This window comes from Neltuma alba, unplaced genomic scaffold (assembly GCF_004799145.2).
Source record: "Neltuma alba isolate B1F8T4 unplaced genomic scaffold, ASM479914v2 tig00003024_pilon, whole genome shotgun sequence".
NCBI classification, from domain to species: domain Eukaryota; kingdom Viridiplantae; phylum Streptophyta; class Magnoliopsida; order Fabales; family Fabaceae; genus Neltuma; species Neltuma alba.
Window position 1 is genome coordinate 1 of NW_021633111.1, and position 72089 is coordinate 72089.

General features: G+C 34.1%; 3 protein-coding genes across 4 annotated transcripts; 1 reads left to right on the forward strand and 2 right to left on the reverse strand.

The window, feature by feature from the left end:
- The first annotated feature begins 1328 nt into the window (after positions 1–1328).
- LOC114740025 (pentatricopeptide repeat-containing protein At1g28690, mitochondrial-like) lies at positions 1329–3280 on the forward strand. Its single transcript, XM_028928142.1, has one exon. The coding sequence runs from the start codon at positions 1502–1504 to the stop codon at positions 3083–3085; it is 1584 nt and encodes a 527-aa protein (XP_028783975.1). The 5' UTR covers positions 1329–1501; the 3' UTR covers positions 3086–3280.
- Positions 3281–4966: 1686 nt separating this feature from the next.
- LOC114740024 (protein MICRORCHIDIA 6) lies at positions 4967–25899 on the reverse strand. 2 transcript variants are annotated; one of them, XM_028928140.1, is made up of 20 exons: positions 25768–25816; positions 14768–15136; positions 14488–14562; positions 14001–14035; positions 13391–13469; positions 13159–13248; positions 13009–13084; positions 12512–12590; positions 12206–12334; positions 9760–9858; positions 9576–9677; positions 9351–9497; positions 9144–9236; positions 8498–8549; positions 8284–8395; positions 7844–8013; positions 7646–7758; positions 7265–7344; positions 7026–7068; positions 4967–5560 (listed from the first exon to the last, which is right to left on the reverse strand). In XM_028928140.1, the coding sequence occupies exons 2-20, from the start codon at positions 15129–15131 to the stop codon at positions 5477–5479; spliced, it is 2022 nt and encodes a 673-aa protein (XP_028783973.1). In that variant the 5' UTR covers positions 15132–15136; positions 25768–25816; the 3' UTR covers positions 4967–5476. The 2 variants fall into 2 exon arrangements, with proteins under 2 accessions (XP_028783973.1, XP_028783974.1); XM_028928141.1 differs by lacking the exon at positions 14768–15136 and having other exon boundaries at positions 14488–14569; positions 25768–25899.
- A 12557-nt stretch (positions 25900–38456) lies between these two features.
- Positions 38457–46630, reverse strand: LOC114740028 (homeobox protein knotted-1-like 6). Its single transcript, XM_028928145.1, has 5 exons — positions 46295–46630; positions 45634–45747; positions 45364–45499; positions 38945–39183; positions 38457–38837 (listed from the first exon to the last, which is right to left on the reverse strand). The coding sequence occupies exons 1-5, from the start codon at positions 46628–46630 to the stop codon at positions 38679–38681; spliced, it is 984 nt and encodes a 327-aa protein (XP_028783978.1). The 3' UTR covers positions 38457–38678.
- Between the last annotated feature and the right edge of the window lie 25459 nt (positions 46631–72089).

The following is a 72089-nucleotide window of genomic DNA, read 5'->3' on the forward strand; positions in this document are numbered from 1 at the left end:
GATACGGAGCTAAAGTTTCAAAGGAATTAACTCCTTTGTGGGTTGTGGGGCCATTAATTGTGGCTCTTTACGTTGTAATAATCCGGAAGCTATGGTCCCTCTAGGTCTTCACTTCAAGCAAACTGTCAAAGTAATTAAGAATTTTCCCTCTTACTGCATTTGGCCTACAGCTACGTTTTTGGTGGCAAGATCAAAGAAGATTTCCAAACTCTATCTTGCAGCCTATATTGGGCATAAAAGTATTGATTACAAAGAACAATCAAGAAGAAAATTGAAAGAACTGAAAGAATGGATAGTGGAGAAATACCTCGATTTCGTGGAATCAATATGGCCCTATTATTGTAGGACGATTAGGTTTCTTAAAAGGGCTAATCTCATTTAGATTTGAAATTATTCTGAGGATAGTCTTGCAATCTTCTGAGTTTGCGTTGAGAATTTTCAAAGGGGGCTGGCCAATCCCATTTTGTGCTGGGATCTTGGTATTTTGATTTTTGAGCGAGAAAATGGTCGCGACAATGTATTCTATTCGGAGACGAGGTTGTATCCAGTTATTGAATTACTACTGCTTATATTTTCGAGGTTGTAAGCGAGCTTCATTCTACAATTGTTCATCTGCATTGATCGTTATTTTTTTCTATCATTCCCACACTACCACTTTTGACATATTCCATAAACTGCGTGCTGAAGAATTGGTCCGAACTTTGAATAAACAACCTTTGGAAGAGATGGTAACTGGAGGCTGGAAATTGTTCGATTTAGAGAATTTGATTTATTATTTTAATTTTTGAAACAACAATATCTCGGGATCTGTATATTGGATGGAGGTTGAGAAAGCGAGTCATTGTTAGTTCTATTTCTATTGATTTGTGCTTTTATGAGTTTGAATTTGGTGTCTGGATCCGAGTTTATTGATTTTCATATTTCAATATCTTTCTCCTGCCTTCCCCAAACGTAGATGGCATTTTAGGTAGTTTGCAATTTTTTTTTAAATTTGGTACGTCTAAAAATATTAAGAAAGCTAAAAAAATTATTTAATTTAATAAATGTGTTATAGAATATTCTTAATATTATATTATATATCAACTTATAGATGAGGTAAATTCTTTTTAAAAAAAATAATAAATATAAGTTATAAAATAAATTAAGATAATATTTATGATCCAAACTAATTCTCTGAGTATCTCTTTTTACCAAAGGAGCAATTTTAATTGACCTTTCTTGCATACAAAACTGTTAGCTGGCATTCTTTCATTCCATTCCTTTCGCTTCTTTTCCGTTACAATACCAATACATTTATTTCATGAAAGAGCTTGAATTGAGGTAGGAGTTCAAAAAGAGCTTGTGCTCGGGGTCTGATAGTTGTTTTCGGGTCAGGCTGTCTTGCTGAGTCATAATTCCGTTCCTTTTCCGGGTCTTGCCGGCGACCCGGAAAGGTTAGCTTCTATTGGTTCTGCTCTCGCAAACTTGCCAACCGACGCAAGATCAGTTGGACGGTGGGAGCATGAAAAATGGGAGGCCGCTTGTAGTTATACGTTTCTTCTCATTACTCCGCAGGAATATTGCTCTCATCCCGTTCAATCAAATTTCATCGCCAGCCCAAGACTTTTTGTCTCCCACTATACTGCTGTCCAATACTTTACAGCATTACATCAATTCAGATAATCCTTCCGATGGTCTATATATTCATTCCCACATTCTGAAAACTGGGTTTGTTCCAAACAAGAATATTTCCATCAAACTCTTAATATTGTATTTGAAATGTGGTTCTTTGAGATACGCACGCCAGATGTTTGAGGGATTGCCCGAGAAAACTCTGTCTGCTTATAATTATATGATTAGTGGTTATCTTAAACATGGACAAGTTGAAGAATCCATCAGTTTGGTGCGTTGGCTGTTAGTCTCAGGGGGAAAACCTGACGGTTATACTTTTTCAATGATTTTAAAAGCATCAACTTCCTCTGGCAATGTCACTCTCGGTGATCTTGGAAGGGTGGTACATGCCCAAGTCCTCAAATCTGATGTGGAGCTGGATGATGTTCTGTCTACGGCTCTTGTCGACTCTTATGCAAAGAATGGGAGGGCTGCTTATGCGAGGATCGTGTTTGATATGATGTTAGAAAAGAACGTGATATGTTCAACGTCTCTCATTTCTGGTTACATGAATCAAGGTTCTGTGGAAGATGCAGAATATATATTTCACAAAACGGTAGAGAAGGATATTGTAGTATTCAATGCAATGATTGAAGGATACAGTAAATCATCTGAATATGCCATGAAATCTATTGAAGTTTATATTGACATGCAAAGGGTGAACTTTAGACCAAATATTTCTACGTTTGCTAGCATAATTGGTGCTTGTTCAGCGCTTGCAGCACTTGAAGTCGGTCAGCAGGTGCAAAGTCAGCTCATAAAGACTCAACTTTTCTTTAACATAAAAATGGGAAGTGCTTTAATAGATATGTATTCCAAATGCGGAAGGGTGGCTGATGCTCGAAGAGTTTTCGACCACATGCCTGAAAAGAATGTTTTTTCATGGACATCTATGATTGATGGATATGGGAAGAATTGTTTTCCAAATGAAGCACTTGAACTATTTTGGAGGATGCAGAATGAACATTGCATTGAACCTAATTTTGTGACATTCCTTAGTGTCCTCTCAGCTTGTGCTCATGCTGGGCTTGTAGATGAGGGTTGGGAGATCTTTTACGGTATGGAGAATGAATACTCACTGAAGCCAAGTATGGAACATTATGCTTGTATGGTTGATCTGTTAGGACGAGCAGGAAGGTTGCATCAAGCTTGGGACTTTGTCATGCGGATGCCTGAGAGACCCAATTCTGATGTTTGGGCTGCTCTACTTAGTTCATGCAGACTCCATGGTGATTTAGAGATGGCAAAAGTAGCAGCAGATGAACTTTTCAAGTTGAATGCTGATAAACGACCAGGGGCATATGTTGCACTATCAAACACTTTAGCTGCTGCTGGGAAATGGGATGGTGTGAGTGAACTTAGGGAAATAATGAAAAAGAGAGGGATTTCAAAGGAAACGGCTTTCAGTTTGGTTGGAGCAGATAGTGTTTGTTAGTTCTCATGGGGGAGGCAAAGAAGTACTAGAACATATAGAGTTCAACAATATGATCTCTCTCTTGTGCTTTCATGCTGTCAAGCGTTGTCATGTTCTTGCAAAACAAATGCATCGCTTTGCTGCATCCTTGATCTTTCTTTTCTTTTTCCTTTTCCTTTCCTCTCTTTCTGACAAAATTTTCTTTTTCTGTATGATGTAAAAAGATGTTGCATAAGAAAATCATGTAATACTATATATTGAAAATTAGATCAAACCTATGATTTTGTTTGACTACCCGCCTTGGATTGGGAAAATTTAGCAGAAAGGAAGCAGTTCTTTCTATTGAGAATTTGCAGAGTATGATTCAGGGAGGTCAATCCCAATTATTGTGTAAGAGAATTAATGTTAATCTTTGAGGCTCTATTTTTTTCAAAAATATAGTAGTATGAAAAAATCTTGTTGAATATTAATCACAAAAGTATACTAAATATTATCGAAGTCATAATCTGTGTCTTTGTACATTCACATCTTTGTACATCCACGCTGTCCTATGTCATATTCCAGTTGAAGCTCCTCTCATTAGCAGAAGTCAGCTTCCTAGTCCTTCTAACTTATGCTTCACACATTTCATTTCATGCTCATCAAAGTGCTTCATTCATTGCTTGTATGAACTAACAATGTTTGGTACAGATGTTGGCTAGAAATTTCGGAAATGAGTAGTTGGATTCCAACTAAATACTTAAAATTATGTGTATAGGCATCTATTATTAAAATTTCCAATTAAAGCATAAAATTAAAAAATTGAATAAAACATTTTCATGTCATGTGTTTATCAAATTTAATAGTAAATACGACAACAATGTTTGCCACAGCTAGCGAATACCGTGGGTATTGTTAAAAAAAAAAAAAAAAGGGAAATGAATGCATTTAAAAATTTTAATATATATAGGAGCATAGTTAGTTAAATGGTTAGAATGTTAAAAGATGACAGATCAGTCATTATTGTATAGTCAGTTCGCAAAGATTATCATTACATTTAAATGTATCAATTAAACAAGTTTATCTGTATTAAATAAACAAGTTTTTTAGTCCTCGTATTATAAATTAGAACATTAATTGCAAATTATTTATATATCAATGTTAAATTTTAAAATTTCATCACCGATATATGTTAGCTAATATCAAACATTTAAAAAATAATTTAAGTTAAGAATTAAAATATCCATCGGAAACTTTTGACTTTAGAATATTACCACAAGTTTCTTCTATCATGTCAGTTAAACAAATTTTTTAGTCTTTTATATTGGATAGTTACAAATTTTTTATATTTCATTATTAAATTTCAAAAAATTAAAAAAAATTATTCAACACACACACATATATATTGCCACAAAAAATTTGGCACTTATCCACCATTACTTAACCCAAACGGAAACAGTTACGATAATTTTGGCACGAAACCTCTATCTGGCAGGGAACGCTTGGCAAAAAGAAAGAAAAACAAATCTCTTCAGATTTTTCAAAGCACGTCTCAAATTCAAGCACACGTGAACATACGGCTGTTCTATTAATGAAGTTTGGACCTAATAATACTCAAATTTAATATGGTCATACTAGTATATTGTAAGCAAAGGAAAAAAATTGCCACTTCTAAAATTTAAAATTTAAAGTTATATAATAATTTTACAACAAATCTTCTCGCTTTTAACAAAACGTAAGAAATTTGATGCAATTACGGTACGATTTCAAAAAATTTCTCAGATCATTTGTAAACGTAATTTTAAATAGTTATAAATATCAAATTCTCAATTAAGCGACCTACAAGATTTAAATACCTGTACTTGCAACAATTGAAATCAATATTTAGAATTCATCTTTCAGCAAAATTTTCAGAAATCTAAGTATCATAAAAATTAACTTTCATGAATTAGCTATCATTCAAACTTTGGGGCGCACTTTAAAACAAAAAAACACTTGATCCCCTTGTAAACTTGAAGGTTGTTTTGAGCTGAAAGCTCTTACTATTCTCATTTTGGTTCTAACATGCCCCATTCTAAAACAAAGCACATGACCCAAAAACAACCAACAGGTCAGTGTAGCAGTGCTCGAAGCTTCTTTAGCCAATAAAACAAAATAAAATACAATAAACAAAAACAAAACAAGCCTGAAGCTTCAGGTGTGAGATCTGACCTGTTGCTCACTTTCATCTATTTCCATGAGGGAGGCCAAAAGATCTTCTAAGGGCAACTCAACCAGAGGGAGCTCCGAAGTTGAACATTGGATAGCAATTTGCTCTGATATCATGACCCTCAGCCCCAGTAATAGTGTTATCATAAACTACACTTTGCTATACATACAACACTCATACAAACAAAAGAATTGAAAGAACTGTATGCACAGCTAATACTACTCCTACAAGCCTACCGACTGAAGCTCTGCCAAAAGTCGCTCATACTCACGTTTTGTTTCTTGTATTTTACTTCTAAGTTGTGACACCTGCACAAAAACATGACACAATTGTGAAATGGCAGGCAAATCATGGATCCAGGTCAAGCTTCAATGTAGATTGTCAATCAAATCGAGCCCAAGTAGATCGCAAATGGTACAATAAATCAAATATAGACATATTCCCACGTACAAGTTAAACTTCAAAAAGCATAGTGAACTACAATTTATGAGATATAATCCTTTAATGATATATAAAGAATTGTATTTTTGTCTATAATTTTATATAAAATGAAATATTAAAAAAAAATCCAAGACATAATATTTATTGTCGAGAGCAAGTAAGACTGGCATTAATTAATTAATATTTATACGCTTATTTTATATTAGGTTTCAATATTTCCTTTAATTATGTATATCCCTGGATTAGATATGGATATTATATCATATCCTATCTGTCTAAGAAGAATAAATCTAAGCTACTAGAATTAAACAGGATTCTAGGTTTAGCCGTTAGCCTATTTTTTGCCCATACAAAGGCCTACTTTTATTCTGATTGATTAAGGATTAATAATAATCAGAGGCCCTATTTTTCTCTCTGCCTTCAATCCTTTATAGTGACAACTTAGCTACTAAGCTTAGCAAGCCAAGATTAAACTTTCAAGCTCAACTCATATACTTCACGAGCTTAATAAGTTGGTCAAGCGTGTTCATTTGATGAAGAAAGCAGATAAAAGTTCAAGCTTCAACCAAGTCCATGCACAAGAGGCCATAATGAATATACTCCCTCCAATTCGAAATATAAGCATCAAATGGCTAATTTACACAATTAAAAAAATTAGTTAAAATTCATTGAAGACAATAAATATGTAAATAATGCAACTTATCTTCTTAAAACATCATTATTTATGGAGAGGGTAAATGAGAGAGAGAACAAGTAGAAAAAGAGATGAGAAAACATATAATTAATTAGGGGTAATATATATATATATATATATATTAAATGATCAGGCAAATTTAAAGTGATTGTTTTTTTTTTTTTTGGGGGGGGGGGGGGGAGAGGGGAACCCAAGCCCCTTCAAAGGTTTTATGTTTATATTTTGAACCAGAGGGAGTATACAGTTCAAAAGCAACTTGATTATTTCCCAAGAACAAGAAACGATGCATCTATTATACCTTCAGCACTTGCCGTAAAGGATACAAGTATGATAAACTTCGACCAAGAACGGCAAAAGTAAACAACTTTTCCTTTCAAGGCTTGAGCCAAAAAATAATGAAGTAAACTTTAGTGCCATTAATTATATCTTTACCATTAGATTCTTCAGATTCTTATATAAAGAGATGACGAGTCAAATCCATTGAAAGAAACAATAACACAATGCGGACTTGTAAAGATAAAAATCTGAGAACTATGGAAAATCTAAATATTCTACAAAAAATAAATTTAAAAAAAAAACTTGAAATTAGAAACCAACACTCAAGCAAGGCACTGAACCATTAGTTCACAAGAATTTACCTTTAGATTAAGTTCTTCCTCCTCCTTTTCTAATTGCAAACATCTGCAGAAGAGGGGAAAGAGGGAGAGGGAGGATGAGTAAGTTCTATGCTTCATACTACTGCCATGATAGCTCAGAATTCAAGACAACCGTTAGTTCGTTAGAAGTTGACAAAGTCAAATAACCAACAAGGAGAGCAAGATAAAGGAGAGAAGTTGACCGACAATGTTGTACTGAAATATAATCAGGCTATACTCACTTTTCACGGAGCTTCTTGTTCTTTACCATCAAATTTATAGTATCTTGGTCCCCCCCTTGTCTGGTAGGTTCTGACACGATCTACATAGAAATTAATAAACATCGGTAATCAGTAACTTTAGCAATAATATTCAATGAGATGGTTTCTATGACGTGCAATGATTGCAATGAGCAAATGGACACGCTTATGGGTTTCATTATTGAAAGGGATTTGCCTTTTAAGGAAAAAAATATTTAGGTTTTGCAATGATTTACAATAATTGGTTGAAGTTTAAATTTGAAGAAAAACTAACGATATTCAGAGGTACAGATGCTTTAAATTAGAATGTATGAAGATAACCACGGTTTCAACTAAACTTGTACACAAGTTACCAGCACAGACCTGTATCTTATCGTAACTGCACGCAACACCAGTTATTTCATTCTCTTTCCTTGCACGCCCTTTTATATCCTGAACCCCTATCGATTCGTGCATCTTTCTCTTAGCATGACATCCTGAATCACCATTAAGAAATCATTCTTTCAATAAAAATAAGTGAGTGTAGTGATGCGATATCTCGTTTCATGCTCAAGCAGTCACCTTGCTGAGATCCACTTTGCAATGCTGTTTTTTTGTTTAAAACAGGTGAAAATTTTCTGTCCACCGTGAGGGGCTTTTCTATACCAGGCGGGTGGCTAGGATATGATTCCAGTTGCAGAACTCGAGGCTTCTTTTTTGCTTGATATCCAATCAGTCCACAATGATAATCCCTGCCGAAGTCAAAAGAATAATTTTTTTTCTTAAATACTACATATGAATTGCTTAACACATAATATAATTATGCAAGCTTTCCATCAAGTAGTATCCGCAAAAGCTAAATCTCTACCTCAGGGTATACTATACAGTTATCAGACTAAACATTCAAACATGTTGCAGAATGAGAGAAATGAAGCCCAAGGGAAGACAGAACAGGCAAGAATAATTATTTCTGCAATCCCCATATACAGAACAGCAAGATATAAGAATAGAAAACACTTTACCAATATTCCCACGTCATTTCCTTCAAGCGAATTTCAAGCTTCTGAAACAAGGGAGTTCTCTCAAAATCTTGTTTATTATGAATAGGCTCTATAAAATCTGCTCGCAGGACACCTGGAATGAGATCAAACAGTAAGGTATCTGCTAAACAAGTGCAGAATATTTCTAACCTCAGCCGGAAATAAAAACATTGAGCAAGCAGCAGTTCCTGCTTACCAACCACTCCTCTACCCCTGCTATCAAGATAGTTCACAACCTGCCAAAATGGCTGCAAAACATAGAAGCGCCATGGTAGTAAATTAATGTTGAGGGAACAGCAGATAAATATAGATACTTGAAATTTTGTAGTCGGCATAGTTTGACAAACTAATCTTCATATGATGGGGAAAAGCTCCTTTTTCCTTTTTTTGTTACAATGAAATTGCTTTGAAGAAGCCATTTAACAACCTCTTCTGCCACAATCAAATCAATGCATTTTGCTAAATGTGAAAATTGAATACTCTGTTATGCAATGAGAAAAATTTTCACTCCCTTGGCAAGCCATAAAACAAATCATTCCTAATTAGTTTTACCTTTCTCCTACCGTTAAAACAAAAAAGACAAGCACACAACAAAATAAATGATTTTCTAGCCATTCTAATTGCACCAGATAACCAGCAACCATATAGAACCCACTAGAATCCATCATTTATCTCCTCTCCCCCCTTAAAATAAAGCTATATTTTGCTGTGATATATGCACATTCCAAATGGAGAAAACATAACCAATTCATTCAGCAAGCTGTTTCCTCGATATCCAACAACTGCTTAGGTGTACCATAACATAGTTGCCTCAAAATGGCCCCATTTTGGGCGTCAATTACCAGTATCAGCCGATTCTTGTGATATACATTGAAGCCATGGATGTTCACATGAGGAGCCTCTTTAAGAAATCCTATTGTAGTCACAACTGTTCCCTGCACAGAGAGTGAACTAGTTTGTGAAGAATCTCCTCAATTTAGTTAACACTTTCAACAAAGTTTAAGACAGTGCATTAATAGTGAGAAAGCTTTCAAAAAGAAGAAAATAACCTCTTTACATCCACCACTATTGGGTTGGTACAAGATATATTCAGGAAATTTAAGATCATCAGCAATGTTATGGGGCTTCACAACTTGCCCTCGCAGTATAATTCTAAAACTTTCAGGCACCCGCAGGTACAATATAGACAAGTAAACCTACAGAACATGACAAAAAATTAGACTAAAAAGAATCATACACATCCACTGAAGAAAAAATACCTTAATCAGGCATACCCGTAAAGAATATTTGTACCGATTAGCAATGTGCTGCTCATTCACTGTCTTCCAGGCAGGAACAGTGTCAACCTTTTTAATATCCCCGGCAATGCAAATGTCCTGCAGCCAACATGTATCAAAGGAAATTCATATAAAACGGAACAAGGCAAAAACAGGAAAACCAACAAACCCCAAATCCTACCTCAGGGTCCTTATCAAAATCTAGCTCCAGATTGCCATCGTCATTAAACCATAAATTGTAGATTATGACTTTAGTACCATGAGGTCCAATATTTTCAAACTGCCAGAGAATGTGGAGCAGTTGGAGTAAATCTGAATCCTAAAATGGTAATGCTCTTAATCTAGCAAAATAGGACTAGACAGCGTAAAAAAATAACAAGGTCAAATGCGTTGACCTTGTACAATGTTCCATTTTAATCAGAATATAGTAACAGGTCATTCAGAGCACAAATTGAAATAGAACGAAGGAAAATTAAATAGAAAGAGATTCTGCGAACTGGAAATAATGAGCATGCCTCTACCTTCGAAAAGTAATACAGAAGGACCGACATTGTTAAATAATGATGACAAGCAAGGTTATCAAATCGGGATACGAATTGTGAATCGGAAAGCCTATTTTTCGAATCTTGAATCGAAACTTATCATGAATCGTAAGATTCATGTACAATTATTAAAGATGACATATAGGTAATTTTATAGAAGAGAACCTCAAAAGTTTGTAGATATTAGGTTCTATATACCTCACAAAAAATATAAAAAGCCAATGTATATCAAATTTCAAGAACAAATAGTCTCCAAAGTCAACTAGGGAATAAAAAATTAGGGTTTTGATTGGTATTTGATAAGCTGAAAGTAATAAGTGCATTAGGGAGTATTTATATGATAGATTGTCTCCTATAAATAACAAAAAAAATCAGAAAAAATAAACATGAAAAAGGTTTTTTAACGTGTTGAGTCAGATCCAGCATGACTCAACACTGCCTGAATCGCATGATTCTGGTGTGAATCGCACTATTTACATCACAAAAAGATACAATAGGAGATTCGTATCTTTTATTGTCTATTTTGTCTCGAATCGCAAGATTCGAATCGCGAATCGTGGGATTCTAACTACAATGATGACAAGGGCATAAGACATTACACACCACCAAAAAATAGATAAATACATTGTGATGGATTCCTTTTCCATCTCCATACCAAAAGGCCTTAATTTCATCATAAGTTACTTTTTTTTATTGTTTGAATTAAATGTTGAATCAGCTAAGTAATATAATCAGCAATCATGTGATATAAATTTTCTTTTGAAGTAGCTTCATCATTGACTAGTAAGACAGCAGTGACCACCTCTCAAAAGTAGGGGTGTTCAAAGACCAGATTGGACCTAGTTACACCCTAACCCGATGTCTAATCTGAAATAACAACGGGCTAGAAAAATTAGTCCATAGTCCAGTCTGACCCGAATACAACTTGGTCTCGAGGTTATACTGGACTTCCACACAGGTCCTGAGGAAAAAAAATGACTAAGCAAATTTTTTAAAAAAACTACAAAAGCCCAGCCCAAATTTATATTAAAAAATTATTAAAAAAAAAACCCTAAACCCACCCTTCCTCCTTGCAATTAGACGCAAGCCTCTTGTTTTCTTCCTCTTGGCTGCAAGATTTGGGATGTATGAAGAAAGTAATTAATGGCGTGCCTTATGTCAGGATGAGTAAGATTTTTTTTTCCCACCTAACAACATCCCTCTTCTTCCTCCTTGCGATGAGATTTGTTATTTGTCCATGAGGCATGATGTTAAGATGAAGCCATCAAGATCAATTTCAGATCTGAGATGAAGCTAAAGACACAGACTTTGAAGCAGAGATTTGACAACCCAAGATCGAAGATGCATGAAGGCTTGAGGATCCTTGAAGCAGAGATCAACAAAGCCAAGAGATCCAAGAGCACAGATCGACAAAAATGATGGCCTTAGAAGCGAGGAGTGGAAGAATGGAAAACTGGAACGGCCAATGACTGTTGGTAGAAGCAAAATGGCCGAACGGGCATAACACTTTTTCTTTTGTATTCTTCATTAAATTTTAAAATGTGCATATATATATATATATATATATATATTAATATGGGGTTGGACTGGACTAAGTGGTCAAACATATTAGTCTGAAACCTGGTCTGACCCAGGTGGAAAACCCGGTATGGTCAGCACAATGTCATTACTGTGTTGCTTCGTTGTAGATTAGGTAGGACCAGACTGGACCGGCTTAGGGCGGGTTAGACCGAGTCTCGAGTTTGATGCACAGCCCTACTCATAAGAGTAACAAGATTATGAAACAGGTCACCATATTCATCCAAGAGCTATTGAAATTCATTGTGATAAATATTCAATTTGAAATTAAATACAAAAATGATAATGAAATTAATATATTATTTAATTTTATGGCAGCCTTACGTTGTAGACACCAAGAATGTGCAACCTGCACTAATATAGCAAGAGCTGTAGATGTTCAATCAAACAAGGAATGTAGCATCGAAACCTAAGGATATCTATATATCTCAAGAAAGTCTGAAAAAATGGAAACAATTCAACATTACTCAAAAGTATTATTGAATGAAGGCTGGCTTCAGAAATTACTTGTTCCAGAAGTTCTGCTTCTGATGAATACGGAGACCACGTTGCCAGCATGGATAAATTGGACATAAAATGTTCGCTACCATTCAACATATCCAGCTTACTGGTTGACATATTAAACTCATAACTAACCTGAAATTGACATGAACAGTCCATGGTGTAAATGGAGAAAAGAAAATCATTTGATAAAAAGGTCATCCAAGGGATGTTGAAAATGACAATTTCTGTACAGTAAGCGGTCTGCCAAGTTATCATTTCATCTTCCAAAACCACAACACTAAAGCAGAGAACTTGAGCAATACCACGCACCATAGGTACCACTACTCTGTCAAGCTTTGTTTGCATCAAAAATGTAAAAGACAGAAGTCCAATGCTTTGAGTCAAAACCCTGATAAAAAAAACAGTGAGTTTATAAGGTGTATGTAATTATTTACAATAATTTCAACATTTGTTCATCTTGCCCATGCCGATAGAAATACACCATTTTTAAGAGTTTGATATATGTACACAGAATGCGCAAAGGTTTCAGGCAACACCCTTGAGAAACAAGCTCAAAATCGAAGGGATGATTAATTTCATTTTCCAATCAGATTTAAAACTAACCCAAATAAAAGAAAAGAGCATCTCACTGACATGTGCTGCAGAAATACATCTAAATCTAATGCAATCATTCAAGCTTATTTAACAATTTAATAGAGTCATATTTCCCCCAAAATGATAAAACGGCTAACCATAAAGGAGGAGGCCCATCAACCCATCAAAACGCAACATAAAATCAGATGAATTTTTCAATTATACACTCTTACCCCTTATTCTGGTGACGGCTGAAGACGACAACATCTGCACCGAGTCTCATGCTACTAGTTTTGAATCCATTTCCATCTGGAAGGCCAGAATTGACAAATAAATATGACTGCAAGCTACAATATTCACATAAAGAATATCAACATACATACACTGCCCAATTGCAAATTTTGACTTCTTATCTGAAAAGCCAAAGCTCATACAACAACGCATAGCTTCTGGATCCATCCCGCCACCATCATCTGCTAGTTAAGATTCAGTAAGTAATCACAATAATCATGTCAAAATACATACCCAAACCACCATATCCAACGTAAAGGATGTTTCAGTACCAAAATCAGCAGTTGATATTCAAAACTACATAATCTATGAACTTCAATGTACCTTGAATTAACAACGCAGGACTTCCATCCTTTGGATTTGACGTTTTATCTACATTGACAAAAGTAGCCCCATTTTGGATCTATCCTAAGAACAAAAGTCAACAATGCAATAAAACAAAAGAACAAAAATAAAATGAGAAGTCGAGATGGAATCACCAAACATGGGAAAACACCATACCAGTAATACTGTAACAAGATAGCAGCAAAAGACAATAAGCTTTTCCATTAACCAATGCAATAACCTTTTTGAAAAACATATGATAAACACTTCCACAACAGAATAATTACAATGAACATGTAAACTCTGATAATCCTTAAGGTGTGCCTGCATTAGTATGGTTATGATTCCATAAAAATAACTCTCACGGTAATAAACAATTCATTCATTTAAACTCTTTAGGCAGGAGTAGTAAAAGACATTATTAGAAAATAATTGACTGTAGATTCTCTTTTTTGGAGGGGGCCTAGAAACTGCGACAATAAAATGAACTATTTTACGATGGGGGGATATCACAATGCAGTACTTTTAACTCTAATAGCCAACTTAGCATGTGGCTGAAGGTAAATAAGAATTGCAAGTGATTCAAATATATTTAAAAAAAAAAAAATACCTCATCGAATGCATTATCAAGAAGCTCAGCTATGGCTGCAGACAAGAACAAGGGGAAAAAATAGTTAACAAAAAGGTCACAAAAGTGGGCCAACAAGAGAATTGTAAACAAAAGAAACCTATTAAGAGAACTATAAAAAGGAAAATAAACTGGTTAAATTGCAGAGTCCTTCAAAATACACATTTGATCAATTGAATGCCTAAAAAAAAAAAATCAATTCAATCTGGTCTTCACAAAAGATTACTTTCCAATAGGACCCTAGTCAAACATTAATTTCAAGGGTAAACATGGCAGCCAGTTGCCGATGTGACACCCAACAATTTGATCATACGGAAGTGAATTTCTATCAGCAACTTGACAGTTATGAATCATGAATAATTTCTAACCTATATGAAAAACTAAGGAACGAAAACCGATCAGTTTGCCTTTCAGTGGTCTAAATGTAATTAAACTAAACAAGTTCATATCAATACAAAAAATAACATACCCCCGAATGCCCATTTATGTGAAGTTGCATTTGAATGAAGGAACAGGGGGTGAACATGTAGGTAGTGGTTTGCATCTGCAATCTCAAGAAAATTCAGTCAGCAATGATGAAGTCAGATTGAAAGACAATCCAGTACTTATTAGTATGAAGCATGTAATATCTGAAAGCTATAATCCACACGAAATCAAGAATAAATTCCTATAAATCAACTGAAAAATATTGCATAATGCATGCACATTCCTCAATAAATACTAATATATGATCAGTGCTATCAGATTACTTTGAACTGGGATTTTAGGACCAAGCCCATCATCATCATAATTCCCAGCTTTCCAGAACTGCCTACAAAGGGGTGCCGCAGCAATTGGTGATGTATAAGATGGGCCTGAGTTATCAACTGGTGACAGCCCATGCCCCAACATACTAGAGCTGCTGTGACCAGTACTCTGCGATGGACCACCAGAGTTCCTATTCTCTTCAGAATCTTGTTTAGCAGAACAAAGATGAGTGGCTTGTTGAACTTTGTTGGACTCAGCTTGTTTTTCTGCATGCTCTGCAAAATCTGACCCCAGTTTAACAGCTTTTAAACCAGTATCGCATTCATCATCACTAGATAAATTGATAATTTCTGTAGGCCCCTTCATTATCCCTGTCACCCAAATCAATCATATACAACTGAGTGCAGTGATAAACCAAGTAGACCGCAAAGAGGAGTTACCACCAATAACACAAATCCTTTTAATACATGGCCAATAACTTCAGGCGTAGCTTGATGTTAAACAGGAAATCTACCACCAATAACAGCCTATTAATCCATAGCCGAATAACTTCAGGCATAGCCTGATTTTGAACAGGAGATCATATCACTAATCACTAAGCAAGAGAGTAATAAAGTAAAACATAAGTTGGGAGGAGCATGCCAACATGTGGGAATATCTTGTTTTCTGTTGTAACTGTAAATATTTTCTATTCCCTAATTGTAAAGTTTTATTTGGATTCATTAGCCTTTGCTCTCTTGTCTTTCCTTGGTTGTATGTATTTAGATGTGTTTTACCATTTAGAGAATATAGAAAACACAAATTTCCCAAAGATTCAACATGGTATCGAAGCGCTAAGTTCAAAATCATAATTAGGGTTTATGGGCCATGTATTACATGTAGTCCTCTATGTAGGGGCTCAGTGGGTGTTTGTGTACATGATGGTAAAGGCTTCTTAACTCTCACCGCTAGCGTAGGAAGATCAAAAGGCTCTAATTGACCACCCCCATAGATACAATATTGAACAGTGGTGCATGTAATTCACATGCACCACCTACACATTCTACACCAAGAATGTCTTGTGACATGTAGGAGTGTGTGATGAGTCTAATTAGACGATAGCTTCTTCCTCACCAATGATACACCATTTTCTATGAGATTTTGGTGTCTTCGCCTATTGTGAGTCATTTTGCATCTGCCTCCAAACTTTATGTTATGGTATAGGAGGATGGAGCATGCTAATTTTCATAACTTTCATTACTCATTCCCAAATTTATTTCTGAACCAAAGCATTAGTGACATCCAGCTTGAGGCGTGTGAATCTGTGAGACAACATCGGTCTTCCTCCTCTAGGGCCAAATATGTCCCTACCAAACCTTTTACAACCATACCCAATGACTTGCGGGTACCATTTTGTGTTGCCAACTACACCGAAAACAAGTGGTTCATTCTTTCTTGCCATACTCATCTCTATTGGCTTTATCTTTTAAAAGATAAGTATGAGGTTTCATCCCTATTCTCCAACTATTACACTATTCCCCAACTTTTACACTATTTAATTACATTCTAGTATTTAAGCCTTCACAAATCAATAATGGCATTGAATACTTCAATCACTCTCTTTGAGCATGTTTCTTCAAGAAAATGGCATCACCCACAAAAGTAATTATGTTCATACGCCAAACAAATTGGATAGCTAAGGAGAAAACAGATATTCTAAAGGTTGCAAAAGCCCTCATATTCACTTGTAATGTTCCAAAATATTTCTAGGGGTACATCCTCATCGCGACACATCTCAAAAATGAAATACCAAGTTGAATGATGTCATTTGAATCACCTCTCAAAAAAATCCAAAATAAATACCATACATCTCATGTTGAGATTAGCCTCCCATGTTTTTCACTATACAATGTTTGCATACCTTCACCAAAATCTTAAACTTGAAGCCCGTGATGTTAAATGTATTTTTCTAGGTTACTCACCAACACAAAAAAGTTATAAGTGTTGTGATCCTATCTTTGAACACCTCTTTATATTAGCCTCGATGTCATCTTTTTTGAGGATACCTTGTTTTATCCAAGCCCTTCAATTCAAGAGGGAACATGGGTAAATTTCAAACTTGAAAGAGTAAGGAACCTAATAAAGATTCCACTTCAAGCACACTTCCTTTGCCTAAACCCACTTGAACCTAGTTCAATTACACTTGGTTCACAATCACAAGTTTCTTAACAAAGATCCTACTTTAAGCGCACCTTTATTGCTTGAACCACTTGAACTTGATTCAATTACACTTGATTTACCTTTATCGATCACTTCTCTCACGCCAGAAACTAAGCCAACATGAAAATTGGGAGAGAAGTAGAAAAAGACAAAAAGACAAGTTGTCAACTTGCTCATGTACTCGCCATCCCATTGAGATTTGTGTTATATAAGGCTCTTGCTCCAAGATTTTGTGCTATCACTATTAATGTAATATGATAAAAATTCCCAACACCCATGACCACCTTGAAATAGTTATGGAAGGGATGAAAGCTCTAGAAAAGAACAATACATAAGAGCATGATTAAAAAGAAAAGAAACTTATACGATTTAAATAAGTCTTTACACCAAAGTATAATGTTGATAGTTACTTAAAAAAATTCAAAGCTTATCTAGTTGTTAAAGGGTTTACTCTGGCTTATGGCATAGACTTTTCTAGGACATTTGCCTTACTTGCAAAGACTAACACAGTGAGAATTCCATTATTGTTAGCTGCAAATCACGTAAGATTAACATTTGCCTTTATCAACTAGACATTAAGAATGTTCTCCTCAATGGTGATTTAGCATAAGAAATTATACAATCTTTTCTCACTAAGGCAATAGCAACAAGGTTTGCATGTCCTTCATGGGTGGAAACAATCTCCTAAAGTATGGTTTGACAAGTTCTCAAAGGTGCTGAAAAAGAAGCACTATCAACAAGGCGAATTTGATCATACGCTCTTCATTAGATATAGTGAAGAAAAAAGGCCATACTAATTAAACATGATGATACCATCTTAACTAGGATGACATGAAGAAAATAGAGAGATTGAAAAAACTCTTAGTTTCTAAATTTGAAGATCTGGATTAAAGGCACTATTTTCTAGGCATGGAAGATGTCAAGCCAAAGAAAGAATACACATCTCAAAAAAGGAAATATGTCCTTGAGTTCTTTGACAAAAATTGGAATGCTTGGTTGCAAGTCAATTGATGCTCCCATTGGAACCAAAAAACAAACAAGAGGGAGGCAAAGGTCAAAAAGAGGAGGAAGAAGGCATAATAGTTGACAAGGTAAGATATTAAGGTTTGGCGGGAAAATTGATATGCTTGTTACATACAAAACCAGATACCGCCTTTATTGTATGTCAACATGTGCTGTGTACAAAATTTTGAGGCACTTAGAAAGTACCTCAGGAAAGGGCTTATGCTTCTAAATATGGGTATTATACCTTCTCAATGGCAACCTAATAACTTAGAGGAGCAAGAAAATCAAATGTGGTGTATAGTAATAATCATAGCACGAGGTTTTTGAGGAGTTGTGGGGTACAATTGTAAATACTTCCTAAAGAAGTTCAAATTAGTGTGGAATTGCCTATTAAGGTCTACTTTCATAGCAAGCCAGCCATTAGCATATCTCATAATCCAATTCAACACGAGACAAAACATGTTGAAGTGGATAGATATTCTATCAAGGAAAAGATAGAAAGTAGAGTGGCATGCTTAAAATATGTTCCATTGAAGAAGCAAGCTGCTAATATCCTTATCAAGGAACTTCCAAAGCAGAAATTCAATGAATACATCAAGAAATTTAACATGCTCAATATATCATACAACTCCAGGGTAAGTTTGAGAATATCTTCCTTTTAATTGTAATTGTAAATATTTCTTAATTGGACAATTTTATCAGTCTTTATCATTCTCAACATCATTGACCTTCTCTGTTTAAACCATCTAAAAGTCTAGTATAGTTAAAAGATCATGAGATTAAGCTTCATCCAACCAATACAAGTGTTATTTTGACCAAAAACAAAGTACTTCTATAGAAGCAGAAGTGAAATGTTTAGATATTCAAAAAACATCAAAAAATAAAAACTAAAAAAGTACTATGATATGCTTTATTTGTACTAATACAGTATAGCTTGAAGCCTTGAACACTTTAGACATCCATGATGCCCGACATGCATACATAAGTAAGGTAGATAAAGATGCAGCTAAGTGCCTTCTAAAGAAGCCCAATGCTTCGCACACCATGGGATGCCCAAGCTTAAGCCAATGGTGCCCTTTGCACTTTTTGCTTCAATTAAGGGAAGCTCCTTAGCTACCTCAATGCATCTAGATGTAAATGGAAAAAGAACAATTAAGAAGCCCAAGTTACAAATTCTAAAATAATCATAGTATAAAATAGGAAACTACAAAACCAACTTCAACATCCTAACCAAGCCTTAGAGGCTTTAACAACTGGGTACGATGGAAGACACTCACACACACTTGGAAAACAGAGATGATTTAATTAAAAAGAGACAGAAATAACAAAAAATAGAGGGGGGAGGTGCAGAAACAAAGAAGGGAGAGGGAGAAATAAAGAGGGAGGAACAAAATCAAGGGGAAGAGGATAGAAGTTGAGGGAGAATAGAATAGAATTTCGAGAGGGACTAAGAGAATCTGAAGAGAGAGAGAGATTTCATAAACTCAAATTTTCATTCCACCTAAAGTCTTCTTTTACATGTTTCCTACTTCTATTTATAAATCAAGATTTCTTTCTTTATGAAATAATCTTGATGACAACTTACCACTAGAAGCAAAATCAAACTTCGCTTCCCCCACTAAAAGGAAAATTGATGACAACTTCCCCATAAGATATAAAAGCAAAATCAAACTTGGCTTCTTCCACTGGAAGGAAACTTGATAATAACTTCCTAATAAAATATAGAAGTAAAGTACAATTTGGTTTTCTTTACTAAAAGAAAATTTATAGACAACTTGCTACTACTTAACCACTAAAAAAGACAACTTGCATAGAAATAATAAATTTAAAATTTTCTTTTAATATGGGTATCCTTATATTCTATCATTTCTCTCCCGCTTGGAGAAACACTCTTTCAAAGAGTAAAGTTAATGATATAACCCCAGTGGAACACAATGCTTGGAATTCCTCTATGTAGCATCTAATCCGAGAGTCTTTTCTAGCAGATAGGGTGGTGAAAAATGAGAACTACAAAGAGTGAGCATTCTAATTGTGCTTATTTGCAAAACCTTTCTAATAAACGAGGTAGTTGTAGAAGTTATCATCAAATAGAACAACAAATGCTCTTTCATAACAACTTCAGGATAATGTGCAACTTGATTCTGATGAAGTTGAAGAATAGGAGTATAATGTGCAATAGAAATCTGATGAATTTGAACACTTGATTGTCAATATTCTCAACACGAGGACTCAATAGAAATTGTGAATCATGATCCTCGGTCATTAATTCAAAATCTTGATTCAATTCAAGATTCTTGCCCTTATATTCCATAAAAATCTCTTCCAATTTAGTCTTCTTTTGCTTCTCAATAACATTTATGCCAGTTAACTTGTTAGCTACTGGTGACCGAAAGACAAAACCACAGAGAAAAAGATTAGCTTGATTATTGAGAATATTTGGGAAGCCTTTCCAATAAACAAGATACTCATAGAGAGACTCGTTAGATTATGGGACCACCCTAGGTAATATAGCTTGTATTAGACAGGATGCATGCTAAAGTTGATCATTGATGCTCACAATGTGGGATGGTGACACTTCGACTAGTGTAATTGAAACTACCTGATTATTGCTTGGAGAATCTTTCTTGTGAGTGACAAGATTATTAGAGTCTTTATTCGCCTCAACTACTAAAGCGTTCATGGGAGCCTGTTGTAAGGAAGGTGCTAGTAGGATATCAATGTTTCGAATGGGCTCCACATAAGGTATTTCTTCTGGATGTGAGAAAGGGGCTTCTACCTCTATTGACTCTTCTATTTTTGATTTGATCCTTGCTCTATTGTATTGTCGAGGGTTTTTGTTGGGTGTTAAAGGACATTCTTTAAGGCACCCCCTCGACAATTCCAATCATCATATTCTTGATTTCACCTTTGTTGAAAACGACTTATAATAGCTATGAGTTGTTCTTTCCATGAATCGTCATTGCTTTACTCATCAACTTCTTGCTCATATTGATGATAACAATTAGTATACTCATCATAATGATGGTAGGCATACTCATAACGATGATCTACGTGCATTTTGAGAAACATAAGCATTCTGAGAGCGATTCAGATAATGATCTTCATTGTCATACTCACATTGGCCTCAATTAGCAAGCTCATATTCATAATAGTGATACTCCTCATATTAATATTGTTGATTAAGAAACTTGTCAGATAACTGATTCCTATAATGAACTAGGACAGACTTCTATTTTAGCTTTGCCTTCATTTCATTCCACATCATGATAGGGGGTAGATCCAATCACTCCACGTTTCGTTTTACATTCAGCCACTATAATCATCTTTTTAAATCAGACCATTTAAGCATCATTCATGTCATACCACTCAAAATAGTCTTTCATGCCTACCAACTAGTCTAGGAAGGCATTAGGATTTAGTTTTCCATCAAATTCAGGGGCATTTTTCAGCGACCTTCCAAAGTTTCCCTAACCATTCCTAAAAGTTGGTTCATATGACCTATAATGATGCTCTCCTAGGTCTTGATCATATGAAGTGTCATCTGTATCCTCAAACTAACTAAAATCTATAAACTCATAAGGATGTAGTCTACTAGGCCCATAGCCATTGATTCCAAGAGCATAATCATTGGTAAGAGACGTAATTCTAGGTTAATCATGGATAGATGATTGCTCCTTTCTATGACTTGACCTCATTATATTCCTTAATCTCTCTAAAACTTTTTTTGCTTTTTTTTTTTCTATTTATGATTTTCTCAACCCTACTATCTATCATGCCTTTAGCTTTTTAAATATGAGTCATCATGTAGATTCAATAGCAAAAAACTTGAACTTTACCCCAAATAATGCCTTGAATGGATGATTCTCGCATTTGGAGTTAGCCGAAATAAGGTAAACCTTGTGAAACAACGATGGTGATATCAATTTTGAGGTTTGGCGTCGGGATCTAAGGGTTTTAGCGCTAACAAATGCAAAAACAAAGTTTGAGTGTTTTCAGGTGAGTGTTTCCAGAATTTCTGGTGATAGAAGCAGCCTAGGAGCATGCAGAGCCTGATTCTGATACCAAACTGATGCAAGACACACGCACACACTTGGAAAATAGAGATGATTTAAGGGAAAAGAGATAGAAATAACAGAGGATAAGAGGGAGGTGCAGAAACAGAGAACGGAGACGGAGAAACAAAGAGGAAGGAATAGAATCAAGGGTTGAGGGAGAATAGAATAGAATTCAAGGACGGACTAAGAGAATCTAGAGAGAGAGAGAGAGATTTCAAAAACTCAAATTTTCATTTCATCCAAAGTCTTCTTCTACACATGCTTTCTACTCTCATAGTCTCATATATAGATCAAGATTTACTTATTTATAAAGTAATCTTGATAACAACTGGCTACTAGAAGCAAAATTAAATTTGGCTTCCTCTGTTAGAAGAAAACTTGATGATAATTTCCAAATAAGATATAAAAGCAAAATCAAACATAGCTTCCTCCATTAGAAGGAAACTTGATGACAACTTTCTAATAAAATATAAAAGAAAATACAATTTGGTTGCCTTCACTAGAAAAAAATTTAATAACAAGTTGCTAATACTTAACCACTAATAAAAGCCAACTTGCATAAAAATAATAAATTTAAAATTTTCTTCCAGTATAACTATTCTTATATCCTATCAAGTGGATAGCTTTGAAATATTGTCTATGCTATTAAATTCTAGGGTTTGTTTAAACAAATACAAACAACTTGTTAGGATAGTAATTTTATTAGGACATTTGATATCAATATGAATTTGACTTTAGAAAATAAATCATCAATATATTTATATAAAAACATACTAATCATAAGGCATCAGCAGTAACCTTTTGTAACACATAAGGCTTACATCTCATTTTAGAGAATAACATGTTTGAATGATAATTTAAATTTAGGGAGTGGCCATTTGATAATATTGATTCAACTTAAATTAGTACCAATGGTATAATTCATATTTGTGTGATTTGGTGCCTCGTGATGTATCATGTGTCTGTTTAACAAACCCCAAAACTTGTATAATGTTTTAAAATCATTATTTACCTTATTCTTAAACTCCATCTACGTTTCATACCCAATCCCAAGCCTAATGACAAAAGAGGTTTCTATTAGATTCTTGATAGCCAGCACAAACCCCTCATAACAAGAATCAAACTCATTGTTGCACTAATGCTAGATTGTTGTAAAATAAACAATGCACTGTATGACTCAAAGCACAATGTCAAATGAGAGCCATATTTTTTTGAATAGGTGTGGATGAAGGCATTAGCACATGAGAAAACTATTAGGCTTCGTGCAAGGCACTCCGCAAGGATATCAAATACTTTCATCGATGACAACATTAATAGCCATGTGGAAAACAAGACGATGATATGTGGATGCTCATGATGATTCTTGTTTTGGGGAGCTTACTAAAGATAGATAGTCTATTGAGTATTTAACATCCCATTTTACGATTGTCAACATTTGCTTTAGGCAAGCATTTGACCACACACAAAAAGCCTCAAGATCACAAAATGACTTCTTGTCAAGAAATTAGGATAGAATGCTTTGTGCAGATAGGAAGATGATTGTAAGAAGAGCTTAACTATGTAACATATTCCCTATCCAACATACTAGATCCAAGTCTCTAGAGTTGGAAGTGGAAGTAGAAGTGGAATTCAAAAATTAGGTTGTTTGGTGTGTTCAAACCCACTTTTATATAGAACTCGCATCCATAAAAAATGAAAGAATTGAGTTCATGGAGTAGACCCATGGAAGTGAGACTTCATGAGCATTATACCCTACAAATTTGCCCTCCTAACCCTGCTTTGTCTCTCTCCTCGCCCTCTCCACTCACAACAACCTCCCGTTCCCCCTCTTGTAATTAAAGGAAAGCTAAAGCGATGGCAAAAGATGGCGACGTCATCAACCCCCATTGTCACCCTATCACCTACTACATAGGGTGCCATTAACGCCCATATGACTATCGCCATCACCCCATCAACTTGAAAGGGACAAGACCCAGGTCAAGTTAATTGATACTCTACTTCTCAAGGCAAATACTAGTATCAATGCCGCTAATTACAAGATCCAACCCACTCTCAGGCATCTTGAGCCCCCAAGAACTGAGAGGAATGTGTCCAAGGAATTACAAGATCAATGATACTTGCTTTTTTCAATGATGATTGGATTGACTTCCAATAGGGATGGTAGTTTTGATTTCTAGTTCTTGTTTTTGTTTTTGAACACATCCCTATGACTGCCTTCTATTTCGTTTTTTTCGGTTCAATCTCTGCCATCCATTTAGTTTGATAAGTCCTTACTCATTTTGTAATTTACTCTTTGTGAAAACAAGGACTAAATTACAAAATGAATAAAAATATAGGGACCAAGTTGTAACGAGTCAAATTTCAGTATATGGACTTTATTGCGCCAAGTCAAAATATAAAGATTGAATTACAAATGAGTGAAAACTATAGGGACCAAAAGATTAATTTCCCCTAATATTTAAACACACAAAGTTGGCAATGGATGTATCAAATGATGGCACTTAAAGGGTGGAGGAAAAACAACTAACTTTTAAAAGGAAGTTGTTGTTGTCACACAAAAGTACTAACATCATAGAAGACCAGATGGCCAAAATGACTAGGATAGTTGTGACAATAATTCAAAGCTTTACACTTGTGCATCAACAATAGAAGGTGACAAAGGTATCAAACAACTAGAAAGAAGTTTAAAAAATGAACAAGACACAGTCAAAGCATTTAAAGAGTTCAACCAAAAATTATGAATGACAAATAGGGAATATAGATTTACGAAATTGTAAAGAATAAGAAAAGAAAATTAAGAAATTCAAACCAAAGTGGGAAATTTGAGAATAAAGGACATGTTTTTGTCACAAATGGAACTATTAAAAACATCTTAAACTTTTCCAACAAGAGTGACTAAAGATATGAGAGATTCAATTTGGCTTTTTATCATAAAAACATCCATAAAGGCACCAGCTTTAGTGGTATTCCCATTATTATGTGGAAATACTAAGGAGATAAGGGTACTATTAGCTCACTAAGCTTTTTAATAAGTGTAGAAGTACTTTAGCATTCAAAACCATTCAAACTACCCAAGAATCTAATTTATGAGTCATGCTATAAAATTATAAGAAAAAAATAATTAAAAATAAAACATGCATCTCATAAACCAAATTGAATTTATACATGATAATCTACCATATGATCTCTTTATCTCTAAAAAGAGTTGATGGATAAGTATTACAACAAGCAAAAAAATTTTCAGATGGTGATCATTGAACTACATAAGGCATAGATGTGATTTGAAGAGTTTTGGAAAATTCAAACACCATAACTAAAAAAAATTAATTCAAGAGAGAGCATCAAGGTGTGAAAATACTTGTGATAAGATAAAACACTTTTATTTAGGAAGTAGTTTGCATCAAGAATTGTCTTTTTTAAGCGTTACAAACCTATGCCCAAAACAAATATCTCTAAATACAAGTTATTTATAGATTGCAGAATTGAAAGAATTGGTTAGATATAAACTAGAGTTTCAAGATAAACCCTTAGAAACAAAAGGTTTAGATTGAGTAGCAGCAAGATGGGTTGCAAATTTAATAAAAAAATATGATAGAAATAATTTGAAGGTATGAAGAATCAAATTTAATTTCTAACTATCAAATCAATACAAAAACATTGTGCTCTCTTCCGTCTTTTGGGCAGGAAAACAAAAAACAAAAAAAAACAAAGCCCAAATAGTAGAAATGGAGGGGATTACTCACTTGCACCATGATATTCTTCACTGAGTGGAGGGGATTCCTCATTGAACGGAAATGGAGACCTTTAATGGTGAAGGTGGAGCAACGGACTAAGACTGAGCGCTATGAGTCGAATATGGAGGACTACAGGAGGAATTGGGGACGGTGGGAAGGAATGAAGTCAACGGAGCACGGATGGTGAGAACGCCAATGAGGAGAGCGAGCTTTCAGATCGAGTGAGGAGAGCGTCACCACAGCGGACAGGGTGGAGGAGAAACGGCCAGCCGCCTGCGTGAGGTTTGTGCTCAGTGCAAGAGGAAGGCGGCGGGATGGAGGAGCGAAAAGATAAATAAGGGGAGGTTTGATAACCCTATTTGAGTTTTAGGGAGTGTTTGGTAGAATGAAAAAGCTTTTTTTTATCTTTCTAATAATATTTTTTTATAAAATAAAACATATTTTTTTTACATATTTATTTTATATATCGTAAAATATTTTTAAAATTATAATTTAACTTTCATTTAAATATCCCATTAAAATAGCTTGAGAGTAATTTTTTTACTTTTAATAAATATTTAAATAGAAACTAAATTATAATTTTAAAAATATTTTTATAGTATACAAAATAAATATGTGAATAAATTTATTTTATTTTATAAAAATATTTTAAAAATATTGTCATATATTGCTAAACATCTCCTTAACTTATATAATACAAGATATATATGAAAAATATTTTATTTCAATTTACGTAAAATATAAAAAATTAGTTGGCATAAAAAAATTACACATAAGGACCCGTTTATAAAATTATTGTTAAAATTGTTATTGGGTCTTTATTTACAATTTTTTTATTTTGATGATCTTTTTTACGATTTTTTTAAAATATACTTACAAATACTTTTTGACACCATCTCAAAAAAGTCTCTTACAATAGTTGAGATAAAATTTATTTCATTTACTTTTTAATATTTAATTTAAATGGAAAGAAAACAAAACTAAAAAAAATTAACATCAATGAAACTTTTAATTTCTTAAATTTGTATTCACTTTAGTTTTTATTCCTCAAATTTTAAATTTCATTTTATTTAAAACACTTATTCCTATCATTTAAAAAAATGAATTATTTTGCTTCTAGAGGAAATAAAATTCACGATTTAAAACTTAATAAGTATATATTTAATGAACTAAGAATTATATTAACCAATGAGACAAAATACCAAAAGAAATAAATATTTCAATCACTAATGTATCATTTTATATCAAAATATATTAAATTTAAAATCAAATTAAATTTCAGAACCAAATTATTTGATAGAGATAAATTTTATTTTATTATAAATGAAAATCAGATAATTTACAAAAGATATTATTTTTAAGAAAAAATTAAAAATTGAAGTTTTTTATAAGATTAGATTAATAAAGAAAATAAATGAATTATACATTACTTAACATTATTGATAAATAATAAAAATATAATATAAAAATAGAATATGAAGGTATTGGAAGGAATGAGTTTTCTTTTCATTTCCTCTTCAAATTTTTATTCCTCCTTCTTTTTCTCTTCCATCTAAACAAGTAAAACTCACTCATTTCACGTTTTCCTGTTTAGTTTTTTTGGCTCGCTCATCTTTTTATCCAAATGAGAGATAAGAAATCTCTTTCTTTTTTTTTCCGATAACCAACAACAACACCACTACTCTATATCAGACATTGCCAAGTTGACAGCAAAACTAGGGGGAGAATAAGAAGCTAATGCCCTCAGCAACATTCAATGAGTTTTTGGCCAAAACGTCAGCTACCCTGTGGCCAAGAATGATTCAAATAACTACAAATTACAAATGAATGATTCATATGTAATATTTTATAAAATTATTATATATAAATTAATTTCTTATACTACATGTTTGAACTATCCTAATTAAATTTTAACAGATTAAATTTATTTATGTTTAATAATATAATAATAATATTTTATAGCATATTACATGTAAACCATTTAATTTCCACAGGGGGGAGAGTCTCCTACCAAAATCATTGAAATTCAATTCCAGATGTTATGAGATCTTAACAAGTAATGTCATTATTAGAATTCTCAACTACAAAGGCCACTTTAAGACATCAATATCATAGTATTAGAATTACACTCAAATCATGCGAATAAGAAGATTGCTCCCTAAGGATTGTGGTTAGATTTTTGTTTTTGGCACACGATCGTCTATAAGAGGCAAGTACAAGCATACTTAAATCTTTAGAGGTAGAGATAAGATATTATAAGATCAAGCTTTCAAGAAGAAGAGGAGGTTTGTAGATAATTCATAGGTAATACACAACTAATTTCATTCAACTCAAACTTTCAACTTGTATGTTACTCCCTCCGTCCGTTCCTTATTATAAGAGACATTTGATGCTTATGGCATGTTCCTATATATAAGAGACTTAAAAGTTGTCTCTATTTTTTTGTATTGATTTCCTATTTTACCCCTATTTATTTTGTTTCCAACTCATACTCTCTCTCCCTCCCACTTCTCTTTCTTTTAATAATTTAATTGTTCTCTCTCATACTCTCTCTCATTATTAATAGGGGCATTGCTGGAAAAAATATTATACTTTTTACACATTAATTGTTCTCAACTAATTTTAAATTTTTTTTATCAACGTAATTTAGTTATTTGTTTCTTATAATAAGGAACGGAGGGAGTACAATGACTACACTTGAATTTATAGACTTTAGGTTGAGAAAGAAACAAAACATAAGCTCATCCACATTTTTTTTATAAAAGTTAAAGCTGACTTGACATAAATTACAAACTAAAGTAAGACATGACATAAATCTAAATAAAGTGACATGACTTAAAGTTAAAATGACAAGACTTTGAGTAAAGATGACTCATGCGATTTTTTAGAAAAGCTTAAGGCACACATAAAATAAAAGACTTGTGTAAATCAAATTACTCTGCTTTTTGCACAATTATCTAGATAGAGTATGAACTGTCATTGTTCTCGAGTGTTGCCAACTGTTGGAAGTTGAGCATTATTAGTTTGATTTGTAAATGGGCTCTTGCTCATGAGATATATTAAAACACCACTTTTCTTTTTTTCTGTTGGATCTTCAGTATTTATTTTCATATTTTTGTGTTCTTGTTAAGATAACTTTCAAATTCAATAGGATACGTCTTTGCAAAGTCAAGTAGCTGTGAATAAGGATTTAAGAATTGTGAGTATGGATTTGACTGTGAGTACTGAAAGTTCATTTGTTCATTAGGATCTTGTGAATTAAGTGGAGGAAGAGGAGTTTGCTCCTGTTGTTGAGTTTCTCTTCAAATGACGTTCCTAGAGTCAATTCAGGGTGTGGGGGTAGGCTTAAAAAATATAATAGATTAATTGAAGAAGATGGGAATTGGCTTTTGATCAGTATTAAGAAATTTGGCCTAGTGAGATACATGTTAGATTTGGATCATTTTCAAAATAATTATTTGACTCGGCTAAAAAAATATTTTAACTGAATTGTAACTTATTTTTTATTTTTAAACCAGTTAGTTAAGATTTGTCAAAGACAAGTTTATTAGTTCTCTTTTTTTCCTTGGCTCGAATTTGAGTTAAGCTTTTAGATAGACGCCTATTTAGCCCTGGTCAAACCAAAGAGTGAGGAGGGACCTGTTGAACCGATGTCAGTGAGGTGATCGTTGGCCGGATTACTCAGCACAAATGGTTTGGGTCCATGTTAAGAAGATATAAGAAGGAGGACGATGGATGGGAGGTATAACTACTGTGTAAATATTGCATATGTGTTTGCACATTTATAACTTGATATATTTTATGTATGGCACTGCTTCACGGGCTTACTATCCTATATGTATATTTTGTGAATTGATTATCTATTACTGGGACTTAGTGTCTCACTTCTTGTTCTTCATTGTTTTCAGGAGGGCCATCTAATACAACTTGGCATGAAAGAAAGTAGCAAGAGGCATATGTATGCATAGCCTAGTAGGCCTTTATGGCTTGAGATTGTATTGATAGGTATATTGCTATCAGAGGGCCCATGCTTTGTAACCTACATGTACTTTTTGTTTGATTGTTAGATAACTATATCTAGCATATACTTGTTAGACTAACCAAAGGCCATAGGATATTGTTGCATGTGACTCTCTCTTGTGGATCCACAATCAACTTATTTTGGAAGACTTCTATGTGTTGATATTTGTTACTATGTTTGTGATTATGTGGATTGAGTAGGTGTATGACTTATGGGCTACGCTTAGTCTTTTTGTGTCCTATGCCCTAAGTCTAATGACTGATGTTTCTAATAGGTTGTGGCCAATTAATGTGCCTCGTGTGTTATTGTTTTTGTTTTGGGCTTGTAGGTGTTTTTGAGAGCCTCAAGTCTTTTGTGATGTTCATAGGTTTGAGAAAGCGTGGTTTTCTAAAAAATATACTATTTAAGAAATAGCTTCTTTTAACTATGATAACATTTGTGTTGTGATTGAATCTTTTCTATCATGATTAACCTTTATTATAAGATAAATTCTTTATAACCATGGTTCGGTTTTAAACACTCTAGTCCAAATTTTTTCTACCCTAGTTAACTTCTTTAAATTTGTTTATATTTTATATAATAAGAAAAGATCTTCTTCTTTTTTTTGCAGTGAATTGTATAGTTGTTTACATCATCTAAAGAAAAAGGAAAAAAAAATCTAATATACGTGTCCAAACACATAATGATATTTATTTGACTTGCAAATTATATTAAAGTGCTTCCAACTAAATTTTTACATTTGGTCTAACCACATTTTTTTGTGTTTATTAAATAATAACAAATTTATCTAATTAAGTTTAGAATTAAACCATTTAATTATAATATTATATTACTATTAATATATATATATTTGTATTATCAAGTCAATATTTACATTAATATCATACTTTTCAAATTTTTTATCACATTTTTTTCATTTTAATACAAAACTCAAATTTGATTTTTGAATTAAATGTTAAGTTACAATTAGCATTGGAAGTGGTCAAGCTCAACTCATCAAAAGTAACAGGTTGGATTGGCAAAATGTAAACCCATTTTAATGCAAATCATTTCAACCTGCAACTCACTAGCAGGCTAGCCCAATTTTTAAAAAAATTACAGTTTTTATTTTTAGTTTAAGAAGAAAAAATTATCATTTTTGCTTAACTTAAAGGGTTGGTATAATTTTTACTCTTTTAAGTTTGTTCTCATTTTAGTCCAGTCCTTGAAGATTTAAATCATGGGTTTTGATCACTAAAATTTCTTTTAATATAAAACATTGGTCTTTAAAATTCAATAAAAACATGAACCAAAAATCAAAATGAGAATAAACTCGAGAGACAAAAAATTATATTAATCTCAATTTAAATATATCTTTGTATTTAGGTGGAAACATTATTCTAAATTTAATATCTTATTTTTTTTATTGTTTTATTATTTTTATATTAATAAAATAACTATTAAAATTGGATTATAGTTTATATTTGCAAGTTTTAAGATTAATGTAATTGTATAATTACACCAAAATATAAAAATAAGGAGAAAATTTTAAAATATTATGTTTATCTTCTTTTCTTTTCCTCCCCTTGCTCTCTTCTTAATGGCTAAGCTTTCTCCATTTTAAAGAAGATCATCCATGGGCCAAACTATTGATCTTCATTAGGTGGGATAATTTTTTTCTTACAATGTGTTTGATGTTGTTTGTTTTGGTCCATACTGTGCTCATGATAGCTTGTCAATCCCATACAATCATTTAAAAAAAGTGTTTTCACGCAAGTTGAGGTAAAATTTCTCACACATGTTTTTTTTTTGTATACCATAAAACCATTTTAAAAAAATTAATACAAACATCCCTAAAAAATTTCGTTTAAGGACCACAGTACAAAATTAATTTCAAAGAGCCCTCAAAACTTTTTGAAACTTCATTGTGAGACCAAGAGGCCAAATTAATATTAATTCCACAAAAAAAATGACACTATTTCCCCTCATAATAAAAGTGGGAGAACTCATTTGCAAGTAGAACTAGACAATTTGCAACATATATACGTATATTTACAACTGAAATTAGTCACTTTACCACCTAAAGAAGGTATCCGTGAGTGAACAAGTATAAGAGAGCCTATTTGTAAGTGAGACTAGACAATTTGCAACATGCATGCATTTATTTATAACTGGAATTAGTTCATTTACATGTCACCTCTTTTACCTGAAGAAGGTGTCTATGAGTAAACAAATGTAGGAGAGTCAATTTACAAGTGAGACTAAATAATTTGCAACATACATACTTTTATTTACAACTGTAATTAGTTCATTTACATGTTACCCTGCGATAAGTATTATGAGGGGCAATAGCATCATTTTTTTGTGGAATTAATAACAGTTTGCCCCCTTGGTCTTACAGTAAAGTTTCAAAAAGTTTTAGAGCCTCTTTAAAATTAATTCTGTATTGTGGTCCTTAAATAAAATTTTTTCTTCTTCATATATTCTTTTATATTGGAACTTAATGGGAAAATTTTACTACGACGTACATATCAATAGCAATTAGAAGCCAATTAGGCCTAATTCATTGTATTCTACATGATACATATCATTTGTCGTGGGGATATTCAATTATGTCCTATCCAGGCGTCTCATCCTAGTTCTATTCATTTTGAGATTTTTTTTAGATGAAATGAATCATGGAATAAGGGTGTTCCATCCTAATATATTATCTCTCTCTTTTCTTAAAATTTTATAAATTTATTATATTTATCATTATCATAATATTATATTTTTTATGGTTATGTTGTTTACAAGTTTTTCTCGTAACCTTTTTTTTAGTGGATATTTTAAATTTATATGCTTTTTGTCTTTTAAAATGGAACATTTTTCGCTACTACTTTTCTATATTGCTGATTTTTTTAATCAATTTTTATCTATTTTCGTTACATAACTTTTATCATGAATTTTTATACTCTGTATATTTGGTTTTGAGATAAAATTTTTTTTAGAAATTAAAAGAAAAAACTTATATATGATATCACTATGACACTATCCCATCTCAGCTATGTCCCATCTTGAACGGAATTCGATGAGATGAGATACAAGATAGAAAGACTATTTTGTGATTATTCTTGTCCTATCTTATTCTATGAACATTCCTAATTTGTTCTTATAACTATTAGCACAAGTTTCTTTAGATCAATTTCTACACGTCCTAAAATTAATAATGTCCCTTTTCAAGTTTTGTTTTTTTGTTGTGCAGTTTGTAAGTGTATTCATCTTTATCTACTTTCAATATCCTGCCAATGCAATCCTCCAATCTAGAGATAAAATGCTCATCATAACCGTGGGCAAATATGAAAAACCCTTGTCCAAGCTACAACGTGGAGAAGCGGGTTATCATTGGAGTCAAAATTTGGACTCCATCTTTGTCCTAAAACTCAGTATGTTGCAAAATCATCGAACGACCTCCAAATATTATTTTTAATATATATGGACAGACCAATTTTCCCAATTAATAAAATGAATGGAAAAGTACTTTGTTGGGCAAATCAAAAATCTCAAACTCTGTAAACCCCCAGATACCCTCACATGCTCTTCTAGTTTATTGAATTTCCTATAGAAAACCGTGATTATAAGTGCTTCTTGGCTGGTGTTGAAGGAAAAAGCCTAAACCATATTGCTACCCTGTCGCTAAGCAAATCGCAAGTCTCATACTTGGCCGTATTCTGTAATTCTTTTTTGGTGGCGTCTCTTGTGCATTTTTAGGCTATGTTTGGATTACTATTTAGGCTGTAAAATGTGCTCCGGAAAGCGTGAAACACGGGTTAGGAAACTATTTGAAGAGAAGAGATTGTTTCGGACTGCCTCTTCCCTATTGTACGGTAGGCCTCAAAGGAACTTTTATTTTAATGCATCTTTTTCGGCTTTTTTATTCAAATACGATGAACAGTAAAAAAATTTACTTAGATACGATAAAATCAAAACTATTTACAAAGATACTACATCTGAAATTGTTCAGACCGTGAACGACTTTAAATTTGTACAAAACTCATTCTTGGTCTAAACAACTTTAGTGAAGCTTACATCAAAAAATGAAAGTTGTTCTTGGTCTGAATACCTTTAGTGGGACTTATATCACGAAATAAAAATTGTTCTTGGTCTGAATAATTTTAGTGGGACTGACATCACAAAATAAACAACTTCAGTGGGACCCACAATCCATATTTGTCTTATGCTCCACGTGAAATTGCTTTCTTCCATGCCTTTTCGATCCATTTGACCAGATACATATTTAATCTAACTATATATTTACTCAAACATTATCTACTAAAAAAAAGTTATATATTTAATCAGATTATAAAAAAGTAAACTATAATTTATTTTATATGACAATTAATTATGTCTATATTTTTTAATTAAAACAAACTCAACATGTAAAAATGACTAAATATAAAATTGTTATCCATTATTTAGCAAAATACATACCAAGATTTTTTTAAAAAAACTAATCAAGAGAATGTACCTTATTCAAAAGAAAAATCAAGTTTCAAGTTGAGATAAAATATATATGATTGCAAGACCACACACACCACATACTTTACACGAAAGTATGGAAGGAGAAAGAAGAATGGAAGGAATCGGTCAAGTTTAAGAACAATTTGAGAAGCGATGAGAAGCAAATGGAGTGGGAATGTCGAATGCCATTATATAGACCAAAATTACACTATGCACTCACATACCAAAACAAAGCTGAAGACAATGAATGACCACTTTCTAAGTCCTATACTGATGGGAATATGTAGGGAAGGAATTCTTACGCATGAGTTGAGTTTCAAACAATGAAAGACTACTCCCTCAGTAACTTTGCGTGTGGCAGGAAAAAACAAAAGTATTGTCTAGTCAAATAAAAATTGAAAAGGCATGGAAGGAAGCAATTTTACATGGAGCATAAGACAAATATGAATTGTGGGCCCCACTGAAGTTGTTCAGACCCAGAACAATTTTTATTTCGTGATGTGGGCTTCATTGAAGTTGTTTAGACAAAAAACAACTTTCATTTTGTGATGTGGGCTCCACTGAAATTGTTCAGGCTAAGAATGAATTCTATACAAATTTAAAGTCATTCATGGTCTTAACGATTTTAGATATAGTATCTTCATAAGTTAAAAGCCCGGTAATGTTTTAGTAGCATTTGTGGTGAGTGGGACCCCGTAATGTTTTAGTAGCATTTGTGCTTTTTAACCGCGCGTCCCTGTGTAGGTGGGAAAGAAGGGACCAACACATTTATTTTTGTTACGCCGACATTTACCAGCATAGTTATATTATTTATTATTCTTTTAACTTACCAGGTCAAACAGATTATTCTTTTAACTTATATTATTTATTATTTATATTTTAATAAATATAATAATATTATCTAATTAAATTTAGTTTTTAAAAAATAAAATTATAAAATTTAATGATAAATATTTTAATGATATTATTTGAACATTTTAAAAAACCTAAATAAATTACTTAATTATATTATATGTTACATGATCTTTTAAAAATACTTATGTATATACTTAATCTTTTTAAAATTAGTTAACTGAGTCTTATATAAAAACTCATCATTTTCAGTCAATTTACATCTAAACTTAATTTTTTGTTATCTATTCAAACAAGTTTTAATTTTTTAAATTGACTTTTTATAAATATCAATCTAAATATAAAGCACATTGCACTAGTTGACTTTTATTCCAACTCATATTTGTAAAAGTCGTAAAAGTCAATTTGCGCTTACTAATCCAAACACTTGCTCATTCTTATGGCTCCTCTCTTGTCATTTTTTGCTTCTAGAATTGTGGATACCTCTGACTCCGTGTCCTCTTACTGTATTCTCTCTTTGTCGCAACCTTCTGCTTCTATGTACAGTCTCTCTTTGTTGCAACTTTCTGCTTATAATATACTGTATATATTTCACAGTTCTTGAATCAAAATGAGTGAATTATCACAATGAATATTTACGATTATTTTCAGGTTCTCTATCTCTTGGCACCACTCGATCATTATAATAAATGTAACTCCAATTACTCTTGAAAATGATAAGCTTCTTGGTGTAAGAAAAGGCATTTGTATATATGATTGTCGATCATTTTGATAGAATATCAAAAATGCTTATATCAATTTTTTTTGTATTCATTATGTTAAGTTCTCTAATCATACATGACCATGCATATGTACTATTTTTAAAATATCAACATTTAATATCATTTAGTTATAAACCCATATGAAAAAAAGTCAAGACACAAGACTATGTATAATTGAAGAATTTGACATAATAGATATAAAGATTTGAACTAAATATTTTTGATGGAACATATATAAGGTATCTTTTAGATAATTATAGTTGAATCAATATGATATCTGACGGGGGGCAATATTAGTTTAGTTTCGATCATAATAGTCAAACTTTTTGCTTTTGGTCCTTTTTGGATTAGCATTTGAAATTACTTATAAGTATGTTTCATGTAAGTCATGACAAAATTTATTTCACATAGTTATTTTATATTCCCTAAATTATAATTGAAAAACTATTTACAAGCCATTCCAAACAAGTCATTCAATATATAGATCTAGAGTAACTTCAAGAGTAGGTACATTAAAAATGGAAGTCTTTATCCTATGTTTGGTATGAGCCAAATGAAGGAAAAGAGAAGAGAAGGAAATTTTAACTAGCTTAATGCAAAAAACTGGAGAAGAGTAGTTTTAAAATTTTAATTAAAAAAAGATGCAAGATAAAAGAGTAACAAAAATCAATTAAAAACTTTTAATCCTATTTTTTCAATTTTATAATTCGGGCATATTAAATTTTTTTTTTTCTTGCCTCTTTTCCATTTCCCTCATAGCAAACCAACGCTTGCTAGATTTGGGTTATAGGTTTCATTCCTAGAAGTTAAAAGCCTGCCCTTTATTAGCACCCCTAAATTGCTAACCGTGTCGTCATCCTTTTTGTCAGAAGCACTGTGTTTTGCAATTGTCATCCTGTTAAAATAGATTTGGGGCATTAACGGCCTGCTCCTCAATTTTTTTTCCTACTTCCTAAATAATTTTTTATTTCTTTTTATTATTAGATCCTATATAAAATAAGTGAAATTGTGACATCTTAAAGATAAAATATGATTTAGTTTTTTTATCTTTTTATAATTTTTCAAAGAAAAATAATTCAAAATTGACGCAGTTTCTTTCTCATTTAGATACAATTTTAAAAAAAAATAAAAAATTGAAAATTGAAATATTTTTCGTTCATAAAATATCAAAATTTTATCATTTTACATAGAATGTAATTGAAAAAAAAAACAGAGAGAAACATTTGAATATTAAAAAAAAAAAAGGATTAAAGTGCACACAGCACTCCGAACTATTTTCCCAGGTGCACCCAGTGTCCCAAACTAATTAAAACGGTGCGTCCACATCCTAGGCTAACAGAAAAGTCTCGTTTCATCGTTACCTTGCTGATTCAGCGCAAGCGGTCTGATGTGTATTATTTTGACTAAAGCTCCCGAGACGAGGCCGGTGGAGGCGGGTGTTTTCTCGGAAGGCGACGACGATGTCGATGGAGTGACTAAGGAAAAGTTTACTGTGTTCTACAAGGAGGAAAGCAAATACGAGTCGAATGAGGAGTCAACAGAGATGAAGATGGAAGTGTGCTGTGACAGCGGTTGTGGTAGAAGAAATGGGATAAAATGTTAAAGACGAGGATATGATTGAATGAGTGGTACATGTACCAGGATTTAAGAGGATGGATCGGTGGTCTTTCTTTTTTTTAAGTTTAAAAACTGACAGAAGATAAATGTTAGAAGAGGAGGAAATAAATTGAATTTTTAGTCAAAATAATACACATGAGACGCCTGCGTGTTCGCCATGTAGGATTTTTCGGTCAAACTTCAGCTGAATCAACAAGGTAACGGTCAAACGAAACTTTTTTGTTAGCCTGGGATGTGGACGCACCATTTTAATTAGTTTGGGACATTGGATGTACCAAAAATTACTTTATGACACCGGGCACATCTGAAAAAATAGTTCAGGGTGCTAGGCGCACCTTAACTCGTCAAAATAATACACATTAGACGCATGCGTGTCCGGCACGTCAGATTTTTCGGTCAACTAACGGTCAAACTTAACTTTTCTGTTAACTCGGAATATGGATGCACCGTTTTAATTAGTTTGGGACATCAGATGCACTGAAAATTATTTTAAAACACTGGATACACTTAGAAAAATAGTTTAGGGTGCTGAACACACCTTAACCCAAAAAAAAAAAAGAGGGGCAGCTGACATCCCAAACCCTAATCAGGCCCAACACACAAGTCCACAACTGGTGCCGGTGCAGCCCCCTGCAATCCTATATATTTAAGCGTACATAATTCTTGTGACGACACGGTGCGTGTGGCTTCATAATTTCAAACCTAGAAATCTAGAGAATCTGAAAAGATATGACCAACTCAAAATAGAAGCATATACGAAGGTTGAAATCCATTCTGATTAATAGCAGCAATTGCTAACACACAAGGCCACAACTGGTGCCGGTGCAGCCCCCTGCAATCCTATATATTTAAGCGTACATAATTCTTGTGACGACACGGTGCGTGTGGCTTCATCATAATTTCAAACCTAGAAATCTAGAGAATCTGAAAAGATATGACCAACTCAAAATAGAAGCATATACGAAGGTTGAAATCCATTCTGATTAATAGCAGCAATTGCTATTTGCAGTGCCTGATGCAGGAATATAATCATACAAGCCATTCAAAGTCAATCTAACGTCAATAGCAATTATTACCATGCAAGCTAGCAGCGGGAGCTATAATATACGCACAGCTACAAGAGAAGTAATGGACAGGAAATTCATCAGGTCGATCAGTTACAACACAGACCATATATACAAGATACGACCTCAATCACTCGTGGAAAAAGGTCCATATAGGCCATCCAAAACTGCTGCTTGCATTTCCTCCGCTGGCTTCCAGTGGCGCTTCCTCTGGTTTATAAACCAATTGTTTATCTGCTTTTGATCCAGACCCGTCCATTCAGCTAATGCAACCTTATCCGCTTCCTGGTCCATCAAGAGCCATGTTAGATTGCAGGGTAAGTACAGAATTTGTCCCCCGAACTATGATTCTTAAGAAGCTAACGTGAAGCTTGCAGGAGCAAGTTGCTTACCGTCGGGTATGGCCATTTGAAGTGAATATTCCACCATGCAAGCAATATTTGCCTCGCTTCTTTGGGTAGCTTCTCTTTCTTCTTCTTTTTGGAAAATTCATGCTTGAGACCAATAATATATCCGCTATATCTACGAAGGAGTTTATCCTTCAACTCTCGATCTTCAATGATCCTCTTAGACTCGTTTTCTTCTTTCTCTTCCCTACTGGTGTCATCATCGGATGATCCAGTACCTTCATCTATCAAACGAAAAAACAAAATTATCACAGGAGGCGATTCATGTTATAGTTCATTAAATTCCGTCACCTGTCCATATATCCATATATCTAATGCATTCAGAGGCATAGATGTCCCCACTAATGCATGGACTATTTAGCACCATAAGACAAGAAATGATACACCCACGTCTTACATACGGCAAATAATTTTGGTCTCAGTTTCCTATGAAATTTAAACAAATCACTTTGGAAATTTCGGTGATAAGAAAAGAAGCACAAAGAACAACACACAAAGAATTGAGATAATTCACGTTGCAGTACGCTGAAAAGAATCTATTCCCAAACGAAATTCTACGTGTCATGAGTTTACCTAGAGAATGGGCAGAACAGTGAGAGTAACATGGCCAGCGGCCTGGAAGCGTCGTAACCATATATTTGACTCATAAAACGTATATGTATAAATGGCAGTTTATCTTCTAATATATATGTGTGTACATATCTGTTAATGAAAGGTACAATGCAAGCACTTGCTTCATTATGCTTCTGTACTTTTTATTCTCTAAAATTCATAGATGAAAAGTATCTGTAATATAATATCCTCGACTAAAATTATAAAAATAAACAAATGTTAAAAAGTAACTACTATTACATAATGATATAATAAACATTAATTATGTATGTGTGTTAGTTTCTTGTGCAATAGGGGGGAAAAGTTGAACCAAAACGAACTGTAAAACTTGGCAAACTAGTTTGGTTAAAATATACTCATTGCATGTCAAATTGTAATCAGAGAATAATAAATCAATAAATTATGCGATACAAATTTTTACTACTAATTTAACCACTAGCAAATGAATCTACTCACATATTTTTAAATGTGAAATATATTGCATATAAAATGTATAAAGAATTATTTGTAATGAAAATTAATCCTAACTACTCATGCAAAACGCGCGCGCATCTGGATATATAACAGTCGACCTAGTTTACCCTAAAATAGTCATCATAAAGTCTTGCAAAAACTGCCGAAACGGGGAAGAAAATAACAAGGTCCATGCAACATTGCAACCATATAACATAGCAAAGATCGAAGAACGGAAGGGAGCAAGAACAGTAAAAAGTAAAAAACCAGTCAGGCACATGCGAGCCAGGAAGGAGTAGCAACCCCCCATAGGGCAAGCAGGGCAGATATTTTGGGCCACAATTACAAGGATGTGACGGAACACTGCACTACAGGACGACGTGATCAGATATAATGAGCGAGGAGGAGGAGGAGGGAGAAAGTGCGGAGAAAGAGCGAACAAAAGTCTGTCGTGTCGAATCACAGTCAGGACTCAGGAGATTTGTCCGGGAAGGTAGGCCACGACGGTCAAAACCCGGCATTATTGAGCGTTCCGTCTTCTGGGTATTGTCATTTGTCGGGTTGAGTCTCCAACCCGCAACACGCCCCTGTCAACTCAAATCAGTTTCTGTACGATTTCTAAGAGCTTCGTCATTCCGATTTCCGACGATATCAAATAAATGCATCAGATTCAGATGACCCCTCGACGGGGCCCCCTGGGTGTAAGCCTGCTAGGGCTATCCCTATGAAAGCATACTCCAAAATAGTATCTTTGCCCAATACCTTGGACGAATAATTCATCCCCAGAAATTTCAATCATGTGTACGTAGAGTCGTGTGCCCCGATATCGTAATAATTACAAAACATTTTATGCATGTTATTCGTATAATTGTTGTGCACAGAAGTTTCATGCTAACAAATATAGATATATATATATTCATCTCGATCGCAGACTCAAATATTCAAGATTTCGATAAGCCACAGAAAAACTGTTCTGTGGCGCCTTAAAATTAAATATTATTGCTGATAAAAACAACTCCAACCGGATTCCTATTTACGAATAAAGGTCCCTATTTACAAATAAAAGTATAAGCAGTTTTTTAATAATGATTGAAGAAACTCAATTTATGTAAAAAGTGTTTATGATGATGATTTTAAACGAGACCTAAATCTTGGCTGTCTTTTGGTTTCACATAAATATGTTTCAAAGCTTTTTTTTTTTTAAAAAAAAGGACCGGTCAAAAAGGAAAAAAAGAAGCTATATTTCAGAAGTAAACTGCATCGATCGATCCAAAAAGAAACAGAAACAGACTGCTTTGCCAAATTTATGGGTGACCCCACGACTTTTAAATATATGTGCTACATGGGTACGTTCTTTTTCTAGGAAAAATATGATGGACAGCTCAGGATGTCAGATGCCAGAGAAAAAGGGTTGAGCAGGGATCTGACGGTCTGAAACCTAACTCCACAAGAAGCTGCATTGTAACGTCAAGTGCGGGAGTCCATTCTGTCAGACGATTCCCAGAATGGATCTAATAGGCCTCCACTTTTCGACGTAATAGGGATAGGAAACCCACGCCCGCTGCACAATGTGGCAATGCCCTCCCCTCAGCTACTAAATATGTTAATATATAGTGTTATGTTACCCCTATATATTAACATAGTCAGTCCTATATGATAAAGTTTTATTTATTGTTCATTATGGGAATTGTTCAAAATTTCATATTTTATAGCTGTTGATATTTTGATGATATGATTGTATGCGCGCAAAAAATACGGGATGATCCTAGATGAAAGAACATCCAATATCCAGTGCCAAATAAACAGACGAGCTCGTGATGCATATTCATACGATCAGCCTGACTTTCAAACAGCAAAATGTCCAGGCCAAGAAGAAAGGAACAGCTAAATACGAAATCAATCTGAAGAAATTTTAAAATCACTAGTCCATCGTAACGCACATAAATGACTATAGTTGCATGAGAAGAACAACCCAACTGGCAATTATATTATTAACCACATGGAGATTTCGAAGGAACTGAAATAAAATACGCAGGTACATATCTCTATTCATAGGGTTGAAGCGGGGCAAACCACAGCTCAAACGGGGAGATAGGAAAAAAAATTAAAAGATGTTAAATTCCACAAGACTAACTTTAAATCATGTACAAATAACCCCAAATAAACTTAAACCTCAACATCATTAAGTTTTCAAGGCTGCACAGATAACCTCCCAACAATTAATTATATACTCTCCTAAACTTCATTTTTATATACATATAAACCCTTACGAGGTGTTTGGCAACCCTCAAAATCACTTTTAAAAAACACTTTTTCTGCAAAACGAGACAAACTTTTTCACATATTTATTTCGTAAACTGTAAAAGCACTTTTGAAACCATGATTTGGTTTCCATCCAAACACCCTGCATCTTAAACTCTATGTAGACCCTCATATTCAAAATGTATGTGAATAAGTAATGAAAATTATAAAGTTTTAAATATTAGGAGGGCTACTCATACATGACATATAAAGCTTAGGAAGTTAATATAATCTAGCCTAAAAAAATAAAGACATACTCATAATTCTCACGTGCATGTATCTTCAGTATTACAACCTATAGTAATTAAATGAGAATACTTTGCAATCCAATAAAAGACAGAAAGAACTGATTGTCCGCTATTTTTATTCGAAACTAGAGAGCACGAGCAATGGCATGAAATCTAACCACGGAAAGTGGTACAACTGTTCCGCACGAATCTTGACGTATAATTACACATCCAGAACTATGTTATCACTCATCGCAACTTCAAAAGGAATGTTACGCGACCAACTACACGGAATCACAATTTCACAAGGCAGGCTTGTTATTAAATTCTATTTAAACACCATCACTTCATCAGATTAACTATATGTTCGTGCCTTCGCCAAACTGTCAATTGACATAACAAACAAGTCATATTTGCGCCTCAGATTTTTTGTTCCATGACATAAATATAGGGTCATTGTTTTCCCTCAGTTCCTTATCCATGACAATCCAACAATTCAGCACCAAAGATTCAAAGCAGGAATTAACTATATCAAGCAATCACCAACAAAATTACACAGGAGGAAAAGGCCAGAGATTGTTTGCCCTCAGTATATTCAAATATATAATTATCTTCAGACTTATGATTCTTAAATCGATTATAATATCTAATTCATTGCAATAAAATTTAAGATTAATTTCTGACAGCAATGATTTAACAGAAAATCTGAAGAGAGGCATCTGGCTCTTGGGAAAAAAAGGTTTCTTCCTAATAGTCAGACCTTTAATTTTATATTCTAAAGTATAGTTGTAACCAACTTGTGATATCAGTTTTCCCCCTTTGTTCAGAAGCCAAAAAAACACAAGCATGCAATCAACTGGAAAAAGCGCATAAAGTCGTTTGTAAAAGCCTACAAGGTCCGGTTTAAGTGCATCTCCGAAATGGACAATCCTGAAAGAACTCTCTTTTCCACGTTCAAATATGCTATTTTCCATCAAATACATAACCAAAATTCCCTCAATGAAGCAGCCTTATCTGGAACCGAAAGCCAAAATAGTCTATGAACAATTATATTATAAATGCAGCCTTGTACTTGTTCCTTTGATCAAGTAAAGGTAATAAGGTATTGCTTAAATTATGCTGCAAAACCCGACAGAAACAAAAGCATGAGCATTACACATCGGTTATTTATGAATTATCTGGATAGCAGATAGCCTCAAAAGTCGAAGTAGTTTGATTAAACAACTATAAACTAGATTTCAATGGAAGATGTGAGATCAGTACACCCAACACGTGCAGCCACACTACTTGGAACAGCAGTCAGTGTACTTCACTCTGTCACAGATGTATATTTTATTGACATCAAAGGATTAGTACTTATCCATAATCTTACTACTACCTTCTGTCCTAATTATAAGAGTTAGTTAATTAATTTGAGGAGATTAAAGAAGTAAATTGAATTAGTTATTTGTCATAAATAGATGTTATCTTTCCTAAAATATCATTGCTACTCAAATGTATTGACTAGAACTATCATTATTAGAAGGACTATTTTGAAAAAATATATATAAATATGAGAGACAAAATAGATTGGAGTCTTATATTTAGGACCAAAATAAAAATCAAATAGAGTCTTATATTAGGACCGGAGGAAGTATATGTTGACAAACAAGATCAAAGATCGAGCTTCTGGCCTCATCAATTCAACGTTTATTTTTATTTTTATTTTTTAAAAAACGTTGAAGGCTAACTGTTATCTGCATCTGAATGTTTTTAAAATAAAAGTGAACAACTCTCCACGTCAATGACTTTATTCCAGACATGTAAAGGTTAAAAAACTAATCTAAACGACCCCCCTCATCCACTTTATAAAATCCACATTCATATTATTATGTCTAGAAGGCTTCGTTACCAAGTCTGATAAACGACAGTAATAATCAATAATCCATAACTAAATATATGAAAATTATTGACCTTCGTTGGGAGTGGATCGATCAATAGAATTAAAAATGACTCTATATATGTAAAATGTCTTCTACCACCTGGAATTAATGTCTTCTCTCACATGATGTCAGTTCCCTAAAACAATACCCCTACCGAACTCAAAGGTCAATATACTTTCAATATAATAGTAATTCAGATTTAATTAGTCAAAGGATATTTTAAAAATTTTTTTTAAAAAAAAAGTTGATGAATGCCTAGTTTTTCATGTGATGGCTGCTATTTATAGTGCATCATTCACCATCTGTGGTAACCATAGCGTCAAAAGAAGAATCACTGAACAATGAATAAAGCTACGACTTACAAAATGACGCACAGATTGTGAGGCAAAAAAATATGACACAGTACAGGTTTCTTCTCATTGGACTAGAGCTTCTATATGGTTTCTGCCGTATTCAGAAATTTGTAGCCTTTCCGGAGATTTCATGGACCGTCTATATACATACATGCACACATAACAAATGTATGTATGCCATGCACACATCTGATGAAGACTACTCCTCGCTCAGCAAAGTACAGAATCCACTGTCCTCAAGATAGTGCAGAAAGACTGATCAAAACGTCAAGGAAGTAAGACCAGCAAACATGCGGACTTTAATTTCGCATTATTTTATTATTTTATGAAAGCTTTCCGCATAACTTTATGAATGCTTCTGAACCGAGAACTCTGAAATCTAAACCTAAACTAACAATTTCTAATTAAGCTATCATTTCGATCTCAGAAATCAGATAAAACAGGAGTAGTTTTCCAGGGGCATCGGATGTATAAATGAAAATCACCAAACACTAACTAGCAAGCAAGAGAAGAGGCTATGGAGCAGAGAGAAAAACCAGAATTGCAGTTCCGGGGAGGGCCGTTGCAGAGAGAGTTAAGCTGCATTTCCATGTCGTTAAGAAACGCGGTTGCTTCATCAAAAGGCTTCGAGAGATCCGATTTGTGCTTCACCAATAAATCGCAATACGTTTCCTTCAAATTAACCAAAGAAAATCACCATTTGAAAGAAAGACGAGTGAAAGAAAAAAAAATAAAAACTGAAAGACTACTATTAGGGTTTGAAACTCTTGAATTCTAAATAAGCGTGAGTATTCCGAGAAAGAGACCATGAATTCATCCAGCTCGGGGTCGGCACCCAAGTAAGTAGATCTCTGACATAGATCGCCATTCTCTAGTCCGATTTCGTCGAACAGTTTTGCCATCTCCGGCGGTGCTCCAACCTGGAATTAAGATTTAAGAGAGCAAACGTAGAAAGAAAAATTAACTTGAAATGGACCTGAAATCAATCAAAACAAAACTAAATACGAAAAGAACTTTTCATCTCAGCTCTGTCAACCCAAACAAACAACGCGATGACCTTATCAAAACACAGCTTTCAGATTACGCGCAGATGACAATACCAGAAGGCGCGGGAAAATTAGGTGTGGAAATTTTAAAAATGCAAGAATTAAGGAGTTTCAGCGTAAAACAAAATAAAACTCATAGCCGAAAACCACAACAAAACGGAATGAAGCAACCGATTCCGGAAACAACGCTTCAGCTTCACAAAATGTGCTTCGGTTACAAACTTACAATGACAAACGGGAAAACAACAGGATACAAATGACATTCTTCTCTTTGCTTTTCAAACCAGAAACATCACAAACACTTCTTAACTTCGACATATTTCGCGTTTTCAAGGGAAACGGGCAAGGTTTGAAAAGAGCGGGAAAAAGAGCGAAAATCGGCTGGAAAAAAGAAAACTGTTCTTATTCACGTGACTTGTACCTTTTGGCAATCGATGTAAGCATCCAGAAGTTTAGGATACAAAGGATGGCAAAAGATTTTAGCGCGAAGTTTTTTAGAATCCTGCTCGTCCTCGTCCAATCGGGCTTCCACTCTCTGAACCTTCACCATCAGTGACGACGGAGCATCTACCGCCGATGAAGAAGAAATGGACTGTGCTAATTGCTCCGGTCCAATTGAGGATGCCCAGCTTACAGGAGCCACGTAGTGAGACTGTGACGTGAATTCCTCTTGGAAACCGGTCGGTTGCCATGATGGAACCATTGGTGACTGCTCAGGATAACCGGTGGTAAAGTCGAAGTCAAACGGATTCTCCATTTTCTATGTCCGAGACAAGAAATTCAAGTTCATGGAGAATTGTGCGATAAGCCAAAGAGCAAAGCGGTGGAAAGAGAAGACAGTAATGCTACCAGTCTCACGCTTTTCCGCGCAAAAGACGACTTCGCTAAGTGCTGTGCAAATCATTCAAGAGGCAATGACATAAACTTTGCGAATAAGTGTTAAAAAATATTCCTCCACTCCGGTTTATAATAGTAACATCATACAATTTATATTTGTTTTTTTAATATAAATTCTTTTTATAAAATTTAAGATATTCTCATCTCTCTATAATAATGTTTTTTTATAATTTTGAGTGAAATATACCAAATACCTTTTTATTTTATTTAAATTATAAAAACCTCTCATCTATTTTAAATATATACAAATCCTTTTTAAAATTAAAACATATGTTACACAAAATTTCTTTATATATTTAAGGTTTTATTTTCATCTATCTAATCGTTAATTGAATATTAAGTTTGACTTTTAAAATTTTGTTGTAACCAAAATACTCCTCCTTAATATAAAAGTTATTTAAATATTTGTATATGCAAAAAAAATTTTTGATGCTAAAAAAAATATTTTTAATACATGTATTTTCAAAATTTTTGAAATGTAATAAAATTTGTTAATTTTGATTATATTATAAAATCTTATAATTTTAATTCTTCGTCACATATAATGAAACTTATTTATTTAGGTCTCTTTAAATAGCTAAAAAATAAAATGAATACATATTTTTACCATATAATATAAGTTATCTAAGTTTGAGATATTATAAAAATAATTTAAATTTATAATTTAATTTTTTAAAACAAAAATTTTGTTAGAAACATGTATAACTTATTTATTCAATTATATATTTACTCAAAGAATTAATTAAATTTCCATTCAAAGTTTTTATGTCTACATTAACTAAATTACTTAATTTTCTATCCCAGTATGATAAAAACATTAAACAAATAAATATTTTTAATAAAATAAAAAAATAAAATTAAGGAAAAGAAAAAAATCTTTTAATTTTTCAAAACTTTTAGCCAAAATTTAAGAATTTAGTATCATGAAGAGTAAATTAGTATATAGAAAGTATTTTAATTAAAAAATATCTTTTTATAATATTCTTAACGGAGTTAATGATTTGGATCTAAGTGTATGTTTCAAACAATTTGGACTTAAAGTATTTTACTCTAAAATTTTTAATAAACAACTAGCCTTAACTATTTTTTTAATTTTAAAAAATAATTAGTAAAATCTTATAAAAAAGACTGAAAATAGTACTCCTCTAGTCTTCAAGGACATAATTAACTAATTTGAATAGATTAAAAATATTAATTAAATTAGTTAATATAATACGTTATTTTTAAAATATCCTAACCATCTTTCTTAATTCATTTTGTCTCTCTCCTGCTTGATTATTATTGGAGAAATATTAATAAGTTTATTTCAGAAAAAAATTAATAAATATGTGAAATAGGTCTTACACATAAAATCAATATTAGCTCCTTAATTAAGTTATATGTTAAGAACTGAAGAGGAGTAATTGTCAATTTTTCCCACGTCACAAGCTAAATGTCTAGACTAGCTTTCTTTACGTTTAACTTTTTTTTTTTAGGGGTAATTTCTGATATCCAACATCTTTGGCAATCGACTAATTTGGATAGTAAGAATGTGAGCTCACTATAAAAGGTGCATCGCCCCCACTAAGTTATAATAGATTGTAAATATTATGACTCGGATCGCTCTAATTAAACTTCGTAAAAAAATATGAGTTCACGTTCTAGTTTAGATTAATTGTATCGGAGAAAGTAAATTTATAATGTTTATATATATTGATATTATATACTACCTCCGGTCCTTAATATAAGATTCCGTTTGATTTTTATTTTGGTCATAAATATAAAATCTCAATCCACTTTGTCTCTCATATTTATACATTTTTTTCAAAGTAGCCCTTCTAATAATGATAGTTCTAGTCAATACACTTAATTAGTAAGGATATTTTAGAAAAAACAATACCTATTTAGGACAAATAACTAACTCAACTTACTTTCTTAATCTCCTCAAATTAGTCAACTGGCTCTTATAATTAGGACTGGAAGTAGTATATAATAATATTTTTTTCTTTGTCATGTAAGGATAGTTTGAACACTAATTTTTACCCACGCCATTTCTCATCTTTATTGCTAAACCAGCTAGTCTCGATTGCACTTTTATAATACTGCTAATATAAATTTTATAAATGTGTTGTTATAAGTTGGCAAAAAAAAATGTGTTATTATAAGAACAATACTATATGAGCAATAAAGAGTGTAACTCATGTCAAGGTGAGCATTGACTCAGAATCTAGTTTCATACTAACGTGTCTCGTTATCAGACCAAAAAAAAAATGCATTTATCTTTCTATAGTACATCTCCTCTTCCTTTGTGAAAAAATACGAGTTGGTGTGAGCTAAGTGAAAAGTTATGTTCATTATAGATAGATATTGATGGATATAGGCACAAACAAGAATGTAGATTCGTATTTACTGAGAGAGAGGGAGGTCTTTTAATCCGTTTTTTCCCCGAAGGCCTTCTAAACCAATTCACATGCACCTGAAGTAGCAAATCGGTGCAAAAGTGGAGAATGCCTAAAAAGGTTTCTTGTCCGATGAAATCTTTGTTTTATTTATGTCCTTAAAAAAATACGAGTGTTTTTTTTTTTTTACTGTTTATTCTTGTTAGCTGCTAGTGCTATGCAACGATATGAGAAGTATGTATCCTAGATCAACTTCTACCTATTAGGCAACAGGAGGCGGTTGACGAGGGAAGATAATTTTTTTGGTGAATTTATGATATTCAGTCTTTTATTTAAAAAGAAAAAAAATTCCAGAAAAAGCCCTTGAAATATAAGAAATTCCAGATTGGGTCCTGAAATTTTGTAAACAACAGAATGGGTCAATGACCTAATCTGTCTTTTGTAAAATTAAGAGGAATTGATAATTTTGTCCTGACTAAGTAAAAGTGAGTAGTTATTCTCTAAACAAATTTAGGTAACGCTTACACTGTTTTAATGATTACATGATTAGTTGTAGTTAATAACAAGGTACCTGACTACGAAAAAGTAAGTAGTTATTCTCTATACGAATCTAGGTAACGCTTACACAGTTCTATTGATTACATGATTAGTTGTAGTTAATAACAAGGCACCTGACTACGAAAAAAGTGAATAGTTATTCTCTACACGAATTTAGGTAACGTCTAAACCCTTATAGTGATTTCTTAAATCATTGTAGTGAATGAATACAAATGAGAACAAAATTATCAATTCCTCTTGATTTTACAAATGACAGATTGGGTCATTGACCCATTTTGTCATTTACAAAATTTCAAGACCTAATCGAAATTTTTTATATTCAAAGGGTTTTTTTTGAGATTGTTTGAAAAAAAAGAAAGATATGAGAAGTATCATGAGCCAGGGGAAAAAACAAAGAAAAGAAAAAGGTAGCCAGAGGAGATCATTTCGACATGCTTTATTTCGTACGAAGTTGTTCATAGAGAAAAAGGAAATTGCCGTGAGATAAAACAGCTTTTTGAACTTGTAAACAATGGAAAGAATTATCAAAATATTAGGCTCTGAGAATTATTTTTTCCACAAATGCGGCTAAAGGTTTTTGTTAACCCTCACAAACATTTTAAAAAAAGTGATGTCATGAAGTTGAGATAAAAATTTTTTATATATTTATATTGAATTTTTTAAAATCATTTTAAAAAACCAATCTAAACACAGCAAATCTAATTCACAATTCGTTCCCTACAGATGCCATTTTACGCATCATGCATGGGAGATGGGTTTTGAATTTAGATACTGATATCATGTGATGTTACAGTAGCTGGTAAGACGTTGATTGATATGGATGACCCCAAAAAAAGGACGTTGATTGATACGTACGTTGAAAGAGTTATTTAATAAAGCAGACATTAAAAAAAAGGAAAATTGAAGTGAATTTATAAAACATATTCAAAATGTATATACAACTTTGAATATAATTTTTATTAACTAAAATATATTTTTAGGTTTTTAACTGTACACAAATTTAATTTATTCTTTAAATTTTGAAAAGTTTATTTGTAATTCTTTTATTCTAAAGTAGCTAACAAAAAATAATTTTATTGAAATCTTAAATATTGACAAAAAAATTTAAATGTTAATATATTAAGTTTAATTTTTAAAACAACAGTGACTATTATAAAAATTATCAATTAAAACTAATAATTTTAAAATTAAATAACTAAAAATATATTTTTTTAAACTTTAGATATCAAATAAAATGACAAAATGTATACTTGAGCGATTTTTATTTCATATAGATGTATGCTCTTTAAAAAACATGTTTATCTTTTTTTTCCATTGTGAAATACTTGCCGCGACGACCAAAATCAACCACCACTGCAGCAACGATCATCCCCCTTGACGGCTACTGTGAAACCAAAAAATATACTCAGCCCAGAAAATAAAATTCAAAACCAAAGAGCTTATATATATATATAAAAAATATAATCACGCGCATTCTATCCATTGCAAATAATTAATCTCTTCTTTACGAATACATAGTAGACGGCTCCCAATTAGATTTTCTATAAATACAATAACTTAAAATCGAAGTCCTTTGAATTGATAGTTTGTTATTAACTTTAGTAATGTGCGAGGATTAAATATATATTTTTAGCACAAAAAAGGTTAATACATAAAAATAAAACAATACTTAAAATCATCTTTATAGTTTCCAGCAAATAAAAAATTCCCCGGATGATCAATCTTCAGGTGGGAGTTTGTAGGGAAAAAGAGATATTGAGTGGGGCAAGAAGGAACCAAGATGAGAGCATTAAAAGGGTTAATGCATGTTCAAGTTTAAATATTTAATGATTCACTTTAGTTCTGGGACGTGATCTGAGGAAATCAATAAATATTTTATAAGGATGCAGATATATTTGCATTACAAGAGACTTTTTGTCGAATTGGAATAAATATAAATGTGATAAACACTTGGGATGTTGGAGAAAAAGCAAGGGGATTAAATAAATGAGACTGCCGAATCATTGTTCAGATACGTGATTAAAACATAAACAAGTCACTTTCAATGAGTAAAACAGATTCTCCACGAGTTTATGTCTCTGGAGATCATGTGGATTCTTTCACGCCCACAAAAGGTGGCCCATTATTCCACAATGAACAATGATATCGTCCTTTCTTTTCTTTCTCTTTCCCCTACTTGTGCTCAGATTGAGTTTGCATGACTCAACTCATACATATTTAAATTTAAGTGAAAGAATATATATATATATATATATAGGATGTATCCTGCTAACGTACGCTTTATAGTTTAGTAGCTTCAATTTATATTTGATTTTGGTTTAGCAAGCTAATGCTTGCAGTGCCGATTTAAACTCGTGAGAAGCACAATATCGTAAGGCACCCTTTGTGTCACTGTATCACAAAAGTGCTAGCTTATCTTCAATTTATATGACTATTGGATACTGTTTGGTATGAAGCATTGAAAATGAGATATTGAGATTGAAATTAAGAAAATAGTGTTTAGCATGAAAGATTGTTTATTATATGAGATTAGACAAACCCATACATGTGAAATTGATAGATACCATGGGAGAAGTGATATTCCCCAATTCTACTTCTATAGACTTACTTAATCTTATGTAACAAGTAATTATTTATGCTAAAGAACTTTTTAATGAATTTTTTCAATCATAATTCTAATTCTCATATCTCATTTTCAATGTTTTGTACTAAACAGGACCCAACAATTTAATGTATTTAATGAAATAAAGATTTGCCAACAGATCTCCGGCTAAAGAAGAAGAACTAATTCCTCAAAGCAACAGGAATCTCTCTCTCTCTCTCTCTCTCGCCATTTAAAGGGTTGGGTACTAATGTGTTTAAAATTATAAACGGAACTCTTGCTTTCTAGAAAGATTTCATGCTATTAAGTTACCCCTTCTCGGACAAATTCATAACTGAGCTTTCAAAACATACACAATATTTCTCTGCCAAAATATCAAGAATATTCGATCCCTTGACCGAAAAATAATTTTAGACTGTCTTGGAAAAAAAATAAAAATTGCTGGCCCTAAACCGAGTGCTCGATTAAAGTTTTTTCCTTTCCTTAATTGACCTGTACAATTTAGATGTTGTCCAGAATCTGTCCATTTGTGCATAGCTTGATTTGTGTGTTGGAGCACATATACAATTAGGAAGATTATCTATAATTAAATACACAGGTTTTTCAAATTTTATCTAGGAAAAATTCTAACTAAACTTGATTGAAATATCAGAATTTCTAGACTCTTAATGAATTTCTTTTTAAGCCAAAAAAACCAATTAGGAATTTTAAAATTTTGTTTTTTGTTTTTTTGTTTGGTAAGCACAGCTATCTTTCTATTGAAAGCAATATTGTTTAAGACACTATCGGGTATTAGGTATGAACACCTCTTCAGATTTAATGTCCGATAATGTCTCAAATAGGATTTTCATATTATTTCTCATTTTCTTAAAGCCATCTCAGATTGGCCGCTAGGGCTCAGGATGCAATTTGTCGTAGTGGTGTTTATTATTATTATTATTTTTTAAAAAGGGATCTCACCTTGCTAATGTTGTTTTTCGGGCTGCATCTCATTGCGAAAGACTCACTTTGTGCAATTTGGGTCTTGCGAACAAACCCAAGTCCAAAAGAAAAGCCGAAGCCTTTGCAAGAATGAAAATTTGTCAAAGTTAACCCAATTCGTGTTTTAAAAAAAAAGAAGAAGAAGAAGAAGAAGCCAATTCGAGGACAGCTTTTCGCGTATTGAGATGCATCAAATTACTTATATTTATTATATCAAAATTTTCATTTACGTCACCATGTCTTATTTTTGAGTTATTAACATTTAATTATAGATTTACATGAATAAAAAAAAAAGATATATGGCATAATAGATATAAGAAACTTATTAATCTTAAAATTGATCTCAAGTTCTCCAATCACAAATGGCTACATGTCCTTTTATGTTTCATGTCACCATTAAATATTAATGTTTCAAAAATAGGATTAGAGAACTTGTAATTGATATGAATAATAGTAGATATTTTCTTTGATATAATAAATCAGGAAAATCATTTTTTTAAATAAAAGGGTTAATACAAATTTTGGTCATTAAAGTTTGCTTTTATTTTGGTTTTGATCTATCAAGTTTCAAATCATAAGTTTTTGTCCTACAAGTTTATTTTTATTTATAACATTGGTTCTCATAATCCAATAAAAACTAAGACCATGTTGCCCCTTAAAAGAACAAAACCTATAATTTGAAACTTAAAAAATCAAAATCAAAATGAGAATAAACTTAAAGGACATCATCATGTCGGCTGTTGGGACTTAGCATGCAATATGCCATAGTGGTGTTTAAACTTACTGGCATTGTAAAGAAATTGAAACTGCAAGACTCAAGAAAGACACTGACCCCATATAGAAATCTCTCTCTCTCTCTCTGCTTTCGTGCATTGAGTCCTTGCTGCCTATTGCGGCGAAACATTGTGAGAGCGCCTCCTTCGCTCCCCACTGCGGCGGAGGTATAATACGTCCCATATCACCACATCTAGTGGGGTATGGGTGGTGAGTGACGGTAACAGCGATGAAGGAGCAACTTGATGTGGTGCTCACCTGCAAGGCTGAAAGAACACCAAACACAACAGACGCCTGCAATACCAAAAAAGTTAAGAGACAAAAGCAAAGATGACACAAAAATGGATACTGAAGATAACGTAGTGTTCGGAAAGAAAGAAGATGCCGTAAAAGAAGTCCAGAGACAACTTTTTGCTAATAAAGATCATAATGACTTGTGGAAAAGCTTAGAACACCATACAAATATGGAAAAGGATCAGTAGTAAGGTGGCACCCATCACCCACCAGGTACAATAGGGGTTTTCTTCAAAGACAAACTCCTCAGCTCTGATCGATACAATAATACAGGATATGGTGATGAAGATGTAGACCTTTTAATAGACAGAGATGATGTTATGATTACAATGGAAGGGCTTGTCCCTTCCATATCCTTCTCTCAACGCATCAAGGAATATATGAACCGATGCATGCAATATGCGCTGGTCGTCAAAATCCTAGGGAGATACGTCAAGTAGGATGTGCTTTATACCAAGATCCTTAACTTGTGGAAACCTGCTGGTTTCTTTAAACTCATGGAGCTCGAAGGAGGTTGCTATATGGTTAAGCTCTCGAGTGAACTAGACTACCAAAATGCCTTACTAGGGGGGCCATGGGTGGTACAAGGGCATTATCTTATTGTTCATCCCTAGGATCCCTCTTTCTCACCCATTCATCTGGAAATTAAGCAAGTCTTTGGTTGGGTGCGCCTTCCTGGCCTCCCATATCACTACTACCATAAGAGTGTGCTAAGAGCTATAGACAATATTATTGGGCAAGTCTTGAAAATTGATTATAATACCGAAGGAGTGGAAAAAGCAAGGTTTGTAAGGTTGGTAGTGAAGATTGATCTTACTAAACCTTTGGTCTCCATGATTAAACTAGATGGACTTACCCAGTTCATCGAATACGAAGGTCTACCCACAATCTGCTACCATTGTGGCTATTATGGGCATCTAGCAGATGCTTGCCTAAGGAAAGCATAGCACCATAATGTAAAGGCAGGTTCTACAAGCATAGTAGAGAATGTTCAGGTGAGAACTGAACTGAACATTCCTTAGGTAGCGACCAAAGCACGTGAACTAAGAGAGTGTGAAGAGTAGCTCTTTGGGGGGTGGATGAAAGTACCATCTATGCAATGGTGTGGAAAAGGTACGAAGAAGACGCAGGGGAACTCTAGCCACAATGGTGATAAGAGAGGGAACAAATATGATATCCTAGCCTTCTCAGAGAACACAAAGCAGCATCAAGAAAGTAACCCTACAACAGGAGACCTCGTTGATAGAGCAACCGTTTATCCCTCTAACAACAATACGGATGTGCAAAGGAAAGTAAGGGAAGGCAAGTCAAAAGAAACAAAATCTGTCATGGGCGCGAGCTTAAGAAGATTTATCAAAGGAAAATGGAAAAGGAGACCATCTTTTATTCACCCGCCTATAAGGAGACCCGAATCCCCACGACCCTAGATGAGGCCATACATATGGTTGTGCAGTTGAAGATGTCAGAAAATCTTTAAAGCTAGTTGACAAAGCCACTAGCTTGAGCAATGGGCCTACATTAACGCAACCAAACCCAATCCAAGAAATGGAAAAGAGAATAAGCTGCCAAAGCCCCTTGATAAAAGCCCAATCAAACCTCAGTTCAAGTTACAGTCAAATGTCAAAATAAAGAACGTTCGGCCCAAAAACAAAGATGATATCGATACACCCTCTGAGGAGATTACGAAGGCACTTGTAGAGGCGTTTGGTGCTTCCCTCACTTCTGACAAAGGACTCACCTTCATTGAAGCTGCAGAAGCAGGGTTTGACAATGAAACAGCCTCAAAGAGGTCCGAGATGGAACACTAATCTCCCTTTAGATGAATAAATCAATCTTTGTTTGAAATTACCAAGGATCAACCTCCAACAGTTTTTATAGAGTTTTAAAATCCCTCCTCTGGGTTTATACACATAACATTATTGCTTTGGTTAAGCCAAGAATCTCGGGAGTTAAAGCAGATAGAGTGATCAAAAAAATTGGCTACCCACATTCTATAACATTCTAATTTATTTTAAAATTTTAAGTCATATTTTTGATCAATTAATAGTAATTAGAATTATGTTACTATTTGAGTAAGGAGTTTATACAAAATAAAATTTATTCTTAATGACTTAATTACAAACGATATAATTTTAGGAGGAAAAGGAAATAAATCAAGTTATGTTGAGGAAAAAAATATTATTATTGTAAAAAAGAAATATTATTAAATTAAAATAAATAATTAAATAAAAAATATATTATAAAATAATAAAAGTGGGTGGCTATGTTATTGGAGAGGGCAGGGAGTAATTTCCGTTTCCTGTGACCCTCTCATCATTTGTTTTTTCAAAAAAAAATTTGGAGGAGGGCATGCGCCACCCATCTAGTTAATGGGTGGGGTGGTCTATTCAAATTCATTTTTCTTCTTCCTTGCTACAGCGCAACCTTTCCCTCTTTTTTTCCCTTCTCTCTAGCGCACTGTGTTATTATTTTTCATGGAGGCACCTTGTTTGTGAGGAAGCATGAAAAGAGATCTTGCTTAGTCTCATCTGAGATATCTAAGCAGCTATTTTCATCCTACCTCTTCCTATTTACCTTCTTTTTACTTTTCAAGTTTTTGACTAAAACATAAAGCTTGTTAGGGCTTGATAGATTTTTTTTTTTAGGCTTCTGGCTTATTATTACGATATTAATGGAGCCTATGGGGTTAGAATATGAGTCTCATGACCTTTATTTTTATCTAGATGGTTGATTTGAGGAAAAGCAAGTTAGGGTTTGGTTGGAAAATTGTGATTTGTGATAATGGTGATATTAATTTCAAAATTGATCATTTAGTTTAGTTCATTGGGGATCATATTGAATATTAAATGCCTGAGATTTTGAGAATTTTGTTGGAATGAAAATGTTGATGATTTTTGGAGAAAATTTAATTAGTAGAAGTTGCATGTTTTGAATAAATTGGAAAAAATGTTATACTTTAATGATTCTAATGAGGGAGGGATGATTAATGGAAGAAGGGGATAGGATTGTAATGATGATTTGAGGCGTATTGATGTATGGTTTTTTCCCCCCCTAAGAATCAAAGTGAGCAATTTTGGGGGCTTTTGGATGATTTGAAGGAATTACTCTTATTAATAACGTCAATGAGTGGAATAGAGTTGGGAAGTTTTATAAATTATTATCTGGAGGGATGATTGGAGGGATGGAGGAATAATTATTTTTTCCTAAAGATATTTTTAAGTGAGTCAATTATGGGGATTTAATTAATAAACTATTTAATGTCATACTAATTAGTTTTTTTTTATTACTACATGTTTATAAATTTATTATTGTAGAGTGAGCTTGATTTGGGCTCTTGAGTTTTAAATCCTCTCATTTTAGTTATTGTGTCAAGAACTTGAGATAACCACTTTTTAATTTATCTTGTGTGCTTGTTGATGTGATTATAAGCATATATTGATATTATAAATATTATTATTATATGTTATAGTGTTTTATATCTAAAAAGTGTGGAATAAAAATATGAAATTTATGTTTTGATAAATTTATTAGTTAAATGGACATGAATTGTTTTATCTTGAGATTGTATTATTGACATTGAACAAAATTGAGTATTGAATATGAAAATAACTTATGGATATTGAATTGTGTGAAATTTAATTGTTGAAATACTCATGGAACTGTATCGAGTTTTGATAGAGTACGATTGTAGAAGGTTTGGTTACTTCATACCATGTGGTATAGCTGCCATTTGGTGCCCAGTGGCTGGTTTTAACATTCTTAGGGCCTTCAGTATCATCTTTTTATTTGGCCGGGTCAAGGGTCAGCCCAAAGGACATGACACTTTTTTTGTATTCCAAGGAAAAAAGACCCATGGTCTGATATGAGCTCTGTAACTTTTGGCCAAGTTATACCTGATTATTGGAGAACTTGGTGCAGTCTTGTTAAAGAGATGAATCTTGTCATTTGTAATTGGTTCATGGGTTCTATCAGAGGTTACAAGGAGGTTATAAGGATGGTTGATGAAGTTTTATGTATGCAAGTTACTTTTTGAATTATTATAAATTGTTTTCTGTAAAGATGTTTACCCTATATGTTATTCAAAATTATACTTTGCCCACTTAACTATCTTGTAATCACTCCATGTATACTTGTTGAATTGGAATTATGGCTACTGGGTCAATTTGACTTATCCCGTGGTTATTTATTATTTTTCAGGCCAGAGTTTAGGTGTTAGTCCCAAGGGGAAGTTTTTTAAGGCTTGAGTTTCCTTTTCTGCTCTTTATAGCCTCTGTTTTATTATACATGCTTTGATTGATGTATATTGTCAAACTTTACAGCCTTTTTGTTACACTTAACATATTTTTAATTTTTCTACTGCATTTTAGATTTGTGTTGTTCGGTAGAGCCCTTTTAGACATACATGTGACTTTTATTTTGGTTGCAATTGTTATAGGATGTAGTGGTTATTATTCTGATGGGCTTCAAATGCCCTAATCCATTTACGACTAGTTTTTGTTGTATTTGGTGATTTCAAAGTATTGTTGATGGATTTGTCATATACATCAAAATCAAGTGTTGGTTATTTTTTGTTATATTAATCATTTTGGCTATTATGAAATAGTGACTACTGCTTTGTTAGAGATGCGAATTGTTAATAACCATGGTAGACTTCTACTTGATTAATTTTGTTTTTTTAACCATGGTTGACTTTTTAAAGTAATTAGTGGAGTCTTTTAGAATTATGGTAGTTTTTCATTGTATCATTTATTCTTTTTATCATAGTTATTACTTAAATATTTTTGGTTAACTCTTTTTGATTATATTGGTCATTAAAGAATTAATTATTGTTTTGAAATTAAGTAATTGTGTACTTGTTACGGGGGTTGTTACACATTCACACTGAGTTGAGGTTAAAGGATACTGTAGCAGTATCTGGTTGATATGGAATAATCAGGTCCAGTTGCAAGTCCTAGAAAATCACAAACAATTTATTCATATGACCATCAGTAATGCTGCTGGGGGATCCAAGGCCTTTTTTACTGCAGTATGAGCCCATGTTCGTCCTTAAAAAGCAAACTATGGGAGGATCTTTCTTCTTTAAGGATTGATGATGATAAGGCATGGTTACTAGTTGGGGACTTTAACGCCACCCTTTCCTTAGAAGATTGGGAGGGAGGAGCGCGAGGGTCTCACTCAGGCTATAAGTATTTCCAAAATTTTATCCATAATAATAGATTGCTAGATCTTGGCTTCAAGGGGCCCAAAGACACATGGCAGTGCGGGAATTTTCTAGCGAGACTAGATAGAGCACTAGTTAATAATTGTTGGATTTCATCCCAATCGTGCACACTCACTGTAACATCCTGAGTTTTATCAGGTTTTAATAACCTCTTTTGGTTGATTTTGAGGATAGATTAGTGATTTAATGTTGATCTTGGTGTTTGGGTTGGAATTGAGGTATGTTGGAGGAATAGGTGAACAGACCCTCTCAGGGTATGTTTGCCGCGGCGAACCGGGAGTTCCAGGGGGAAGTGTCTTTTCGGGAAGGTTTGGCCGCGGCGAAGTCATAGGGACGTCGCGGCGAAGTTGTTCAGGTAAGCGAGGTTTCCCTCTCCGGAAGGTCTCGCCGCGGCGAAGTTAGGGCATGCCGCGGCGAAGGTTTTCTGGGCGAACGAGAGTTTCCTCTTGGGAAGCTTTCGCCACGGCGAAGTCAGGTTTTTAGGCAAGTAATCCCTCTCGGGATTAGTTCGCCGCGGAGAAAGGGGTCGAATCTATATAGTTGCTGGAGGGGTCAGATGTGCGAAAATTAGAAAATCTAAAGGAAGAGAGAGAGGCTCTGTTAGGGTTTCGAACTTTTGGCTTGGAGGGGGCATTTCTAAGGATCCATTACCTCAAGTAAGTGATTTTAACCTCTAGTCTACTTTCTTTCTTGGAATTTCTGAGGATTTATGGTGAAACCCTAGAGTTTTCTAGGTTGTTATGGAATTGAGGTTTTTGACCGATTGTTTTGAGTTTAATTGATTGCTTTGGGTTAGTCTAAGTATTTAATCAGTAGTTTTCTTGGATTTGAAGAACTTTGAGTTTTGAAATTAGGGTTTATGGAAATGGGAGGTTTGTGATTGAGGATGATAATGTGGAGGTTGATTTTGAGTTTTATGATTTGGGTTATGTTAAGGAGGGTTAAATTGGATGTTTAATCGATTTAGAATGTTGTTAAGACTTCAATTGTTCAAATGGGATGTTTGGGTGTTGAATTCCTATAGTGGGTCCTTGAGGTTATGAGTTTTAATTGATGTTTAGAAAGGAATTAAGGTTTTAAATGGATTTTATGACCTTGGAGTGTTGCCTTGATGGTTACACCCTTTTGAGTTGGGTGGAGTTTTGGTTGGAGATAGGAATTTTGTGTCCCCAATTGTTGTTTTGGCTACATTATTAGTTGAAAGCTAATACATGATGGTTGTGTGTTTGTGTGCTTGTGTAGACCGGTTGTGAGTCTTGTTGGTGCACGGGGCCATATTGTCGGTTTGTTATTCCTTGCTCAGGCGAGAGGTAACCACTTTCCAATCCTTGTACATGCTTTTGTGGTATTGTGAGTGGATTTATGTTTTGTGCTCCGAATAACAACTGTGTTCAAAGTGTATGTTGTATATTAAAAAGGAAAACCGTCTTGTGGGGTTTAAATTGATATTGATTAATCTGGAACTTGTGAAAGATAGGCCACTGAAGAAGTTAATTGTAAATGATCATTTACTCTTTGATTACGGTTTGAGCATGATGCATGAATTGGGAATTGGTGAGAGTTTTGATTGTTACTACCACGTGGTAAGGCCTCCATTAATGCATGATGGTTAGCTCTTTACGTCCCTCATAGTGAGGGATAGGCCTTTTGGCTCCCTACGTCCCCCAGAGTGAGGGATAGGCCTTTTATGGCTCTTTATATCCCCCATAGTGAGGGATAGGCCGAGTTCGGCTCTTGAAAATCCCCCAAAGTGAGGGATATGGTTGTTGGAATTGCATCATTGCACTTGCATGACTTGTGTGGCTATCATTTATCATATTACTTGTGAACTGCCTCACTTGACACCTCACGAGCACCTATTTAGTAGTACCTTGAATTGGAAAGATTGGTTACTGGGACGTTTGTCTCACCCCGTGGTTTACAATGTTTTCAGGTGAAGATTCTAGACGTGTGCTATCGGGAAGAGACGTAGAGGCTTGAGCTTGGTTAGCTTTAGGCCTCTAGCCCTTGTATACATATGGCTAGTATATATTGCCACAATTAGGACCCTCTTTGAAATATTTTGATTACCCGGCCTTATTGTAAACTGGAGGGAGTGTTATCTCCTTATTTTGGGTTGGCCAGAGGCCATTTATAGTGTCTTGTGAAACTTTGTTTTATTTTGTTGGAAACCAATTGAATGGGCTAATATTGATGTCTTTTGTTACTCGAGCTGGAGGCTTGGAGGCTCAGTGGATGTTAATGAATGATTTCTAGTTGCATGCAACAGAGTTTGGGTTTGACTCGAGTTTGAATGTTAATTTCAAAAATTGCACAATTTCTTTCTACTATAGTAGTTTGTTGTAACAGCTTTCCTTTCCTACCATAATAGTGATTTTACGACGAGTTTATAATGTTTTGAGGATAAGGGTTTTACACTCACAATGCACCTACCCAGGTTGCAAAGCGACCATCAACCTCTGCTTATTAAACCTAAGAAGGAAAAAGGAAAAGAGCAAGCCCCTTTTAAATTTATCTCTGCTTGGTGGTTCACTAAGACTTTTCAAAACTGGTTTCCCAAATATGGACCCAAAATGGGAGCCTGGTTTATAAGATTGAGGCTTTTGAAAAGGAAGCTCATATCTAGAACAAAGAAACTTTTGGGCTGGTTGGGAGATGCAAAGGTAAACTACAGCATTGACTGCTTGGTGTGTAGCGTGCCTTGGAATGAAGGCCCTTCTCCTCTTACTATCTTCATCTAGAAAGGGAGTTGTGAATTAAATATGAGAATAAATGCTTGAGGGAAGAAATGATCTGGCTCAAAAATTCGTGATCCCAGTGGATACAGAATGGCAATCGTAACACAAAATTTTACCATACAAGGGCGATTGTGCGAAGGAAAAGAAATTGTATCCTTGCGTTGAAAGCACCTGACGGCAACTGGGAGGCAGATCAAAGTAAGCTCCAGGAGATGGCGACAAATTTCTTCCAATCTCTGTACTCAAATGAGTAACGTTCACTCCCATCTTACCAGTATAAAGGTTTGTTTCCTCAAATTCCTGATCACTTGATAAATTCCCTCGATGGCCCAGTCACTAAAGAAGAAACTAAGATGGCTTTATTTGACATGTTGCCTCTTAAGTCATCAGGAGTGGACAGATTACATGCACTATTCTTCCAGTCCCAGAGGGAATTTGTCAAAGACTTTTTTTAAAGAAGTAAGGAATATATTCCAAGGGGGAGATATTGATCCTGCTTTCAATCGAACCCTCATCGCCTTAATCCCAAAAATAGAACATCCATAAACCTTGAAGGAATTTCAGCCGATAAATTTATGTACAATAGTCTAGAAGGTCATCACTAAAATTATAGCTAATAGACTTAAGCTTGTCATGTCGGTGCTCTGCCTACCCTACCAGGCAAGCTTTATTCCAGGACGGAGTATAGTTAACAATATTATTATTGCACAAAAGGCCATATATTCAATGAGACGGAAGACTGGCAAATTGGGATGGATGGCTGTCAAGGTGGACTTAGAGAAGGCTTTTGATAGGGTCAACTGGGACTTTCTTAAAGACACACTCTTTAAAGCAAGATTGCTAGCCAATTTAATTAATGTTATTATGAGATGTGTGAAGTCTTCAACCATGCAAGTCCTCTGGAATGGGAAGTCGACCTCGCCTTTCCACCCATAGCGAGGCATTAGGCAAGGCGACCCTCTGTCCTATACATTTTTGTGTTGTGCATGGAACGACTATCTCAAGCTATTCAGGTTGAAGTTAAGAACAAAAATTGGCAGCCAATCAAAATAGGTAGAAGAGGCCCCCCTAATCCCACCTTTTCTTTGCTGATGACTTAATACTGTTCAACTCCACAGTGATAGACCAAATTGCACTAATCAATAGAATGCTTGCCGACTTTTGTAGCCTCAGGACAGAAAGTTAGTGAGGCAAAAACAAGAAATTTTTTTTCCAAAAATGTTACTCGACTGGATGGTATAGATATATGTAGCAGATTGGGATATAAAAGGATTGATAACCTAGGGAAATAAAGGATAGAAAGCAAAAACACTCTCTCTGGCTGGAAGGATGACCCTTGCTTAATTTGTACTCTCAACTGTCCCGATTTATGCAATGCAATCAACCAAATTGGCCTAGTCTACCTGTCAAAGGATCTCTACGACTATTAGAGACTTTACATGGAGGAAAATAGGAGGTGTGACCTTAAAAATGTGGTGGGCCAAAATTCAGCCTTTCTCCTCAAATTAGCATATACAATTGCCACGCAACCATGCTTATTTTAGGTCCAAGTCATCAAACATAAATATCAATAGATTCCCTTTAATAAGCAAGACCATTCCCTTTAATAAGTAAGACCTCAAAGTAATTAATGGTTCTCATCTATGGAGAAGTCTAAAACTAATCTAAGAGCTTAATTTGGGCCTAACTTGGAAAATTAGAGATGGTAAGAGCATTAGATTCTGGTCTGACACGTGGGTAAGGGACCTAGGTCTGTTGAAACATCTGACTATTGCCCCTTATAGATGAAGTCAACTTAAAGAAGCTAATGCTCCATTTTGTAATAAATAATAGAAATTGGAAATGGGAGTTTGCTAACGCCTTGACTTAGCATGTCCTTGATCAAATCGTTGCTATACACCCACCTGTACCTCGTGCACAGGCAGACAAGTGTGGATGGAGCCTTGCTAGTAACATGGAATTTACTACTAAGTCTGCTTACAAATTGATCATAGAAGATGACTGGGATGATGAAAGCAGCCATTAGAAGCTTGCTTGGAAATGGCCTGGACTCTAAAGAGTTAGAACCTTTCTATGGTTGGCTATGAGTAACAAATTACAAACCAATGAAGTTAGAGTTCGTCGGCGCATGGCAGATTCAGACACTTGTAGCATCTATAGAAAAGAGAGAACGAGGACCTGAACCATGTCCTAAGAAAGTGTAAGTTGGCCAATACGTGCTGGAAGCTCATCGTGCCACCTTAAATTCAGTCACACCTCTCAAATCAACCCCTCAATGAATGGTTTGACCAGAATCTTAGCATCAGCCATAACAACACTTCTTGGACGTTAGTTTTTGGCTTAATGTGCTGGAAACTTTGAAATGTAAGAAATCATAGGATTTTTGAAGGAGAAAGTACTAATCCTTACAGATTAGTGAACGGGATCATAGCACTAAGCAATCATACTATACAAGCGAAAGATTTCCTAACTAGAGTATGCTTAGGCTGATCTTGCCTTGACTATGTATTGGCATCTTTTTTTGTATCTGATGTAAATAGTTGTTATATAATAAAATTCCTCTTTCTACTAAAAAAACTTATTGGCATTATGCAATTTGGGTCTTCTTGACAAACCCGAGCCCAAAAGCAAAGCAGAAGCCTTTACGAGATTGAAAATTTATCAAAGTCTTTTTTTTATTGAAGTTATCAAAGTCAATTCGAGGGCCGCTCTTCATATTCTATTGCATTTTTAATTTGTTCGCATAAAATCACCTAAATCCTTGATGCTTTCCATTATTCATCTATGAAATATTGGGGGAAAAATCAATCATAAATTAATATTAATCTTGAAATTGGGATAAATTATTTTTAAAAAATCTAGAGTTTTTTTTTGTTGAAAAAAAGTGTTTCTTGGCCAATATACAAGGATTTTTTAATTCTTAAAAAATAGAATATGAGATTAAAATAATTTTTTATTTTGTTTTTTAAAAGGTTAATATAATTTTTGATCCCTAAAATTTGAGCTCATTTTGGTTTTGGTTCCTTAGATTTCAAAACCATGGCATTAGTACCAAAATTTAGTCTATTTTAAAATATTAGTTCCTGAAGGTGCAACGGTGTTAAAATCTGTTGAAATATCATCAATGATGTTAAAAGTGGTGCTATAGACTCATTAGATGGCACCTAATTAGATCTTATATAGATAACAAAATGCAGCATAGTGAACAACTCCTTAAACAAATAGTAAGTAAGAAAAGTAGGAGGGTAAAGAGCTGTGTTTTTATCATATACTGAAAGGAAAATAATTGAAATGATCGTAGTATTTTCCTTTATAGATTCAGTTACTCAATACAATCGTAATCAAGGGAAAAAATGACAAACTACATGATCAAATAAGATAAAGAAATTAAAGGATAGTCATAAGGATATGGGGAAATCATAATATTGTAGAGGGAAAGAGAAAGATAACAGTCAGAGGGAATCTCATAACAAACTCTGCTCTCCTCAATCCTCTTCTGTATTATTTATTCTTTTCCTTGCCAACTCATGCATCTAGCTCACGTAGCTTCCAGGTTCCTCTTCTCACACGCGAGCTACACCTAAGACCTTGGCTCATATGATTCGCAGCTGCTTTCTCATGTAATTCAGCACATGTATGACATTACTCCCCTTTTTAGCTTTGACCTTGGCCTCAAGGTCAAATACGGGACGTATGGAATTGACATCATCATAGGCTTCCTATGTAGGCTCAGGGAGACTATCCTAAAGAATCAAAACTTGTGTTACCCAATCATTAGATTTGAGAACTTGCCGCATGGCTTCCACCTAAATTGGTGCCATAATGGGACCCTTTGGGGGGCTATATAGTGGAAGCAGAACAAAAGCCACTAGAGGCGAATCACCTTTAAATTTTTTTAGGAGGGAGATAGGAAAGATGGAATGGATTCAAGCTATCTCAGGCAATTCCAAATGATAGGCAATTGGCCTAATCCTTTCATAGACACGAAATGGACCAAAATATCACATGGCAAGCTTGTAATAACGGCAAAAATGAATGAAGTGTTGTGGACAAGACATGAGCTTGACAAAAGCAAAATCACTGATTTCCAATTAGGCCTCTATACACATATGATCAACAAATCATTTGATATGGTCCTGAGCTCGTTACAAGTTTTGTTTCAATACTGCCAATAGTTGATCCTAAAGTTCTAACTGCCAAAGCACATTAAATGGACCATCTAAGACCACTGAATGAGGAATCAAAGGAAGTGGATCACGTCTATAAACAACCTTAAAAGAGTCATCTGGGTAGAGGTATGATAAGTTGTGTTATACTAAAACTCAGCCCATGGCAAAAATAAGAGCCATTTGCGGGGTTCGTCAGTGATAAAGCATTAGAGATACATTTCCAAGCAATGATTAAGGGCCTCTGTCTGCTTGTTTGACTTGGGGTGATAGGTTGAAGAAAACACAATTGGGTCCCTTGGCGCTTCATAAGATGACATCAGAATTGGCTGAGGAAAACCTTATCACGATTAGACATAATTGTCCGGGGAATGCCATAGAGTTGACCACATTAGTGAGGAAAGCATCTGCTACCTGTTCACTAGTGTAATTATTCATTAGAGGAATAAAATGCCTATATTTAGACAGTTGTCAACTACCACCTCGATAACTAAAAACCCTTGTACTACCGGTAAGGCAAACCCTTTATGGTATGGGTAATGGATTGAGGAGTCCTATTGGATGAGTTTGTGATGCTTTAGCTTGTTGGCAAATACGACATTATCACACATAATCCTCAATAGATTTTTGTATCCCCAACCAGTAAAAATGAGTGGCAATATGATGAAAGGTGCATTGATAACCAACATTAACACCCCAAATAAAGTCATGGAACTCATATGAGACCTTTTACAGGAAATCACCATCATCATATGGCAAAATTAGGTGGCGGTGAGAGAATAAATCACCCCAAATAACCTTGCTTGTGTTATATCTTTGTTTTCCTTTTATTGAATCAAAAGAGATTGGCAGATGGCCGTAAGAACTACATCTATGAATGTGCTTTGAATTTCAAACAGAGCTATCAGCATTGAGGGAGAAAGAGCATCAACCACTTGGTTCGAATTCCTAGGTTTGTACTCAATAGAAAAACCCCATCAATTTTTGAGGACATGCCTTTTTTTGGGTGTTTGAAGGTGCTGGTCCGTAAGGTGATGCAAGCTAGCATGGCCAGTTCGAATGAGGAAATAGTTTCCAAAAAGATAGTGAAAATTTTTTGCCATTATCTCTATGATAGCATATAATTCTCAAGCATAAACCGATTATTGCTGCATTCGACAGGAGAGCTTATTGGAAAAGAATATGATGAAGTACTTATCCTAACTTAATATTGCCCCAATACTATACCTATAAGTGTTTGTTTTGATGACAAATGGTTTGGAGAAATTTGGTAGGGCTAGTATTGGGGCTTGAACCATTGCTTGTTTCAAAGCTTTGAAAGCCTGTTAAACTTCATCATTCCAATGGAACCCATCTTTTTCTTACAATTTCATCAATTGCCTCGCACAACATGGGCATGATTACGGATGAGCCTCCTATAGTATCCACTTAATCCCAAGGAGCTACAGAGCTAAGACACATTAGTGGGTAGGGCCATTGTTGAATATCTTAGACCTTGGAGTTGTGTATTTCCACACTAATAGCAGAGACTACGTGGCCTAAAAATTTTCTAGAGCCCAAACGAGCATTTGGTCAACTTAGCAAAAAGTTGGTGCTGGGCCAATAATTGTAATACCAATCCTATATGGGTCACATGTTGTTCCTATGTACGGCTATACATCAAGATATCATTGAAGAAGATAAGAACAAAAAGCCATAGGTACTGCCAGAACACCGTATTTATCATAGCACATTAGTAAGGCTGAAGGGCATTACTAGTCCACTCGTATAACCCTTGGTGAGTTCAAAATGCTATCTTTTTCCTGTCTTTCTCTTTCATCAAGATCTGGTAGTATCCAAAGCGAAAGTTCAGCTTGGTAAAGAATTAAGATCCATAGAGCTCATCAATCAACTCATCCATTGTAGGCATGGGAAAAGTCTTTAATGGTAACGGCGTTAAGTGCCCAATAATTGACACAAAACCTCTGTGTCCCATCTTTCTTATGAACCAAAATCATAGGTGCTGAAAAAAGGGTTCGAACTAGATTGGATTAATCCTTCCTGTAGCATATCGGTAACCATTTTCTTAGTCTTTGATTTCTGACTAAAGGGGTAGTGATAAGGCTATACTTTCACCAGCCCCATTCTTAGCTAGAGTTCAATGTAATGGATATGGTCTCTGGCTAGAGGCAACCTACAGGAAAAATCAAAGACAGAGGCATATTGTCGAATCACTTTAGTCAAATCTAGGGTAAAGTTGCTAGTAGATCTGGGTTATCTCATTGCGTCGTCTCCTCAGCCACTGGGCTTTCATGGAGTACAAACAACTCAGCTATCGCATCCATATTATATATCCTCCTCATGTGATAAAATTGTGCTTGAGCTATTCTTAGAGAAGGAAACCCTGGAGTATAATGAATTGACCATCTTTCTCAAATTTGATAAGGAAGGATAGATAATCAGCCACTTACGGTCCCAATGTCTCTAACAAGTCTACGCCAATGATGTCATGATGCTAGCCACAAGTAATACTATAATTGTGAGAGTTATAGTATGGTCACTAATTTATAATTACACATTCAAAATGATGCTCTGACTTTTTATGAGTTGCCCTATCCCTACTAGTACTCAAACTAGAGGTACCATTTCCACTAATATTTGTAAGTGTTGTATGATTTGAGGGTGAATAAAATTGTCAGTACTAACTTTATCTAGCAGTGCTAGAAGTGCGATGCCATGGATTTGTTTGTTAAAATGGATTATGGTTACCCTTTGAGACCCCCTAAAAAGCATGCAATCATAGGTGATGCACTGTGGCATTTTCAACCTCTTTTTCTAGTTTAGTAGTGTTTTCTTCTTTTGGTTCCTCTTCCTCAGTCTATATCATCATTAGTTGCTTATTGGGACAATGATGTTAGGGAGTGAAATTCTTATCACGACTATAGCAGAGTCTCCTCTCCCTTCGCACCTAAATCTTTGTTGGTGTAAGTTTCCTAATGGGTGGCATCTTTGGTGTTGGTAGCAAGGGTGGGAGGTTGGACTTGTGATCAGTACTAGAGTTCACCTTATTTTATGAGCTCACAGAGGATCTAGTAGGAAAATTTGTGGGAGAAGCTAAGTATGATAATCACAGCCTAGAAGTGGAAGATCCTGACTTTGCATCTTGCTAGAGCTATCGTTTTAGAGAGAGTGGCCCATTACTGCATGACTACCTCCCTCTTTAAATCTGGTTTGAAGGCACCCAAAAAAAATCCAATAATATTTCATCATTCAACCCTTCAAATCTATTTGCTAGAGCCATAAACTTTCCATAGAAATCATCTAATGAATCCTACATAGTCAACTTAAATAACTATGCTTGTGCACTATTGAACTTTATAGGTCTATACTGATCTTCAATAGCTAAGATAAGTGCCTTCTATATGGGTATTTGATTGTTCTTTTTCATCATCTGAAACCATGGAATGATTGATCTGTCCATATTGGCTAACACTATGAAAAGTCTCTATTGATCATGTATGCCATAGTAGCGAAAGTACTGATTCACCTTGAAGATCCAATTTAACACATATAACCCGTCAAAACGTGGAAAATCCACCTTCGCCTATTTGCCTTGACATGTATGAGACTGAGAGTTGAATGATTCTGTTACGCCCGATGAACTCTGCTGTTTAGTCTACAAATCAATGTTATTGACCTTCTTTACCAACACGTCCAGAAGGCCTTCAATACGATCGAACTATCCATTGGAAGATTTGATGTACTCTTATGTCTTATAAACCTTAGCCTATAGTTTCTTGAGTCAAGTATTTTTAGCCATAGAGAGGAGAGTCTCTCAATGAAAGTACCCATGTCATATAGTTAAAAGAAAATGATTGAAATGATCATAGTATTTTCCTTTATAGATTCAGCCACTTAATACAATTGTAATCAAGAGGGAAAATGACAAATTACACAATTAGATAAGATAAAGAAATTAAAAGGTAGTCACGAGGATACAGGAAATCAGAATATTGCAGAAGGAGAGAGAAAGATGACAGCAAAAAGGAATCTCATAACAAACTCTGCTCTCCTTAACCCTTTTTTGTATTGTTTATTCTTTTCCTTGCCAACTCATACAGCCAACTCATGTAGCTTCTAGGTCCTTCTTCTCACATGCGAGCTACATCAGAGACCTTGGCTCATGTGATTTGCAACCTCTTCCTCCTATAATTCAGCATGTGTAGCACGATTATCATGTGAGGTTATGACATTTTTTAGGACCTGTTCTTTTTTTACCCATTCTGTTATCCACACAATATCTAGCTAGAATTTATCTGGTAAGTTCACATCACTGTAGATTTTGATATTATTCCACATCTGACGACTAGCTTTTTAAGACAGACTAAATTTTAGGGACTAAAATTGTATGTTTAAAATTTAAGAGTTTAAAATTAAAATAGACCAAAATTGTAAAGACTAAAAATTATATTAATTTTTTTAAGTATAAAAAGGAAAACTTTAAATCTACGTAAGGGGGAAAAAGTTGAAGACAAAAGTAAAGAAACGCAATGTCAACAAGAGACTACTGATAAAGATAATTACTGTGGATATACAAAAGCAAAAGTAAAGGCTCTCAATTTTAACCCTAGTCAGCGTGGATCGAACGATTGCTTTCCTTCTATTTTCTGGCTTGTCTACTGATTTCAATACTATCCACAGATTTGACTTTGTTGTTAGCTTTTTTATTCTTAAATTCTCTTATCCTTAATTGCCTTTGTTAAAGCAAAAAGATAATGTTACGGGTGTTGTAAATTGGAATAGGAAGAATAACTTTACAGTTGTAGTATTCTTTTCACTATACACTTATATGGCTTAGATTTAGTTATTGTAATTGTAACCCTAATTCTTTAGTATTTATACATAGTAAAGGTCAGAGGACCTTATCCTTTTCGGCTACCTTTATTGTTCTTTTCCCTATTTTTGTTCTTGGTATCAGAGCCAACTGTCATGTCTCAATCCTCAAAAACTTTTACATTGTCTTTCTTTGATATTTCCAAGGCTTACTCCTTGTTTAGTTCCTCTGCTCAAACCACCTCTGTTAAGCTGGATAGAGGAAATTTTCTGATTTAGGAGTCTATAGTTCTTCCCCTCATTAAAGGTAGTCGCCTTGAATCTCATATTAATGGTTGAGCTCAAGCTCCTTCCCGTGTTGTCCCTGAAGCTGAAGGTCTGACTACGAATCCAAAATATGAGGAGTGGTTCTCGGTTGACAAGATGCTGGTTGGCTGGCTTAGAGACACGATAACTCTTGAAGTTGGTGCTCAGTTGCTTTACTGTCGAATAGCTAGAGATTTATGGCTTAGAGCTTGAGATCTTACTTCTGACATCTCTAAAGCTCGAAGCATGGTGCTCAAGTTGAAGCTCCATCAGACCAGGAAGAATGCTTTGAAAATGGAAGAATATTTGAGAAAGAAGAAAAATATTGCCGATCAACTTGCTAGTGCTAGTGCTCAAGTTCCCATAGAAGAACTCATTATGTGTACTCTCAGTAGCCTTGATGCTGAGTACAATGTTATTGTGGTTAAGCTGGTAGATCAACCAAATCTCACTTGGGTTGGTGCTCAAGCTTCATTGCTTGCTTTTGAA

What these genes read in the sequence shown, in the direction of transcription:
- LOC114740028 (XM_028928145.1), bottom strand. Translation starts at nt 46,630, where the DNA reads ATGGAGAATCCGTTTGACTTCGACTTTACCACCGGTTATCCTGAGCAG. An exon ending in TCCCCGGAACTGCAATTCTG is followed by an intron (nt 39,184 to 45,363) that starts GTTTTTCTCTCT and finishes TTCGTTTGATAG; the next exon opens with ATGAAGGTACTGGATCATCC. An exon ending in TCAAATGGCCATACCCGACG is followed by an intron (nt 38,838 to 38,944) that starts GTAAGCAACTTG and finishes TTGATGGACCAG; the next exon opens with GAAGCGGATAAGGTTGCATT.
- LOC114740025 (XM_028928142.1), top strand. Translation starts at nt 1,502, where the DNA reads ATGAAAAATGGGAGGCCGCTTGTAGTTATACGTTTCTTCTCATTACTC.
- LOC114740024 (XM_028928140.1), bottom strand. Translation starts at nt 15,131, where the DNA reads ATGAAGGGGCCTACAGAAATTATCAATTTATCTAGTGATGATGAATGC. An exon ending in ACAGAGTAGTGGTACCTATG is followed by an intron (nt 12,335 to 12,511) that starts GTGCGTGGTATT and finishes TGTCAATTTCAG; the next exon opens with GTTAGTTATGAGTTTAATAT. An exon ending in AAGCAGAACTTCTGGAACAA is followed by an intron (nt 9,859 to 12,205) that starts GTAATTTCTGAA and finishes ATTCTCTGGCAG; the next exon opens with TTTGAAAATATTGGACCTCA.